We start from the raw sequence: 72,089 nt of genomic DNA, 5'->3' as shown, positions 1-72,089 counted from the left end.
TCCTACTTGATGTACTCAAGCACTCAAGCCGTGGTCTCCCTCTATAATTTTTACCCCCCACTCGCATCCATTACCAATTTAAGAATTTCTTGATCCCTCAGTGCTTGTCTGATCAACCTATCAATTCCTTCAGTCAAGCCGTTACATGAATTTATTTTCTTTCCAGTTCGACGCAATATATTTTCATAAGTTGTCCGATCCACCTGACTTATTTTCAATATTTTTCTATAACACCATATTTGAAAAGTTTCTAATCCCTCAATGTCTGAAATGTTTATTGTCCACTTCCTTATAAGGCACATTTCAGACAATTACCTGCAGAGAAGATTCCATAATTCTTAAAACTACATTCGGTTTTACAAAATTTTTCCTTTGTCTTGCTCCTATTGTCAGCCAGCAGTTTATTTTGTCTCTGTTAGGACTAACGTTAGTTACTTTGCTGCCCAAACGGCAGTACTCATCCACTACCTTTAGTGTATCATTTTCTAATCTATTTCCATTTGGATCGCCTAATTTGATTCGTATGCACCCTGTTGCTGTCTTGAACAGCTGACTGCTACACTGCCTTCATGAATGAGTTATATGGATGATACTGAGATTTCGGGTAGAACTCCCGAGGAACGTCTTTGTAATCTGAGAAGTTTATGTCAAATTCTCCTACTGCTGGTCTCAAGTGCCATGAAGATTTTTTTTACTGAAATCCAGTACTTTGGCCATGTAATTAACCCTGAGGGTAACAACCTTTCGCAGTCTCAATTACATGCAATTCGTGACTTTCCAGCTGCTCGGAGTGTAAGTGAACTTAAGACAGTACTAGGAAAACTAACTTATTGCATTCGTTACTTTGCGGATGCCGCGCAAATTGCAGATTGGTTGCGTTCGTTTCGCAGGAAAGATGTTCCTTTTCAATGGTCTCGGGAGTGTGTTTTTTAGGCGTGCGATCTAGGGCGTCCTGTCACGGTTCGCGCGGCTCCCCCGTCGGAGATTCGAGTCCTCGCTTGGTCATGTGTGTGTGTGTGTGTGTGTGTGTGTGTGTGTGTGTGTGTGTGTGTTGTCCTTAGTGTAAGTTAGTTTAAGTTAGATTAAGTAATGTGTAAGCTTAGGGACCCATGACCTTAGCAGTTTGGTCCCATAAGATCTTACCACAAATTTCCAATTTCCAAGTGCGTTTTTCTATGTGACTAGGATCAGATTAACAACGGAAGGAACAAGGCTGTATAGCAAGGCTCCTCACTTACCTATAGTAGGGGCGAGTGTGAAATTTCAGTGTTACACCATTCACCCACATACAGTGAAATGGTGGGTTACAGTGTAATAGAAGTGTATAAGGATGCAGGAGAAATTGTTGATTTCTGTTGATAAAGAAGTTCGTGACGTTAGGTCGTCAGTGGATTTGGAGAAATACATTCACGGTAGTATTATTCTCTATCCAGACAGAACGGTACACACTCGTCTGCGGGCATGTGAGGCAAGTATATTTTCGGATTTCCGTATTCCGGTTACGGTCATTGGTGCACCTGTCATGACACTGGCGCAGAATACGTTGCATTGGCCACAAGGTCCGCTAAGGCTACTAGCCACCCATAATTTAACTTACCTTAATGCCACGCTCAACCCTGAACTTAAACATGCATTACACAAATTTATCGAATCACAACAGAGAAAAACTTTAATGGAGTAGATGTTACAACATGTTTAAAATTATTAAGAAAATCGTCAGCTCAAGATTATATTGATAAGCATTTCAGCAACAAGTTTTGAGGTGTTTCTACTAGATAACTGCATATTTTGTTTCAGTAAACAGCCGTGGCGTAGCAGCTGCTGGAATTGGAAACTGCAATGATGCGAGAAGCTGGCATGCGGTGAGCTTCCGCCCTCTAAGGGTACTCGGCCGATGGACTGCAAGCTGTCTACAGATGGGTCGGGGTACGCACGGCCTGTGACATCCTAGCCACCTACACGTCATCGGCCACCGTCTTGTCGACCCCCGGTGAGTGATTATATTGATAAGCATTGTGCTCGGCATCAAACATCTAGTGTCGGCTATCGCACCCAAGTGCACGACATGGGGACGACAAGTGGGTGCGTAGCTGGACTAACACCGGAGGCCATGAGCGGCTCACACCATTTCTTCACCTGCTCGTGGGCTACATGTCAGCTTGGTGGCAACCGGCCACGACCCAGGGCAATGGACGTCACGCGCGACATCGGCATCAGCGCATTCTCCAACCGGATGCACTGCCAAGCACGTTTGGCAGGCTACAGGTCGGCCATCGCCTCGTACATTGCTGCTGGAATTAAACATTTGTCAATGCTATCACTGTTTCACTGTGCGTCCCAGAATAAATCTGCCCTATCCTGAGCCCTTTCTCTATCACCCAACCTGACACACAAGAGCACTGTATAGTCCACGTCGCAAACACATTCTCACACCATTCAGTTACTACACAGTCTTACCAATCAATTACCACAAAGTCTTTTTGGATGTTTTATGAAACCACTCATAATGATGATTACATGACTGCACTAGCATACATTCCATTTTGTAGGAGGGAAATAAGAACACACATGTAATAGACATAAACTCGTATACTTCATTTATTTTTACATATAACTGGGTACACAGGTTGACCCAGCCAGGTCTGCCAACTCATATATTTCCTAAAGGAAACGAAATGTGAAAAATACGAGTACAACTGGCCAGGGATGCACTAATGTCAGAGGTTCACACAATGGATAGGACTGCACAATCTGTACAACTAAACAAATACCATTTTCAAGAGAAAGTTGCATTGTTTAACCGGCACCTGTATGCTTTTTTTCGTACAAAAATGAAAACTACAGGTGGAATTAGTGACAGCACACTTCTTTTCACTGTTATGAATCTCACACCTTCTGCAATACGCCGACTTCCAAGGATGACAACGGAGCCACAGTTTCTGCAGTATTGCGCAGAGTATGGGTTGCCTACAGCATGCTTCTTGGCAATGTAGGCAACCAGCATTACGGCAGTACAGCAGTGCCATCATTAATTGTACTTCTAGTTTTCATTTCGACAAAAAAATCATACATTGACGGAAAGAAATCTTAACATCAAGAAGGATTGGGGCGACATAAATGGAAGTTGGTAGACGTGTTTCTACAGCTTGTAGCGGGACATCCTCCTCTAACAGTGCCTTTCCTCAACGGTAGTTGTATTATTTTTCGAATTCTGAACTGATCAGTATTACCTCACAATCAGTTTCTTTTCTGAAAACATTCATATGATTTTATACACTGTATGTCATATTCCAAGCTACAATTTATGTAAAGGAATTACTTTATAATATATTTTACTTTCAATGTTATAATCGATAAGGATTAGTTCTGAGTGTATAGTTGAGATTACCTTTTCTTTGAAACATTTGAAATTACAAATTACTGGAAAACTTATAGTTTCTCTTATTCATTTCGCAAACCTCAACTGTTTACTATGTTTATTTCTGGATTAATTTGTGAAATAATAATCGAAATTAATAACGTAACGGAAAGTAGTAGAAATTCATTTGTTAAAAAAATTTGTAAACCCTTTCGAATATTATTTTCAAAGAGTGGGGGGAGCCGTAAGCTTGCCTCTCATGTGATTGGACATATTTTAGTAATTTTGTGCGTACAACGTTACTTCATCTTTGTTAATGTGAAAAATCAAAATACTGTATGCTATATTAAAATGTGAGAAATGAATTGACGTAAAAAATGCTGCAACAATCTTCAAATTTACTAATTCAAACCAACCGTGAGGACCTGGTGTGTGATTTCAGCTTCAAGAATCAGACCCCTAGACAAGAAGAGCTGGAGCCATCTCAACGTGACAAGATAAGTAAACTTGAAGGTTTATTGAAATCTTCGCTCCTCTCAAATCTTCATACAAGACTTTGCTTGTTAATTACTTGAACTGGACATTGTTTAATGTGAGGAATAGATGGAGGAAGGAAGGAGGTGGAGATTATAACCCGAAAGATGATGTCCATTAAAATATCGCGCCAGTCGCATAAGAGTGGCGATGGTAACGCCACTATGAGGATGCACTTCAGGTATGCTTTTAATTCAACCTGCAACGGTCGTTAGCGTTAGTTAACTTCGAGATTGGATGTTGTGAGCTGATGTTAGTCAAGAACGCTTTACCGAGCGAGGTGGTGCCGTGTTGGCACACTGCACTCTCATTCGGGAGGAAGACGGTTCAAACGCGCGTCCAGCGTTCCTGATTTAGGTTTTCCGTGGTTTCCCAAAATCGTTTCAGGCAAATGCAGGGCTGCTTCCTTTCAAAGGGCACGGCCGACTTTCGGTGTGTGTGTGTGTGTGTGTGTGTGTGTGTGTGTGTGTGTGTGTGTGTGTGTGTGTCAGCTTCGTGGTCATCAGCGCTCTTACAGTTATCAAAACAAACGTATGTGGAAATAAAGTAAAATTGTTGTACACTGTTGTAGTCGAAAGGACTGTACGATCACTCCATCTCACATGCACTAAAACCAATTAGGAGAGAAAGTAACTATACATGAAATGAAAACAAGGAGAAAGTAAAACGCAGAAGAGCTAAACGAAAAGCACAGAGAAATGTGACTGGCTGACCAAATACAAAAAACATGGGAGAGCCAGTCACCCTCTGGACAAATTGAAAACATTTCCCTGAAATCTTGTTCAAAATGTTACACAGTTCACAAAATTTTAAAACTTGAACCACATTCGTTTCAAAATTGCTTGAAATGAAGGGCACATCTGTCGTTAACTCCGCCACAGTCCACTGGTCGGCAAATAAAACGCAGTCCAACTAAACTGTGGCGCGCAGTGATCTGCACCCTACGTTTACCAATCATTGGAAGGTCCTCTCGCCGGAGTAAGAATCCATGTGTTATGGAACACGAGTAAGAAGGACTTCGTCCCGTCGGCGTGGCTTGAAGGAAGTACGCCACGGCCTAGTTGTGAGCGCTACTACCCAGAGCTTGTTGTCAGTCACTTCCTGCCACTCGTCTTCTTATCGACACATGACTTTGTGCCTCAACAGCGAGGTAATAGCATGCATGGGGATGGCACACTGAAATACCTAAGGATCGCGACACGCCTCCTTGGCTACACGATCCACCCTTTCGTTCCCCACAGTTTCCATGTGCCCAGGTACCCAGCAGAGGGACGCCTGCTTCCCCAGTCGTTGTAGTTGGAGGAGGGCATCCTGGATATTCTGGATGACCTTATCTGCTGGATACAAACGTTGGAGAGAGTAAAGGGTGCTCAGAAAATCTCAAAAGTCAAGAAACGTAGCACTTGAAGAACGTCTCATCTCCTCCATTGCCCGCAAGATCGCATATAATTCTACTTCGAAGATAGTAAATTCTTGAGGCAGTCGGACCTCGAGGACACTGTCGGGAAACCACAGAGCGCCCAACGGAGTTCCCTTTCTTAGACCCATCCGTAAAGACAGTTAGATAACGGCTGTCCTCATTAAAAATGCCTTTAAATATCGAATTAGAAACAGAAGCAGGAGTGTATTCCCTTCCGTACTGCACTAAATTTAAAATGACATCCAGCACACGCTGCACGCGGATCCTGAATGGCATTGTGGTCCATGGACGGTTGGAGTACAGGCGTTCCAGAGGTGGACGAGAAACAATATGGTGTGCAAGTAAAGACGGAACTGCGAGGATCCTACGTACATGATGCACCATGGGGAGCTGCCATCGGATGGTATGTGGCGGTTCCCCGGCCTCAGCACAGACTGGTCCTATAAGCTCCTCTGGCCAGCCGAATCCCCCATGGTGGACAACGTCAATGATCTTAAAATAAGAAGGTCTCGCTGATCTATACGTCGTGCACGCATTGTCCAGCCGCGAACGCACGAAAGTCTTATAAAAAAGGAGGAGATGCGCCCTATCCGCTACCCAAGATCTGTGGCTAATTCACTTTAGGAATTCAGCGCCTTAATGATTGTGTCTTTCAGGTCTCTCAGGTGTGGCAACCACGACTATTTCGAGTCAAAAATGAAGCCAAGAGGCCTAGAAACCGCACTGAGTCTCTAATGTGTAGGATGGTATCCCCAATATGCAAGGCAGGAAAATTACAAATACGACAAGAACGATTAAAATGATCAGACACACACTTATCCGCAGAAAACTGAAAACCCGTCTTTGCAGCCCACTCCCTTAACCTCATCACTGTAAGCTGCAAATGACGGCTCGCTGTTGCAGTACTAGAGGAGGATCAGAAAACAGCTAAATCAACCACAAATAACGAGCTATGTACACAATGCCTTCCCGTAAACATGGTACTGTTTATGGCTATGGCAAATAGGGTAACACTTGAAACACTTCCCTGTGGGACACCATTCTCCTGCTCAAAAGGATCTGACAGCGAGGCACCAACTTGGGTCCGAAAAAACCGCTGAGACAGGAAGGACCATAAGAGGTGTGGAGATTGCCACGAAAGCACCATTGATACAGTTGAGCAAGAATAAAGTGTCTCGAAGTAGTATCGCAGGCGTTACTGATATCGAAGAATATAACGGTACAGTCATGGTTTTGTAGCAAAGACTGCTGAATAGCCGCCTCTAGTAGAGTCACGTTGTCGACAGTGGACTGAAATCTCCGGGATCCAGATTGAGAGCTGCTAACGACTTGTCTGGTCGCTAACAACCAGACCAGAAGACGGTTAACCATTCGCTCCTGGGTCATTCCTGCACAACTCGTTAAGGCGATACTTTTGTAACTGCTCGGAGATGTACGGTCCTTTCTCTGTTACAAGAGAGGTATGAGAACCGCATCCCTCCACGAGTTGGGGAAGTTTCCTGTCTGCCATATAAGACTAAAACACTTGAGGAGAATTTCCTTTGGGGCCGTTGCCAAATGTCAAAGCATGCAGTACCATATTTGGTTGTGACTGGGTGTAGTATTATGAGTCTCAGATAGTGCCAATTCGAGTTCCCACATGGAGAAAAGAGAGTTGTAGGCCTCAGAATAGTTGGATATGAAGTCCATCTTGCCCTATCTACAGTTGCACGGTAGCGACGAAATGCCGGATCGTGGGTCACATCGGCTGTAGTTTTTGCAAAATGTTCGGCCAGCGTCTGAGCGATGTCTCTGGGCTTCAACACTGCTGCTATTGCTAACGGCTGCGTTCGCCGGAAATCCTCCTGATGGCTTCTCATACTTTTGTAGGAGATGTGGAACGGTTGATGGGGTCCAGGAACATTTTCCATTACCGTCTTTTGCTCTCTTTAATGACACGTCGAGCCTTGGCTCTCGCGACTCGAAAGGTAGTGAAGTTATCCACTGTTGGGTAGCATTCAAACCATCGAATAGCCGCACGCCTGGCCTGGATGACTGAACGGCTCTCTTCTGCCCACCAAGGTACACATCACCTCTTGAGATGACGGAAAGACTGTGGCAGAGATAGATCAGGGCATAATGGGTTACTCGTGTGATGTGGTCCACCCATTTCTGGATGCTGTCACAGTGTTCAGACACAGCCAACTGGCTGAACAGCCCTCAGTTAGCCCTGCTAATCATCCACGTTGGTGGTTTCTGCTGCAGCAATCGACCATCCAGTAGGTGAATGAGGATTTGGAAGTGGTCACAGCAACGAACGTCGTCAACGACCTCCCAGTGAACAGAGTCAGCAAGGGCTGGAGAGCTAAGAGACAGGTCGATGGCCGAGAATGACACAGTAGCAGCACTGAAATGAGTCAAGTACAAGTGTTTATGATGAACAGCTCTTGAGATATTGGGACACTCTCCAAAACGCGACCCCAAAGACAAGTTGAGATCAAGCCCCACAGGACGTGATAGGCATTGAAGTCTACCAGGAGGAGGAATGGTTGGGGGAGTTGTTTCGCATGATTCGTGACATCCTTAGGGTGAACTGCATCCAATGAAGGTAAATAAAGAGATCAAACTGTAATCTTCTGACGTGCATGAATTTCAGCTGCAACTGTCTGCAGGTCAGTATCCATGGAAGAGCAGAGAAGTTGTGCGAATTTTTGTCAAACACGGCAACCCCTCCCTTGGTCCTTTCCCCAGTCAGGTCACCCTTGCGATATAGCGTATAGCCCCGTAGTACAGGCGCATCAGGTGCTGCTCCCTGCAGACACAAGCACAGGGGGCGGTGCTGTGCCATGAGTTTCAGTTCCTCCGCATGTGTCCTGAAACCATTAATGTTCCATTGTATCATGGGAGCCGTTTATCACGGGGGTAATACTTTCATCTTAACCTTCTGCCGGGGAGGGGAGACCATAATGAGTGGAGGCTCAGTCTTGGGGCAAGACGGTTGCCCTAGTCCGACATCAAGCTCCATCATCTCTGAAGACAATTCGAGAGAGGCGTCAGATAGAATGACATCGACATCGTCGGACTGTGTACCTCCTGTCTCCTTCAGTGGGCGATTCTTCACCATCAACTATTTTTTTTTTTTTTTTTTTTTTTTTTTTTTTTTTTTTTTTTTTTTTGCTCTGAGGCGGCTTTAGAACCGCAACCATGGAAGTGGTAGTGGTTGTAGCAGTGCTTGGTGTTCCCAGGACTTGACCTGTGGAAGGGCATGAAGATCAACGATGTCACCAACCACGGCCTTTTCTGAATTTCTGGGGTGAGGAGCAGGCTTCAAAGGAACTGCAGCAGTGTAAGTGCACTGACAAACGCAGTAACCAGTGCTGACAGTAACAGCCTCGCTTGTGTAGCGAGGCCTGGATGTTTCACAACGGAAGAAAAGAAGGCGGCTGCATGAACTTGTATAGCCTCTTGGTTTCACCATATGGGATGCGCTTTGTCGCTTTGATCTCCTAGGTCTTTCATTCGTCAAGGAAAATTCTGCAGTCTCCGCTCCACAAAAGGCGATGCCCAGAGCAATTGACACACTTTGGAGGAGAGGACCAACCAGCTCCATCATGGGTAGCTTTACCACACTTCCCATTTGTGGCTTCTCCTTCACAGCCGAGAGTAGTGTGCCCAAAGTGCTGGCATTTAAAACACTGCATTGAGTTTGGGTAATAAGGTCGTACACTCAGGTGTAGGAAAACTGCCTTCACATGCTCTGGTATTTTGATGCTGTTGAAAGCAAGGATAACAGAGTCTGACTTCACATGATCGCCTTCCACCCATTTCACAACCTTTTGCACTACGACAATTCCATCCCAGGACCATTCGGCTATCAGTTCTTCTCGGGGAATGTAAATTAGATCCCTGCATGTCACAACACCGTTGCTGTAGTTCAAGGTATTGAGAAATCGAGTTTCCATCTCATACTCCCCAAGGCATTTAACTTTCTGAAGGTTCTTAACTTGTTTGGAGATAAATGTTTCAACTAACAGAGTCCCACTGAGCAAGTGCTTAACAGAGTTTAAGGTGCCAGCAATGCCTTCTAAGCCTTTCTGTATGTAAAATGGCGAAAATTTCTGAAAACTACCCTCTCTTCTTATAACTAAGAAACATAATTTGTGACTCAGAATGCATTCTGTTACTGCTTACTGAATCAGGACTGACTACACGAGCCCTCTTGTTGAACTGTGTGTTGGTACCTACCAGCGGCCCACCCTTTCCGCTGGGAGGATCCGTTTCGGTCCCTCGAGCAGCTATGGAAATAACGGTCCACTCAGACAGAGCCCCACGTGCCTGAGTAAGCCTTTACAATTGAAATGCGACAGATTCCCCAGAGGCTGCCCGCTAACGACTGTTCCACTTCAACAGCCATGCATCCCATCAGTGCATACCACACCTTGAGATTGTGGTTTCTTACTTTTTATACATGTGCGTCCTCACGATCCGGGAGGTCAAGCCAAGATCCCGTTCCCTGCGACACACAACGTTCCGCCGCCGCATCTCACAGTGGTCGCTGAACCATGCCCAGAGCTTATGGGGACAGGAGACTGGCGGCACTTACCAGTCCCCAGCTAAGGAACCTCGGAGTCGCAGAGCCCATACCCAGCAAATGAATGCTGAGCCACTGAGGGCTTCCCTCCCCATCCTTCCCTAATGTGATGGGACTGATGACCTTCCTGATTGGTCCCCTCCTCCAAATCCACCAACCACGAATGCCTTTAAGGCGATAAAGACGCCATTATCAAAACCTCACTGAGGCTGAACGAGATCGTGTAATAGGGCTATAAGAAGCTGAATGTTTTTTCTGTGTTACTGCAGAAAGACTTGGCAGGAATTTAGCCACTGTACATTTCAGTTGGCATCGGTGATCACGAGAATGTATGGCCACAGGAAAACCGGGCTCTGGACGGCCACAGGACACTACCAAAAGTGAACATCATCGTGTATGATGTGTGGTTCTGGCTCATTGTGTTGCATCTGCTGCAGCTATCTGAGTAGCAGTACCACAGTGTCACAATGAACTGTTACAAATATGTTGTAATATGAAAACAGTCGGTCATTCTCTTGCAATATTTCATTTTGTAATGGTCTTAAGCTGTTAACAGCTTGGCTGTTATTACAATCTAATACTATACCATGATGTTTAAAATAAATAAATAATCGCATTTACTTTAATAATAGCTTCTTCTTTATATCATGCTATTGCCACTAATCTAGGGTCACGTATATGATTCTGTCGCATGTAATTTTTTATACGTTCGACTGTTGCAACATGACTACATTTTATGATCCGTAACATTTTATTTAGTCATGGTTGTAAACTAATTTTTTCACGGTTCATATTTTTATTCCTGATCAATATCAGTTTTATGTTTATATTGTAACACGCCAATTAATGGCTGCAAATATGCATTCTGTTTTGATTATTGACTAATGATCATCTTTGTAACATTGTTCACAATGCTACCCAGCGACACACATTTCATGCTGTCAATATATGAGTTTCTCCTCTATGAAAATAGCATAAACGTATTTTTGGCAAGCTCTTCACGATGTTCTGGCGTGTAGTTCATCGCTATGTAAAGTTGTTCGTAAAGTTAGGGTAAACTGTACAGTCGTTCGCCACTTGACTGTTACTGACGATCCAGCATGTAACGTTCCAAAATAAGAAAGGGGTTTATTGAAAGTCATTAGTTCAGTCCCACAGTGTTAACTTTTACATTCCTTACTTTGAGAAGTTTAATGGTTGTTGGCGCATGACACTCACCGTAGATATTGTGATTCTTGTTAAAGTTTGAAATATAGAAGAATTTTTGAATCTTTCTGGAAGTAGCAAATTTATTGCTGCAAGCCTATGATACGGTTTAGTAGGTAAATGGAAGCTGTACGTATTCGCAGACACTGAATTTCAAGTAATAATATTCTAATTCAATACAGCATTGTGTGTAGCCAATAACTGAATGTAATGTTATTGGCCCCCTGGCTAATAACTGTTATATGTATTGATGTATATGCTATTAAGTTTCTTATTCGTTTTTATTATTCTGAAATATCTGTCTTAGATAGTACCTTCTGTGGTCGATGTAAGCAGTTATTGGCCAGCGTGGCCAGTAATTGCATGGCACGTGGCCCTTTACGGTATCTGTATTGTTGTTGTTGTTATTGTGGTCTTCAGTTCTGAGACTGGTTTGATGCAGCTCCCCTCGCTACTCTATCCTGTGCACGCTGCTTCATCTCCCAGTACCTACTGCAACCTACATCCTCCTGAATCTATTTAGTGTATTCATCTCTTGGTCTCCCTCTACGATTTTTACCCTCCACGCTGCCCTCCAATACTAAACTGGTGATCCCTTCATGCCTCAGAACATGTCCTACCAACCGATCCCTTCTTCTAGTCAAGTTGTGCCACAAACTTCTGTTCTCCCCACTCCTTTTCAATACCTCCTTATTAGTTATATGATCTACCCATCTAATCTTCAGCATTCTTCTCTAGCACCACATTTCTAAAGCTTCTATTCTCTTCTTGTCCAAACTAGTTACCGTCCATGTTTCACTTCCATACATGGCTACACTCCATACAAATACTTTCAGAAACGACTTCCTGACACTTAAATCTATACTCGATGTTAACAAATTTTTCTTCTTCAGAAACGCTTTCCTTGCCATTGCCAGTCTACATTTTATACCTTCTCTACATCGACCATCATCAGTTATTTAGCTCCCCAAATAGCGAAACTCCTATACTATTTTAAGTGTCTCATTTCCTAATCTAATTCCCTCAGCATCATCCGACTTAATTCGACTACATTCCATTATCCTCGTTTAGCTTTTGTTGATGTTCATCTTATATCCTTCTTTGAATACACTGTCCATTCCGTTCAACTGCTCTTCCAAGTCCTTTGCTGTCTCTGACAGAATTACAATGTCATCGGCGAACCTCTAAGTTTTTATTTCTTCTCCATGGATTTTAATACCTACTCCGAATTTTTCTTTTGTTTCCTTCACTGATTGCTCAATATACAGATTGAATAACATCGGGAGGACGACGGTTCAATCCCGCGTCCGGCCTTCCTGATGTAGGTTTTCCGTGATTTCCCTAAATCGCTCCAAGGGAATGCTGAGATGGTTGCTTTCACAGGGCACGGCCGACTTCCTTCCCTAATCCGATGAGACCGATGACCTCGATGTTTGGTCTCTTCCCCCAAAACAACCCAACCCAATAACATCGGAAATAGGCTACAACCCTGTCTCACTCCCTTCCCTACCACTGCTTCCCTTTCATTCCCCTCGACTCTTATTACTGCCATCTGGTTTCTGTACAAATTGTAAATAGCTTTTCGCTCCCTGTATTTTACCCCTGCCACCTTCAGAATTTGAAAGAGAGTTTTCCAGTAAACATTGTCAAAAGCTTTCTCTAAGTCTACAAATGCTAGAAATCTAACTTCTAACTTCTAAGATAAGTCGTAGGGTCAGTATTGCCTGACGTGTTCCAATATTTCTTCGAAATCCAAACTGATCTGCCCCGAGGTCAGCTTCTACCAGTTTTTCCATTCGTCTGTAAACAATTCGCTTTAGTATTTTGCATCCATGACTTATTAAACTGATTGTTCGGTAATTTTCACATCTGTCAGCACCTGCTTTCTTTGGGATTGGAATTACTATATTGTTCTTGAAGTCTCAGGATATTTCGCCTATCTCACACATCTTGCTCACCAGATGGTAGAGTTTTGTCAGGACTGGCTCTCCCAAGGCCGTCAGTAGTTCTAATGGAATGTTGTCTACTCCCGGGGCCTTGTTTCGACTTTGGTCTTTCAGTGCTCTGTCAAACTCTTCACGCAGTATCGTATCTCCCATTTCATCTTCTTCCACATCCTCTTCCATTTCCATAATATTGCCCACAAGAACATCGCCCTTGTACAGACCCTCTATATACTCCTTCCGCCTTTCTGCTTTCCCTTCTTTGCTTAGAACTGGGTTTCCATCTGAGCTCTTGATATTCATACAAGTGGTTCTCTTTTCTCCAAAGGTCTCTTTAATTTTCCTGTAGGCTGTATCTATCTTACCCCTAGTGAGATAAGCCTCTACATCCTTACATTTGTCCTCTAGCCATCCCTGCTTAGCCATTTTGCACTTCCTGTCGATCTCATTTTTGAGACGTTTGTATTCCTTTTTGCTTGCTTCACTTACTGCATTTTTATACTTTCTCCTTTCATCAATTAAATTCAATATTTCTTCTGTTACCCAAGGATTTCTACTAGCCCTTGTCTTTTTACGTACTTGATCCTCTGCTGCCTTCACTACTTCATCCCTCAGAGCTACCCATTCTTCTTCCACTGTATTTCTTTCCCCCATTGCCGGCCGGTGTGGCCGAGCGGTTCTAGGCGCTTCAGTCTGGAACCGCGAGACCGCTACGGTCGCAGGTTCGAATCCTGCCTCGGACATGGATGTGTGTGATGTCCTTAGGTTAGTTAGGTTTAAGTAGTTCTAAGTCCTAGGGGACTGATGACCTCAGATGTTAAGTCCCATAGTGCTCAGAGCCATTTGAACCATTTTTCCCCCATTCCTCTCAATTGTTCCCTTATGCTCTCCCTGAAACTCTGCACAACCTCGGGTTCTTTCAATCTATCCAGGTCCCATCTCCTTAAATTCCCACCTTTTTGCAGTTTCTTCAGTTTTAATCTACAGTTCATAACCAATAGATTGTGGTCAGAGTCCACATCTGCCCCTGGAAATGTCTTACAATTTAAAACCTGGTTCCTAAATCTCTGTCTTACTATTATATAATCTATCTGAAACCTGTCACTATCTCCAGGCTTCTTCCATGTATACAACCTTCTTTTATGATTCTTGAACCAAGTGTTAGCTATGATTAAGTTATGCTCTGTGCAAAATTCTATCAGGCGGCTTCCTCTTTCATTTCTTAGCCCCAATCCATATTCACCTACTACGTTTCCTTCTCGCCCTTTTCCTACTACCGAATTCTTGTCACCCATGACTATTAAATTTTTTCCCCCTTCACTATCTGAATAATTTCTTTTATTTCATCATACATTTCTTCAATTTCTTCGTCATCTGCAGAGATAGTTGGCATATACACTTGTACTCCTGTGGTAGGCGTTGGCTTCGTGTCTATCTTGGCCACAATAATGCGTTCACTATGCTGTTTGTAGTAGCTTACCCGCACTCCTATTTTTTTTATTCATTATTAAACCTACTCATGCATTACCCCAATTTGATTTTGTGTTTATAACCCTGTATTCGCCTGACCCAAAGTTTTGTTCCTCCTGCCAGCAAACTTCACTAATTCCTACTAATCTAACTTTAACCCATCCATTTCCCTTTTTAAATTTTCTAACCTACCTGCTCGATTAAGGGATCTTACTTTCCACGCTCCGATCCGTATCAGTATTATCATACTTATTTCTTGTTATCAGGAGGCTGCCAAAATGCCTAAACGAGCTTCTTATGACTCTTCTGATATAGAGGCAGCATTTCAAGACATACAAAGTAATTCCCGAATATTACTAAGCGCAGGAGCAAAGACATATATGGTCCCAAGGACAAGTTTGCAATTCAGACCAAACAGTCCGCAGCTCAAGAAATCTTCTTGCCCAAATCCTGTTCTTACACGTGAAGAAGAGCAGAAATAAGCTAGATCATATTATATCCTATTGATAGCACGTGATTTACTGTTTAGGAGAGCTATCTTTGTAACTATACAAGTATCATTAGAACTTACCAGATAGTTCCAGGCCATGTAAATAAATCTTCGTCGTAACTTTATATCACGAACGCTCGCTAGGAATCAGAGGATGCTCAAACATAGCAGACAGCAAGGCGACAATAAACGCCTAGCGTAGTCATCTGTCATATAGCAGCCGAAATATAGAACTAAACAAAATGAACAGAATACGTAGAGAGGTGCTACCACCTAAAGACAAATGTACGAACGAAGCACTGACGACTATTTTGAAACGATATTGTTTGCATATTCATTTGTGTAAAGTGTAATAAGTTTCGTAAAAGAGTTTTTCTATTTTGAAATTTATTGTGAGTATCTAAACAGTTATGTACGTGTTCATGGCTTTAATATTAAGTTATGAAGAAGAGGCGAACTTCATATGTGAATTGGAGGCAAGAAAGGGTACCGCTGCATTTGTCTTAGAGGACAGACTTTGTACAGTTCGAATACAGCTTTATAAGACTGAATACCTAAAACTGTGTTTGCTGGTAAAGTGAGCTTTTGTGAAGACCGCCTCGGATGAACCGGCGAAAAGTAGCTACCGACACCACTGCAGTCCATTCTGAGCAACTGAATTCCAAGAAAGAAAAACTGGCTGTATTTATTTGCCAGTTTGGAGAATGGTGTGTACTGGTTTGCTGTACATAGTCCACAACTACAAGGAACGTTATACTGGCCATGAATAATAACAATAAATACTACAATTGTGGAACGACTCTTATATGGTGCAACTTATTCTTCAGGTAGCATTACTCGTTCGTGGTTAAAAACAGTACTCACCGCCAACTAAAAGACTGAAGTACAATTTCATTTGTGAAGTTTTCTGTATCACGTACTGTGGGACGGGAATACATCTGTGAAAGCCATGATCACTAATGAAATGCAAAAGTTAAAGGATGTATTTTTCTGTCTTTTGTACAAAGTAAACGGCTTTAACAGTTTTCTTATTTCATTAAAAACTTTGAGTGCCAATAACTGTTTACCAGATTGTATAATTATAGCAGAATACTTTTCAGTTAAATTAGCTGGTTGAATGGGAGTTATAGTATTGATTATTTATGGTGAATACACGGAATGAAAAAGTAACACAAGTGAATGAGATTTACCAGCTAAAATCACTAGAACATGCTGCATGAATAGAACGCTGTTTAGCAGACGAAGACAACAAAAGGAAGTGTCCATATTCCAGAATTAAGAGAAGTAACTACTGTGGTGGATACTGAAACTGTACCCACAATTTTACAAGAGATTTTTGCGTGTGGCGCCCTTTTCTCTCAAAGCTATGAAGTGCATGCTAAAATGAGAGTGTTTCTGCAAACTGTAACTGTGCATCTTCAATGCTTAACAGGTTTTTATGTTACAGTAATATTGCAGTGTACGTTTGCATAATTAATGTATTTTGTCATCGAATACAGGTTTTTGTACTTCCGTCAGTGCTGAAATCTTCGCTGGAAAGTTTTATGTCTGTTGCCCATCCATATTAGTCACAAAACTGTAAATGACGTCATCTCAAAGTTCGTTACAAGTAGTTGTGCATATATCTTGATGGTACCGACTTTGCGACAGTAATTATTCGATTCACTTTCCCACAATTAGTTTCTTGTGGTAATGTACTTCCTTGATTTTGGTAGAGCGATTAACGTTGGCCGGCCGCGTTGGTCTCGCGGTTCTAGGCTCGCAGTCCGGAACCGTGCGACTGCTACGGTCGCAGGTTCGAATCCTGCCTCGGGCATGGATGTGTGTGATGTCCTTAGGTTAGTTAGGTTTAAGTAGTTCTAAGTTCTAGGGGACTGATGACCACAGCAGTTGTGTCCCATAGTGCTCAGAGCCATTTGAACCATTTTGATTAACGTTGGTTGTATGCTGGGTTACTCTTCTACCCGCGATTACCAATCCACATTTATGAACGAATACGATCCCCACTCATGGTCACTTTTAGGAGCAAAACAATTATGCACATTATTATAAAACTGGATGGGAAATCGCACCTTTTAGGCCTATTTTGTGTTGACTCCGTCACTGCTAATCAGAGGGCGCATTTAATTGAAGGTGGATACTGGAGGTGGCAAGGAAAGATTTTCCCAGGAAGAAAGAGGACATAATTTTAAGTGTCCAGAATTTCTTGATTTGGCAACCTATACCAAATTCATCATCGATCTATTCATGGTTGGATGAAGGTAAAAGAGACGATATTTGTGTATGTTTCATACCTACATTGCTCTCCTACTTTAAGTGTTTCGTCTAGAGAAACGCATTGCTGTCATTATAATTTGCGAGTTTCGAGTAAGTTCGTGTTCTTTCATATAGGCTCTTCGGTAGATTCATCCTGAAATATGTGAAAAGACAAGTGAAGCAGGTACAGCAGGGAGCGCATGTGTTTCAGAAGAAAATATTTGGAAAATATTCGGAGTTCAAGACTATATAAAAGAGAATTTGGGGGAATTGATGAATGATCCATCGCGAATATTTAATTTAGACGAAACAGGGTTTCAGATTTGTCCGTCTACAGATCTCGCCTTTGCAGGAAATGAGGCCAGGAGTATATACTCTACTGTCGAAGGAATTTCGAAGGAAAGTATAATAGTGACGTTCACATTTTCATCAGATTGAAACACATGTTATCCGATTATGTATATCCACATAAAAGAATTCCAAGTAGGGTTTCCCAAACAGTTCCATCTGGATGGAGACTTGCTCGGAGTGACAAAGTGTGGATGACCACTGAAATATTCTACGAATACATTGCCTACTTTTTCCATCCATATCTTATTTCCTGTAGTTCTGTTCGTTGATTGTCATAAATCTCATATAACATACCAGTTTAGTGATTTGAGAAGTGATCTCCAGGCAGAAATCATAGCACTGTACCCAACTGCAACAGGGATATTGCGATCCGCAGATGTAGGTGTATTTAGATCAGTAAAATTAGGCTGGCGCAAAGCTGTTGGGGGCTGGAATACAGAACATCCTGGTGAAGTATTCAGGATGGAAACATTTGCACCACATCTTAAATAACAGCTTCTACCATAACACCAAACATTTTAGTCAATGGTTTCAGGGCATGAGGTCTGCATCATTCAATGCTGCCGCGCGAGGTAGCCTCGCGGTTTGAGGCGTCTTGCCACGGTTAGCGCGGCTCCCCCCGTCGGAGTTTCGAGTCCTCCCTCGGGCATGGGTGTGTGTGTTGTCTTTAGCGTAAGTTAGTTTAAGTCGGATTAAGTAATGTGTAAGCCTGGGGACCGATGACCTCAGCAGTTTGGTCCCACAGGAACTTACCACCATTCAACGCTAATGATATGCTTTATACCAAACGTCAGGGTAAAAATACAGTTACCTGCACAAACAGCAAAAATGCCACTACGACAGAAGTGCTAGAAGGAACACTTGCCTACGTGCACTACAACATGTTCATCACCATGTCTGGGAAGAAGAGAGTGGAGAGGTTCGAAGGAATTAACGACAGTATTATCATAAGGAGTATCAGAAATATTAATGAAAATGAAGATTCTCTTACTCCCGACCGTCTCTGACAGAAGTGTCAGGAGGATAGAAGACTGCTACTGAAGTACACTACTGGATATTTAAATTGCTACACCAAGAAGAAATGCAGATGATAAACGGGTATTCATTGGACAAATATATTAGACTAGAACTGACATGTGATTACATTTTCACGCAATTTGGGTGCATAGATACTGAGAAATCACAACCCAGAACAACCACCTCTGGCCGTGCCGTAATAACGGTCTTGATACGCCTGGGCATTGAGTCAAACAGAGCTTGGATGGCGTGTACAGCTACAGCTGCCCATGCAGTTTCAACACGATACCACAGTTCATCAAGAGTAGTGACTGGCATATTGTGACGAGCCAGTTGCTCGGCCACCATTGACCAGACGTTTTCAATTGGTGAGAGATCTGGAGAATGTCCTGGCCAGGGCAGCAGTCGAACATTTTCTGTATCCAGAAAGGCCAGTACAGGACCTGCAACATGCGGTCGTGCATTATTCTGCTGAAATGTAAGGTTTCGCAGGGATCGAATGAAGGGTAGAGCCACGGGTCGTAACACATCTGAAATGTAACGTCCACTGTTCAGAGTGCCGTCAATGCGAACAAGAGGTGACCGAGACGTGTATCCAGTGGCACCCCATACCATCACGCCGGGTGATACGCCAGTATGGCGATGACGAATACACGCTTCCAATGTGCGCTCACCGCGATGTCACCAAAAACGGATGCGACCATCATGATTCTGTAAACAGAATCTGGATACATCCGAAAAAATGTCAATTGCCATTCGTGCACCCAGGTTCGTCGTTGAGTACACCATCGCAGGCGCTCCTGTCTGAGATACAGCCATGGTCTCCGAGCTGATAGTCCATGCTGCTGCAAATGTCTTCGAACTGTTGGTGCAGTTGGGTGTTGTCTTGCAAACACCTGCATCTGTTGACTCAGGGATGGAGACGTGGCTGCACGATCCGTTACAGCCATGCGGATAAGATGCCTGTCATCTCGACTGCTAGTGATACTAGGTCTTTGTGACCCAGCGTGGTGTTCCGTATTACCCTCCTGAACCCACCGATTCCATATTCTGCTAACAGTAATTGGATCTTGACCAACGAGAGAAGCAATGTCGCGATACGATAAACCGCAATCTCGATAGGCTATAATCCGACCTTTACCAAAGTCGGAAACGTGATGGTACACATTTCTCCTCCTTACACGAGGCATCACATCAACGTTTCACCAGACAACACCGGTCAACTGCTGTTTGTGTATGAGAAATCGGTTGGAAACTTTCCTCATGTCCGCACGTTGTAGGTGTCGCCACCGGCACCAACCTTGTATGAATGCTCTGAAAAGCTAATCATTTGCATACCACTGCATCTTCTTCCTGTCGATTAAATGGTTCAAATGCCTCTGAGCACTATGGCACTTAACATCTGTGTTATTAGTCCCCTAGAACTTAGAACTACTTAAACGTAACTATCCTAAGGACATCACACGCATCCATGCCCGAAGCAGGATCCGAACCTGCGACCGTAGCGGTCACGCTGTTCCAGACTGAAGCGCCTAGAATGGCACGGCCACAGCGGCCGGCTGTCGGTTAAATTTCGCGTCTGTAGCACGTCATCTTCGTGGTGTAGTAATTTCATTATCCAGTAGTGTATTAGAACGTTCAGAAGACAACAACTGTGTTCAAGAGAGTGTTCAGCCTTCCAAGCCAGTAGTAGTCTATTTACTTCCTCGTGAAACTGAAGAACAAATTGTTGATGACTATAAAAATGAACCATGTTGTTTACTGGACACTGAGCTGCATCTAGAGCCCTTTACTAAGAGCATTAAAAGTAGGCCTAAGGAACAGAGGCCTATCAAGAAATTTCCCATGTGACCTAACATGCCAAAGTGCAAAGGGGAGAGGTATATTCAAAGTCAATCCTATGCTGTCACTTCTTGAACGTTCCAAAATATGTGTGAGGGGAGTGAAAAACAAGAGCAACGCAAAGTGGATGAAGACAAGAAAGAAAGGAAACGAAAGTATCTCAAAGCAAAACGAGCAACAAACAGAGCATTTTCTTCCACTGGATCTGTAAAGCGAAAGTCATTCGCAAAACTACAGACTGCTGCATCTTGCTCAGCTTGTTTTAAAGCTGCTAATGCTAAGCAAAGCATATGTTGAGATAAACGTAAGAAAGTCTTCCATCGAAATAGCGTTCCTGAACATCACAAAGGACTCATCCTTGTTTCACAAGATGGAGGTGAAATTTTGTGTCACGATTCCTACAAGGTAAGGCCAAATGATGTCAACCATAATGAAACAGAGGCACATTTCAGCATTTCAGAAGACGAAGATCAAAATAAAGATGATGAGGTATCGGAATTGGTCAACCTCGTGACAAAGGGCTTGGCGCCATAAATTGTATCACAACACGCATTTTTGATGAAAATCCAGGAGTGGCCTGGTACTGTAATAATAGTTGCCAGCAACTGTCTAAAGTGGCCAATAACTGTATATTTGTAGCATGTATCATCCTAGCTTTCCTTTTATTTTTAAAATATTTTAATGCATTTTTCTCTCTGTATAAGTTTAGGTGATAAATAGGCTTTCCTAAAATGAATCTGAAATAATTTTCAAACTAAATCTCACCATTCTGTTGCTCAAAAATTAAAAGGTTCCTTAAACGGCCAATAACTGTATGGTTTACGCCACATACCGGCCTCGTTTACTTCTTACAGGTAAACCCATCCAAGGGATACACTCCGATTTTGATCGACTTTGAATATGCTGTAGTGTAGAGCAAAATAAGACACACATATTTTTTAGACGTGCCCATTTGGTTGTTACAGGGGTGAAACAGCCCCTTGAAAAAGCTCAGTTTAGCATCTTTGAATGAATACCGTTGATGCTGCAACATAAATAAGAAACTTCAGAATAAAAAGTCTGTAGTTTTCAATGATAGGAAAAGTCACTGTTTTAGAAATACCCTTATCCCCCCCCCCCCCTCTTCCATCGCACCACAAGAATTTTCTTTTTAGTTTCGACATTCGACTAATAGCAAACCATATATCATCGTTGATATCAAACCTAGTCATATATATAATGTGGCGGACAATCAAAGAGTACAACAGTCTACATTACTCTGAGTGAAAGTCCAACTCCGCATTAGTTGTTTATTGAGTTTTTCCCGATGTGACGACCGGTTTCATAACCTGGAGGTATATTTCGCGTCATATAAAATTAGTACTTCATGTGCTACGACCTCCAAGGTGTAAGTGCGCATAAAAACATTTCACTTCTCGGTAAAACCATGGATGAAACGTCAGGTGGGCCTTCGATCCCTACCGTACGAACGGCCGGGGTGGTCGAGCGGTTCTTGGCGCTACAGTCTGGAACCTCGCGAGCGCTACGGTCGCAGGTTCGAATCTTGCCTCGGGCATGGATGTGTGTAATGTCCTTAGGTTTGTTAGGTTTAAGTAATTCTAAGTTCTAGTGCACTGATGACCTCAAAAGTTAAGTCCCATAGTGCTCAGAGCAATTTGAACCATTTTTTGAACCTACCGTACGTAATTAGTCATGCATAATGAAGTGGTATTCCAAAGACGCATTTTCAGAAATGACCTGGAAATATCTCCGTATTGCTGTACGCAGGACTCAAAAAGCACAAACACAACGAAAAGTATTTTATGTTTCACTAAACTAAAAGGAAAAATCTCTATAGAAAAATATGTGAATACCGTACTGTATATCACGTACTGGTGGCCAGCGGAGGTGTTTCAACTAAGAAGAGTGTTCCTGGAGCCACTCTATAGCGTGAGGTGTGTCTCATTGTCTTGCTGGAATTGCCGAAGTCCGACGGATTGCACAATGAACATTAATGGATGCCGGTGATCAGACAGGATGCTTACATACGTGTCACCTGTGAGAGTCGTATCTATACGTGTCACGGGTCCCATATCACTGCAACTGCACACGCTGGATTCATGAGGTTGTCTCCATAACCATATACGTCCATGTGCTCGAGACAATTTGAAAAGAAAGTCATCCGACTAGGCAATACGTTTCCGGTCATCAACAGTAATATGTCGTTGTTGACGGGCCCAGGCGAGCTTTGTGTCGTGCGGTCATCAAGGGTACACGAGTGGGCCTTGGGTTCCTAAAGTCCATATCGATGACGTTACGTTGAATTGTTCGCAAGTTGACACTTGTTGATAGCCCAGCATTGAAATCTGCAGCAATTTGTGGCTTGGTTGCACTTTTGTCACGCTGAAGGATTCTATTCAGTCGTCGTTGGCCCTGTTCTTTCAGGATCTTCTTCCGGCTGCAGCGATACTGGAGATTTGATGTATTACCGGGTTCTGATATTCAGTGTATACTCGTGAAATGGGTGTACGGGAAAATCCCCACTTCACCGCTACCTCGGAGATGCTGTGTCCCATCGCTCGTGCGCCGACTAAAACATCAGGTCGAAACTTACTTAAATTTTTATAACCTGCTATTGCAGCTGCAATAAGCGGTCTAACAACTGCACCAGACACTTTTTGTCTGAAACAAGTGTGGCCGACCGCAGCGCCGTATCCTGCTAGTTTTCGTATCTCTGTATTTGAGTACGCATTCCTATACAAGTTTCTTTGTCGCTTCAGTGTATTTGCCTGTATGAGATGAGAGTTGTACAATATTCACTCAATGTGCTCACTTTCGTGAGCTTTCTGCTGAAGTTCGATGTAAATGTAATTGCGATATTAATTGAAGTTTCTGTATGTGGATTTCGAAAATGCATACTTACATTATTATGTACATATTTGCTATCTTTTATTTCTTTGTCCACTTTATTTCACAGTTTGAGGCGGATGATGAAATTTTTGAAACGCGTAACACTTCATAGAGAATAGCACGATAAAGACCTTTCTACATTTCAAACTTGTGCCAAATCTGAGTGGTTGCCTCCCTCTACCTTTGATATACTTCTCCATCAAGCTACGAAAGTTAGGTGGGACATCCCGTAAATGCACTCTCAAATAAGAGTGCAGTTCTATATCTACATCAACTTTTCTTAAGTCATACATAGTTTCGTGTATTGATATGCAGCATGCATCAAAAAATTAAGCTTCCTCTTCCTCCACGTAATTCGAAGTTTGTTGTCACAAATTTAGTAAACCTCTCCTTAAGTTTCGTAGGAGCTATAAACAAATGGCTGCCACCGCATTCTGTAATCGAGTGCACCATATATGGGATAGGTACTATACATCCTGTACATTTCTTGAAAGTTACTTCCTGCAAAGTAGTTGAATCTGTTTCGTAAAAATTTTGACCGTTGTGCAATGATCTAGTAGTCGTCTAACAAGGGAACCTCCCCATCGCACCCCCCACAAATTTGGTTACAAGTTGGCACAGTGGATAGGTCTTGAAAAACTGAACATAGATCAATCGAGAAAACAGGAAGAAGTTGTGTGGAACTATGAAAAAAATAAGAAAAATATACAAACTGAGTAGTCCATGTGCAAGATATGCAACATCAAGGAGAGTGTGAGCTCAGAAGCGCCGTGGTCCCGTGGTTAGCGTGAGCAGCTACCAAACCAGATGTCCGTGGTTTAAGTCTTCCCATGAATGAAAAGTTTAATTTTTTATTTTCAGACAATTATCAAAGTTCAGGCACTCACACATAATCAACTTCGCTCTCCAAAATTCCAGGATGTTCAAATTGCGGACTACACACGGAAAAATTTGAAAATGTTAAAATCATGTGTTTTGACAGAGCACAGTGAAAAACGTGCGACTGTGAAACTGTTGCATTCATTTGTTGCAGTTTATGTGACAAACTCTTATGTTTTCATCACTTTTTTGGGAGTGATTATCACATCCACAAGAAAACCTAAATCGGGCAAAGTAGAAGAATCTTTTTACCCATTCGCCAAGTGCACAAGTTAGGTAGGTCGACAACATATTCCTGTCATGTGACGCACATGCCGTCACCAGTGTCGTATAGAATATATCAGACGAGTTTTCCAGTGGAGAAATCGGTTGACCTATGACGTTGCGATCAAATGTTTTCGGTTCCCATTGGAGAGGCACGTCCTTTCGTCTACTAATCGCACGGTTTTGCGGTGCGGTCGCAAAACACAGACACTAAACTTATTACAGTGAGCAGAGACGTCAATGAACGAACGGACAGATCATAACTTTGCGAAAATAAAGAAAGTAAACTTTTCACTCCAGGAAAGACTTGAAGCAAGGACCTTCCGTTACGCAGCTGCTCACGCTAACCACGGGACCACGGCGCTCCTAACCTCATACCATCCTTAATGTTTTCTTTCTTGCGCTTGGACTACTTAGTATGTATATTTTGCTTCTTTTTTCATAGTTCCACACAAATTCTTCCTGTTTTCTTGATTGATCTGTGTTCAGTTTTTCAAGGCCTATCCACTATGCCAACTTATAACTAAATGTGAGGGGGGTGCGATGGGGAGGTTCCCTTGTAAGACCTCTGTAAGTGTTTGAGTATTTCCAACAAATAAACCAGCAGTCGCAGTTGGGGTATCATACAGTCTACACAAATCTGTAGGGAAGCCTACAATAACGCGGGTTTTCCAAAATCATAGCTGACTTGATGTCATGATCAGAGATAATTCTAAATGTGGCAAGTTTAGTTTAACTTGAATTTAGGATCAAAGCCATGTTGAATATGGATATGTATTCCTTTTGAGTATCTTCGTCAGGACGTATTCCTCAAAATCATCTGGAATTAAAAATAAAACGGGGTAGAGCATGCACACGCAACCACTTAAGCACGCTGCTGGTAGTTACGCGATGTCGGCTGTTTTGGTGCAGCTTGGCACTTCATGGTGGAGTTATTATTTCTTGATCATACCTCGCTAACTGACATTATTTCTTGTCTGTTGTGTATACAGGTTGTACCAGAAATTTTGCGCCAAACGCCTAGGGAAGGTATGGTTATAACACTCCTTTCTGCTACTGCTGTACCATAACCTTAAAGCTGGAAACAGGTTGCGAAATAAACTATTTTGTTAAAGTAATTATGGTATAAAGCAACAGAGCAGTGTTACCCTCTGAGAGGAATTTTGTTATGTTGACCGTGTTGTTCCTAACGGAGGTGGCTTATCGGAAATGAAAGTCAGAATTACGTAAATATTTGAACAGTAACATACAAAATTTGGCCTATCTGCACTGTTTAACGGATAACGAAAAAGGTCGCCAGCCTAACTAGGCAAGAGAATGATTAACATTCTCGTTCAAGAAAATAGTTATTAGTAACTTTAATGGATAAACACACCCTATACTTTGTCACACGCGAGTGCAGTGAACTCTGACACATACATATGTTTACGGTAAGATTGAAACTAACAGTTAGAGCAGCACAAACTATTTGCAAAATTATAACAGGTACAGAAAAACACTATCACTTTCAGGGCTTATACAAACTGAATGGTCTTTATAACGTTATTATTACTATTCACTGCAGAATCATTAATTGGATATAGGTTAAGTCTCTCTCGGTTAAATACTTTACTATGTAAAATGAAAGTTAATTGGAATCCACTAACAGGTTGCTTCTCACTATCATTTGAATAAAGAAATTATAGTTTTCATAATTAGTCGTCTTCCCATTACTTGTTACCCAGCATTAACACAATAGACAAACTGTGGATCCTGTCATATTATTAATATGCACTTCCAATACACAAGAGAGACAAACACTTAGCAAATATGCGTATATAACTTTTCACAACTGCAGTTTTCCACTTTTACAACATTGAGAGACAAAATTAACATATGTAAGATACTGACTCACCTTCTGCGATTTACAACAGGCAGTAATGTGATCATTTACTAAGCAAAACTTTATAAGCCTCAATCTTATGAACTTTTAATTTTGAAGTTGGCATCAGCACATTAATAAGCAGTTTCACTACGAAAATTATTTCAGCAAGCTACATTAACTTTAACCTTCTTTTTACTAAGTTCAAGAGGCATTAATTAGCAAAACACTGGGATTTATTGTTATTTCAGTAGGGACACTCGGTAATCACTTTAGTTCAAACGGAGAGGAACATGAGAGGTGTTATGATGAGGAGAAAAATCAAGGTAGGTACATAAATTCAGATATAAATTACCTTATATTTGAGCACATTAGCACATCCATTAAGCTGATCCTTCACTGTACATCATTATAGTATTACGTTACGGTGATTATGCAACGTGGTGGCAACTGCATGTTGGTAGGTGGATTCGCAGACAGAATTGCTGGACTCTAACCCTTCTTGGTGGCGATGATGAATATCAAATCCAGAATCGTTCCAGCTATTTATCCATCCATCCGAGGCATTGGAAAGTAGCAGAAAAGGCCTCTCTCGGAACCAGGACAATATGCATCTTTTACATGGCAGTGCACAGTTTGGTAGCTCGTCCCCGACTCGTAGCTCGTCCCCGACTGACTCTTGTTCCACCTTTTCTACCTAGGCCAACCACAATTTGCGCGCGCTACACAGTTCTGTTCCCGAGGGGAACCACAACACCTTTTACATACAAACTAACTAAGAACCCTAAGTGAGGATCAGCAGTTTACATAACAGCGACCAAATGCATTAAATAAACAAAACATTTGCACATATCGACATTTCCACAAAAAATTATTCACACAGAAATTACAATTATATAGAGTAAGTTTTGTTCCCTCCAAATGGGACAAAGAATTTAAATGACAGATACACTACATTGCATAGAATCAAATCATGACATCAAAGTTCTTACAAAGAAAGGAGTATACAGTTTTGTGTTATTGATTCAAACAAACACATTTACAGAAGCTCAGCAATGTAACATTAAATGAAAGAAAAGCAAAATAAATCAGTTCAGCATTAGAGCTATGGTGTTACAGGGTACATCACAAGGACTGAGAACTGCCTAGCAACGCATGGTTGCAAAATTCGTCGTGCGCCGCTGGGCTTTGCTGTACACGAAATACTGGAGGGGAACACGGCAATGGGGTGTTGTACACGAGAGTACTGGAGGGTAATGTGAGGATTACCTCATTCGAGAGCTAGACAGCATGCAAGCAGCGTAGAAGAGTATATGAATGGAGAGCTTGCAGATACGCATTTAATGTCTGGAAAAACTGAGTGCAATGGACGAGCCGCTAGATGCACTTATCGAGAATGCTTCCCAGACAGACGTCAAACGCACCACAATTTGTTTGCACATCTGCATCGAAATCTGTGCAAGTGCAAAACTTAGAGCATCTCTTCTAGCGGCCGTCCTTTTGTAGCATGTGACTAAATAACTACAACGCCATTTAGTGACAACGGATGGCCTTTGTGACTCCTGGTTACTACTATGTGATTACCGATCTTTGATGTGTGTCCGATGTGCCACGTCCGTTTGTGAACGTTTTTCGAAATCACTCTGCATAATTTACATTTATACAGACTGATTAGAAAATGTTTGAAACGCTCGTAAGGATGTTGCAGGGCAGGTTGTACTGAGTCATAAATGTTAAGAAAAAAATTTCGATACCTTGAGCCGTTACCGAGTTATTTAGACTTGATATTAGACGATCGGGGCGGTGTTACCCAACGAGTGCTTTGTTTGGTTATATGAGACTTGAACTCGCGCGCGAGACGAATTGGTTGCCTAACTTTAATGCTAACTGACTCGGAAACGGCACAACGTATCGAATTTTTTTTCCTTGACATTTATGTCCCAGTACAACCTGCCTCGCAACATCCCTACAAGCGTTTCAGGCATTTTCTGACAACCCTGTATAATAGGGAAGTGTTCTTCATGTAGCGTACAGTTATAACTGTGGTTGCACATGGCTCGTAAGTTAGATTATTTCTCCTTCATGGCTGCAGAAAGGAAAATTTGCTTTCTTATGCTCTATTACTTGAACATTTGGCAGGCTGATAAAATAGCACGCAACGTCCCAAACTGATACAGCGATGAAGACTAAATCGTTAACCTTTATTAAATAATCAGACAAGAAAGTGCTAATACATAATTAGGGTGACATATGTCGAGTGGCGGTTCTTTCCACTAAGTGGTCGCGTTGCAGCGTTTTAATATGTTTTTGTTTACCTTCTATTATGTTCTTAATTTCAGAATTATAACGTAGAAAGTTATGAAAACTAAAAAGAACGTCATCCCATTTGCTTGCCGTCACGAGAAACCCTCTCCTTATCTCTGTAGATGCGACTACGAATAGTGCAGTATCTGTTATGTACTATAACTGAAAGATCGAGTTTCGCAGAAAGTTAGGCAAATTTACGAACCTTAGCCTTATTAAAGCATGAAGTTACACCCTCTCAGCGAATTTCACTTTTTTGTAACGCTTCCTTCGTTGTTGTACGAGGAATTTAAAAAAGAATAATACCAAAAATCCCATTACCATCCTCAATTATGACCACAAAAAAAATTAATAAATAAAATAAATCTGTCTAGCCGTTCTTAACTGATGATACTTCACACCTGCGGCAACTTTTCTGTTGGATTTTCCAAATTTTTCTTTCATACAGGCCATGTACTGAAAATAACGAACACAAAAGAAGGGATTCATCCAAATCAGGCAAGGCGTTCTCGAGTGAAGACCTTTCATACAGGCGGCAACTGATTTATATACAGTATATATGGAAAGACCAATAAGTGTGTTGTGGACTATGATTAATGATGCAGCCTTTCCTATGTAATTACCTTTAAAACCTTCCTAAGAGTAAATTATTTGTTGGGTTCTTTTATTTCCCATCACCAAGAATGTAACTTGTTAGAGCCTTAATATTTCTTTTAAAGTATTTGATTCAAAAACATGGATCCCAGTGTGTGTACGTGTATTTCTTTTTTACAAAAAATGTGATAAAATTAGACTAAACAACACAGTTGTTTGAGTATAATTCAAATTTAACCCTGCTGTTCTGTTCACTTTTACTTGACATATATACTGTTCGGGTCAATATGACCCGACATATCAAAATGCTTTAGAAACATAAATTTTGGTACAGTTTTAGCTATCGACATTGTTGTTCTATTCCAGTACCTTGTTAGTAATAATAATAATAATAATAATAATAATAATAATGGTAATAATAATAATAATAACAATGCATACAACTTTATTGAGGGATATTTTTCATTTAAATATGCACATAAATTTGAAACAACAGACAGTTTCCATTACAGGCATTCAACTTAGAAAGCACTACAGTTTTTCCATACTTCTATTCTTATTGTTGACAGTTTAGACGTAAGTATTGACATTTTCTAACAACAGACAGTTGTCATTACAGATATTCATCTTAGAGCACACTACAGTACAGAACACACTACAGTTTTTTTATTACATTCCAACATAGAAAGCACTACAACTTTAGAATCCTCTCTTCTTACTGATTGTAGTTTAGGCACAAGTATTCACATAAATTTGAAACAACAGAATTTTCAATACAATCATCTTATAAAATACTACAGTTCTTTTCTTACTGCTTGCACTGTGGACACAAGTAGGTTACATGTTTCTTGCAAATATGTTTACTACATTTTCCACACACCATGTTTGTTTTATTGTCATTACTTGATGGACAGAACTTACAGCGTGCACGTTTTGTAGATTTTCTTGTTGTTACCGATTCTGACACACCACCCACATCATTCGGGTTTTGGATGCTTGTGACCATTCTCAAAGAATCTTCTGTTCTTGGGAAATGCGTTCTTGATGCAATATGTTCTTTTATCAGTGACTTTCCAAGTTCCTCCAAGAATATTCTCCTTCTAGTCAATTTGCTTGCATTCCAATTAGGGTCAACCGAAATCCACAAAACGTATGCATTATAAGCAGAAACATCAAGAATATTGTAGAAAACTATCATTGGCCACCTATTACTTTTTCGTTTGCATGTATATGTACCTAATAACTGATCAAGCGTGTCTACAGCACCTTTGGTTGAATTATAGTCCAAAATCATTTTTGGCTTCTTATCAGCCCTGTCACTGATTTCCGCATCATGGTGGAGAGTGCTCATAAGTACAACATTCTTGTGTCTCTTAGGAATATAATTAACCACAGTAGTGTCATTTGTGAAGTAAAATGAAGAGCTGTGTACCTCCTTGTTGGTCATTTTGTGTGGAAGCTCCGGCTTATTTTTCCGTATAGTTCCCAACATAGTCAATTTCCTTTTCAGAAGCAGCTGCCCCAAATTGTACGACGTAAAAAAGTTGTCACACGTGATATTCTGACCACGTAACTCAGAAGTGAGATCAGATACCACCCTCATTCCCTGATTTCTTTCTGGTGCCGCTCCACTCACCTTTCCTGTATAAATTTGGGCTTTCAGTACGTATGAAGTTTTGCTGTCACACATGGTCCATATTTTGATCCCATATTTTGCCGGTTTACTTGGGATATACTGCTTGAATGGACAGCGACCTCTAAATGCTACTAACTGCTCGTCAACAGTAACATTTTCTCCTGGATTATACAGTTTAGGAAGGACCTCTACCCACTTCTCCCAAATACTACGAATTGCGGCAAGTTTGTCAGTACGTCGTCTTTCCTCTCTAGTAGATTTCTTGTCAAATCGCAGGACACGTGATATCTTACAGAATGTTTCATGAGACATGGTTGCTCGAAATATGTTTCGCCCAGTATCTTTATCCCACAAACTTTTTGTAGACTCCCCATGAGATCGATATACACCCGCTAGGAGTAAGAGTCCTAAGTATGCATGGAAAACAGAACCATCAATATCTGTCCACTGTTCACCATAAACTCGCTGCCCTTCAATATTTGTCATCTCTATTATTTCATTTTGAAGCGCTGTGTGAAATACTGCTTCAAATGAACATTTTACATCAGATATTCTGCTGACTGCATACCTGGTAACTCCTGGGGTACTCTTGATGATGTTCGAAGCTGGTAGGCGACCATGTTGTGCTGGTGGATGCAACTGCCATTCTATATTCCCATTTTTAGAAAGAAAAGTCTCTACACTATTTTGTATGGGCTGTGGACTGTCGTAACTGTCATCGGAACACTCGCTTTCAGATGCATTGCTGATGTGATCTTCAAACTCAGAAAGTGATCCTTCATCTGGTGAGGCATTTACTATTTCTTCCAACTCACGATCATTCAATGGTCTCATCGCCATGGTGTCACAAGTCAAACTGGGCAGAAACAAAGCATTCCAATTATTGAGAACTGCCAATTATTATTTCCTGGGGAAAGCAACAAACAAGCCCATTGTTGTGAACGCATGGAGCTTTAGGTGATTGTTGAGAGTAAGTTGGAATGATGCAGTCACTATTCCCACACAACACAACAAAAATAATTTTCGCCATTTCCAGATTTTAGAAATAAATACGAGTTACACTAAACATATTTGTGTCGGGTCATTATGACCCGAACATTACATATGCAACTATTACAGTTGAAGCCCAAACTTCTTAAACTTTTTTAAAACCTTTTAAAACACATGCTGCTCATCCATTTTCAGACAAAGTCACAAAGTTTCATAAATATATATTGGTATTTACATAATGTAAAATAACGTTCATATTCGTTTCGGGTCATATAGACCCGAACAGAACAGCAGGGTTAAATTGTTGTATCAGCAAGATATTAATTTTTTTGATTGTACTTCAACTCGCATGTTGTAGAAATTTGACTTGTTACGTCATTAATAAATAACGATGAGAAGTCCTACAATACTCTGATCTGATTTAGTAGTGTATTGGTTAAAGGAATTTTGATCTAGAAAAAATGATTTCTGAAAATTGCTAGAAACACAATATACACAGAATTCCGAAGACCAAATTAGTATTTCGAAATGACATTCAATGTGTTCCACGGAATAGGAAGACTACATTTCACAGGGCAGACCAAAGCGCAACTAAGGAACGGAATTTAAGTTGATTTTAACAAATTAATGTTAGATATCTTGGTTTGCAGGAATCGTATTTTATTTTATGTGCATTGATTCAAGAATACAGCTTGTTGGAGTGACAATTTCAAGCAGCTTTTTCTTCTAAAGCAGGGTTTCCCAACCTGTGGTCCACGGACCCCTTAGGGGTCCGCCGGCTCTTTCTAGAGCGCCCACGGCCACCGTTCACCAAATCATGTAAAATAATGGGTAAAATTATTGAATAAAAATGTGAAAATCAAATTAATCACTAGCCTTTGCGGTTCCTAAGTGAGAACGTATACACAGTTTAGTGCCGGAAAATGCGGCTTCTGTGATCAACTGTTTAGCAGCAATATGGGTGTCGTTCTGCGCTGGCTCACGGCGTTAGATGCGCTGAAACCTTTTACGCATGCGCGGAGCGAGCTTTGTCAACCAATCACAGTGCTCGCTGGCACGTATGCGGCCCCAGGCATCATTAAATGTTAAACTTGCCTTGTCAGTGCACTACCTGTTTCATAAGTCGATTTATGACCAGTTTATTACTTCTAACATGAATCGGTGGCTGAAGTCAGGATCATTGAAGAAGGCTGCAGTTTCTCCATCGCCTTCACAACAAGGGAAGTTTCCAGTTGAAATGAATGAGGAGGGAGGACGACCAAAGGAAGACTTTACATACATTTGAACATTTTTCTTCGTATTTCACGAAAAACCACACACACACACACACACACACACACACACACAGACAGACGACTGTTACGAAATATGCATGCTCCTTACACAACAGTAGACAAATAGTGGAAGTGAACAGACCATAAGCGACAGCTTGTCAACAGCGAACAGTTTGGACATAACGTCGATTGCTCTTAAAGGAAGAAAGCTTCATCGTGTGAAATTTCAATTACCAAGTAATTTTAATCAGGCTATAGTGTGTTGAACAAAGGGAGTAAATCCACTAGTAAGTGTCTGGATACACTGGGAATTCAAATTGGATCGTTAATTTCAAGTTGTTTTCGTTCATCTCTAAACCAGAGACTTGATACTTCGGGGGGGGGGGGGGGGGGTCATTGGGAACATGGCACCTGCGTTAAGATGCTTTCAGTTCCTAAGGGTTTCGCTCTGAAATTTACTTGAAGTTACTGTGCTCTTGACTGACTAGGGGTCCGCCATGTATTTTCGACTGAAGAAGGGGTCCGCCAGCTGAAAAGGTTGGGAAGCCCTGTCCTAAAGTATTTAATTGAGAAATACGTAGGTTTGTGTATTTATAGAAATTACTAGCGTACCCGTCAATGCTTCGTAATTGATAAAAATGTATGAGTATTCATATACGTCCTTGCATATAGGTCCTTTCCTTCACTATCTCTGTCCACCTTCTCATCCTCTCTCTCTCTCTCTCTCTCTCTCTGTCTCCCTCTCTACTCCCTCTGTGTCCATTTCCGTCTGAATGTTAAGGATAGTATCCTACGTTAAGTGTAAAAATTTCAAGTAAACCCTTAAGGACTTCTAGAGGTTTTTGATAACAACGTTCCCCTTTTATACAGGGTAAGTCACCTAACGTTACCGCTGGATATATTTCGTAAACCACATCAAATACTGACGAACCGATTCCACAGACCGAACGTGAGGAGAGGGGCTAGTGTAATTGTTTAATACAAACCATACAAAAATGCACGGAAGTATGTTTTTTAACACAAACCTACGTTTTTTTAAATGTATCCACGTTAGTTTTATAGCACATCTGAACCTATAAACAAATACGTAATCAGTGCCGTTTGTTGCATTGTAAAATGTTAATTACATCCGGAGATATTGTAACCTAAATTTGACGCTTGAAACCTCCGACGTTCAGTTGCGTGTTGTAACAAACACGGGCCACGGACGGCGAGCAGCATCTGCAGGGACATGTTTACGATGACGACCGTGTTTACGAGTGCGGCTGTAGTGCTCTGTTGTGGTTTGGTCTAGCTGTCGCAGTGTCCGCATGTAGCGCTTGCTGCTATTGTTATTCTGCATTCGTCTCCGCACGGAGACCAATTGTAGTACACCGTGTTACCAGACGTCTGTGATAGTGTAGTGTTGTAGGAACTGTGACCATGGTGTATTCGAACTCCGAAAAGGCGGAGATGATACTCATCTATGGCGAGTGTCGACGAAATGCAGTTGAAGCCTGCTGGGTGTATGCAGAACGGTACCCGGACAGAGAGCATCCAACGTGCCGCACATTGCAAAACATCTACCGCCAACTGTATGCAACAGGTATGGTCGAAGCACGCAAACGGGTCCGTAACAGGCCCGTCACAGGAGAAGCGGGTGCAGTTGGTGTGTTAGCTGCTGTTGCCATAAACCCACACGGGACATTGCGAGAGCCGGTGGACTGAGTCAAAGTAGTGTCATGCGCATACTGCATCGTCACCGCTTTCACCCGTTTCATGTGTCGCTACATCAGCAATTACATGGTGATGACTTTAATCATCGAGTGCAATTCTGTCAATGGGCATTAACAGAGAATGCGTTGTAGTTCAACCTGTCTACCGATGAAGCGGGCTTCACAAAACCACGGGGCAGTGAATCTACGGAACATGCATTACTGGCCCGTGGACAATCCTCGCTGGCTCAGACAGGTAGAGCGACAGCGACCGTGGACTGTAAATGTATGGTGCGGAATCATTGGCGACCTCCTCATTGGTCCTCACTTCGTTGCAGGGGCCCAAACAGCTGCAACATACATCACGTTCCTACAGAATGATCTGCCAACGTTGCTCGAAAATGTTCCACTGGAAACGCGTCGACGTATGTGGTATCAGCATGATGGTGCACCTGCACATTCCGCAATTAACACTAGGCTGACCCTTGACAGGATGTTCGACGGACGTTTCATAGGACGTGGAGGACGCATAAATTGGCCAGCCCGTTCTGCTGATCTTACAACTCTGGACTTCTTTCTGTGGGGTACGTTAAAGAAGAATGTGTACCGTGATGTGCCTACAACCCCAGAGGATATGAAACAACGTATTGTGGCAGCCTGCGGCGACATTACACCAGATGTACTGCGGCGTGTACGACATTCATTCCGCCAGAGAGTGCAATTGTGTGCAGCAAATGATGGCCACCACATTGAACATCTATTGGCCTGGCATGTCGGGACACACTCTATTCCACTCCGTAATTGAAAACGGAAACCACGTGTGTACGTGTACCTCACCCCTCATGGAAATGTACATGTGCGCCAGTGAAAAAGACCAATAAAAAGGTGTTAGCATGTGGACGTAATGTGCTGTTCCAGTATCTTCTGTACCTAATGTCCATCACCGTTCCCTTTGGATCCCTACGTAATTCGGTGCTCTCCGATACACACGATTGAACAGCGGAGGAGTGGTACTCAAGCGTCAACTTTAGGTTACAATATCTCCGGATGTAATTAACATTTTACAATGCAACAAACGGCACTGATTACGTATTTGTTTATATGTTCAGATGTGCTAACAAAACTAACGGGGTTCCATTTAAAGAAACGTAGGTTTGTGTTAAAAAACATACTTCCGTGCATTTTTTTATGGTTTGTATTAACCAGTTACACTAGCCGCTCTCCTCACGTTCGGTATGTGGAATCGATTCGTCAGTATTTGATGTGGTTTACGAAATATATCCAGCGGTAATGTTAGGTGACTCACCCTGTATATTACCTATATGTTTATGTATGTAATATTTTGAAAAAGATGCAGCCTACGTCCTTCCGATTGTTCACTAGAGCATGGTGTAAAAATTGGAACTGGAAGTAAATCGTCAATAATTTCATCAAGTGTACAACACAATGCATGCATTTCTACATTCTTGTAGTCAGCATTCTGTTGGTTACAGTGGTTATTAATGTACCAGTATTTCATATTTTCAGTGGCTTATCTTGCGCTTGCAATGACCCGTGATCCTGCAATGTTAATTAGTGAAATGTGTTCCCTAGACAAATATATTCCCAAAGTGTAGTGTTCGTCTTTAATTATTCTTGGTGCTGCGTTTTTTTCCGTCAGTATATAAAGCGAAAACTGAGTTACCGCAAGTATCGAAACGGTCTTGAACGATTTACTTCAAATTTTTACATAATACTGTAACATTTAGTTGAACATAGTCAGACTGGCTACTCATTTTTGTATATATATATATATATATATATATATATATATATATATATATATATATACCAAGAATAATTAAAAATATATTTGTCTAGGTAACACATTTCATTAAATAATATTGCAGGATCACAGGTCAGTGTAAGCACAAGATAAACCATTGAAAATGTGAAATACTGGTACATTAATAACCACTGTAACCAACAGAATGTTGAATATGAGAATGTAGAAATGCATGCATTGTGTTGTACACATGACGGATGTCAATTTTTGTGATGGCCTTCCATGCCTGTTGCACTTGGTCAGTCAGTACAGCGACGGTTAGTGTTGTTTCGTGTTGATGCTGGAGTTTTCGATCGATGATGTCCCACTTGTGCTCAATTGGACACCGATTTGGTGATTGAGCAAGCCGAAGCAACAGGTAGACACTCTGTCCAGCATGTTAGGCCACAACAGCTGTGTGTTAGCGAGAGTTTTCGTGTTGTCAAACACCCCCTGGAATAAATGGCACAGGTCGAATCTCCAGATTGAAAACAGTGTTGCAGTCAGTGTGCGGGGGATAAGCACGAGATTGTTCCTGCAGTAGGTCCACTGTGTCTAGCACGCAGACACTTTGGTTGCAGGCCCTCACCTGTTCTCCTTCTAACCAATTAAGCAACATGCGGCCATTACTGGCACCGAGGCAGAACCAGCTTTCATCAGAATACACAACAGACCTTCACCCTGCCTTCCAAACCTTTCATCTTGCTTTCCAAAGAGCTCTTGCCTGACATCACTGAAGTTGCAAACGGCAGTGGTTTGGGGTCAGCACAATGTGCTCTACATCGCGTCTGATTCGGTGTTGTCCTTGAAGTAACCGATTTGTAACAGTTCATTGTGTTACTGGAGTGCCAACTTCTGCTCAAACTGCTGCTGCAGATGCAGTATAATGCGCCAGAGACACAGGCCCAACACGTTGACCTTCCCCCTGCGTCGTGCCACGTGCCCGTCCAGACCACGGTCTTCTTGCGACCTTACATTCCCGTGTCCACCACTGCAAGCTATGATCTACAGTGGCTACCTTCCTGCCAAGTCTTTCTACAGTTTCGCAGAAGGAACATCCAGCTTCTCGTAGCCCTACGACACGTCCTTGTTCAATCTGAGTGAGGTGCTGATAATGTCGTCTTTGTCGCCACACAAAATCACAAAAGTAACTAACGTTCACGACCGTTACAGAGCGTATTAGAGGCAAATCTGATTCGCATCCCGCACTGTCACTACTAGCGCCACTCTTACGTGATTAGCTCGATATCTGAATAGACACTTTGTTTCAGATGTCGGAACACCCCTACCAAATTTTGTTTATGCCGCACAATTGTGTCTTACTGCTGCCATTTTTCTTTCCTTCAGTGCATTTACATCCTAGCTGTACTATACTTCAACTGGCACATTGTATAAATTTGAATTGTTACGTCATTAGTAATTTACGATGTGATGTCCTATAACACTCATATTTGATTTAATAATGTATTTAAGGATTTTTAATCCAGAAAAAACGTTTCCTGAAAACTGCCAGAAACCCAGTCTACATAAAATTCCGAAGGCCTAATTAGTAATTTGGAAATAAAATTCTATGATTTCGATGAAATGTGAATTAATGTCAACGAACTGCATGACAAGAAAAGGATTCTTCAGCTCCACGAGACCAATGCAATACTCATTCCTGTATTTCGACCAGGATCGCTTCCTTCCGCCTTTGTTTGATTTTTCAGTTCAAGGAATGGGCAAGTCGGAGACGAGGAAAGCCAAATGAAGACAAATATTTAATAGGACAACCACATCAACAGTTATTTTCACGTAATCGTTCGTTACAGGCCTGATCGAAACTCGTCGGACGGGAGAAAAAGACTGTCTGTTAGTGAATATAGGAAACACTGGGGGCTTAAGGTAGAAGGCGAGAAAAAGCAGAAGGATGCACTACAGCGATGTTTCACCCAAAGAGAGAATGACCAAGCTGTGTCAAGTATGGAAACATAGATGCTAAGCCACAGACTGAAGAAACTAGTGGAACTACTGAAGCTACGTCTTCGTCTTCAGGACAGCACCACCTTCCTGTTACCACCGAGGAAAGCAGTAACGCCGATAGTCATCCACAAGATGTTCATCAGGGCTGCAATCGACTGAAGACCTGGTTTATGAAGGAAGCTCCGAGAACGACACATCTGGCAGAACTGAAATTAAGCGACCCGACTCGAAAACACCGGAGGGACATCAGATGCGGTAGACACCACCGCAGATGGGCATGCAGGTGAACCTGAATTCGAAGTCAAAATTAACTCAGATAACGGAAGATGGCCGGAAATTGTTGACGACTGGGTTCGAACGTGGTTGTTCATGCGAGGTCCACCCGTGAGCATTAAAGAAGTCAAATTACGTCCTAAGAATGCTGGCAACCGTCACTTCAACACTGTACACTACAGCTAAACCTTGGAAAATCTATAAAAAGCAAACGTTGATTTTTTTTCTCAAAGAGCAATGAAACTGTCTTCTGCTTTTATTGCAAACTTTTTCGTTATCTGCAGTAAAACTTGCAAAGAACGGTATAAGCGACTGACGACACCTTTCCTTTTACATCAAAAGTCATGGGGAGTCTACCAGCATTTGAATTCGCACAAAAGTGGATCGCCTTTTCTGAAGAACTGAAAAATTTACGAAATGTATACGCCCATAATTAAAGGCTACTGAACATTCAAAGCGAACATCGGAAAAATGTTCTTCAGCGTATAATAGCGATAATAAATTTCATGGGTCAGCAACGTCTGCCTTTTAGAGGAAGTGCAGGTACACTCTTTCAGAGTGACAGCAGAAACTTCTTAAAACTCGTTGAATTATTCGGAAAGTTCGACGCTGTGATGAAGGAACATGCCCATGGAACAAAGCAGTAGGAAAACAAGGATCATCATCATCTTGGGAAAGCACACAGGACGAAATAATTCATCTTATTCGGTCATCTATAGCCAACAACATTTTATTAATAATGAAATCAGCCAAGTATTAAAGTATAGTTCTGGATTACACACCAGATATTTCATAATTTTAACGCATGACAGTTGTGATACGCTTCGTTCAGAGACACGACTCGAAAGAGGTATCCGATGTCCGAATCACGTATATTTACTGGGATTTCTTCCACTGCTCGATTTTTTAAGCTCCACTTTGACGCAGTTCGTGCTCAAGTTCTCGGAAGACAGAAAAAGCCCCGTTGTGTAATATGAGAGGTTAAGGATGGGACAAACATGAAGAGAAAGCATTCTGGTCCCCAAAAAAAGAATTTTAGATCTGAACGAAAGAGCATCCTGTGTACCATCTGGCAGACACTCACTGAATCTTGCTGTGAACGATATTGCGGTATCTTCCGAATATGCTGTTTCCATGTTTTCGACAGTGAAGACCTCGTACGATTTCTTCTCGTCCTTCGTTCGGCGTTGGGGTGTCTTGTAGAAACACCTGTTTAACTTGACGCTGAAGCTGCTGAACGATATTGGGTGGGAAAGCCTCATCGTTGCACTTAGTGAGGTTTCAAATTGGAGGGTTTTATGACGCGTTGTTCACATATCAGAAGAATGCAGTGGCATGACCCCTCACGAAACCACGGCAATTCCGAATGAAAAAAAATATTAAACCTCTCTTACTCTCTGATAGTCTTGTACGACGTACTGCTTCACTTCAGTGTAGTCAGTAAGACCCTCCAAAGCACTGACATAAATTTTTTTTTAGTCCGCGCAAATGCTTGAAAGTACTATAGAATATTTTGAGAACTGCGAAGCGGAAGAAAAGTTTGTGTCCTTCTTGGCAAATTTCAAGGAATTGTCCACAGAATGAGAACTAGAAGATCTAACGTTACCGCGAATAAGTGTTTATTGGTGACAAAGCAAGAAGCCAAGGCACTTTACCTACGAAGAAGGGAATGAGTCAATAGAGGATCCAACTAACGATACAAGGCTCAATTCCATTATTTTGTTTTTGACGTAGTCACGACATCATTGGACGAGAGATTCCCTCATTTGAAGTCTCATTGCGATCATTTTCATTTTCTTTTCGACACCGGCTGGCTGAAGAATAGGCCTCCTGATAACCTGGCCAAAAAGTGTAGAAACCTCGAATCTATTTTGTAGGTTAATGAGTCAAGTGACGTTGGAGCGCTGGAATTGAGGGAAGAACTTAAAGTGCTTTCAACTTTGGTGAAACACGGAACAGGTCCAACAGAGTTTGTAGGAAGACATTGTAGCAATGTTAACATCGCTATAAGAATTCTCCCAACATTCCGGGTGAAAGATGCGAGTGGAGAGAGAAGTTTCTCAAAGCTAAGACTGATAAAACCATATCTCAGACCAACGACGCACCAAACTCTTTTAAGTGAACTTGCAACAATTTCCATTGAGCACTAGCTTGCAGAGGACTTAAATTACGCGATCGAGAGAAAGAGTTTGTGCAAATGAAAGCCAGGGAGTTCGATGTGCCTAGTTTTTTTTTATTTAAAAGTTCAGTTGCTTAGCTCTTTACCGTGTGTTTCTTTCTTGTGCAACGCGAAATAAATTGTTATTGTATATGTTATTGTTCAAAGCCAAATGACGTGTAAATTTCAAATTGTGTTGTAATTATAGTATGTTTCCCGCAGAATACATTATCAGTACACAACCATAAAAAATGCTTATTTACAGTAACCATAAATTCACATGGTTTATTAAAATTATTTTCAGGATCTAGATTTGATTAAATCAGACAACGACATTACCAAGTCAAGCTTCCACATATACCAAAAGTGGACAGATTTTAACATTCCACAACCTTTTTAAAAATGTAGGACGACAATTTTGCACCTCGCACGGGGCGGCAATGTGGCTTACAGTGGCCCTGCCCGTAGCGGTATCCATCGGGTTTTGAATGCCGATTCGTAACACGCCTTTCATCAGCAAATGGTGCAGTTATTGCACTCCAATGACCAACCTGCATCTGTGAGTTTCGCAGAGTGGTTCCTGCAACAAAGTGGTCGAGATATGCATTTTCCAACTTACGTTTTGTTCACTGATGTGGCTACATTCGCTAGCGATGGCGTAGTTAATCACCGCAATGAGTACCTGTGGGTACCAGAAAACACCAACGGCGTGCGGAATCATGATGCACAATATCGCTTCTCTGTTAATGTGTGGACAGATATGCTCGGCGAATGCTCATTCAGCTGGTACCTTCTACTACCCTGCTTAACTGCCGCATATTATCAGACCTTTCTGGAACAGGTGCTCCTTTGCTTGCTTCAAGATGTTCCAGCAGATGTGAGGCGCGGCATGAGCTTTAAACATGATGGGGAGTCTGTTCATTTTGGACTGGCTGTTTGTAGGCATTTGAGCAGGTCATTCCGGCACCGAATTTGTCGACGCTTAATTTCCCTCTGTAGGCAGCCATGAAATCTGTCATATCCCGTGACCCTGTAGAGTCTGAAATGGATCTCGTCGCAAGAAATGTCTGAATTACTGCTGCACTCAAAGAAAGTCCCAATGCGTTGGAGCCAGTGCGGAAATCAATGCTTCGTCGATCTCAGGAGTGCCCCGCATCAACTGGTGCAAAACTCGAGCATCTGTTGTAACATTATAGCCGTATTCACGTCGTACACAATGTGTACTCATTATGTCCAATCAATATTTAAAATGAATCGCTCCCTTGCTTCCTTTCCGATCTTCAGTCTCTGCTACCACTTACCCCAAGCGTTTATGGCCATTGATTTAAGCAGTTCTTAGTCCTTATGATGTACCTCAACACCCCTGCAAGTTTTTTACAACGATTATTTTGACAATTCAGTGTGAGTAACTTCGTAAAAACGTGTATGTATCCATTGTGCCTCAATATTGGGTTTATACCTATTGCCAGAACTCCATGTAGCACCTGCCGTTGCAAAGAAATGGAAGGAAACTACAATTAAGACTTAACCAATTGACCACACCGATATCACCTCTGTACTCACATAAGGTTAGTAATAGTGTAATACGAAAGCTTTTAATGTCTTATTACTATCTTCAATTTTCTTTATTTGCTAACTGAGTACAACCAATTATAAATCCATACATTCTTTGCTTACCGAAGCTTACGACCTTCATCTATTTATTATTCGATGAACTGTCTTGTATTCACCTCAGTGCTTTGCTTCGCTAATCATTAATAGATATGTCCCTGTTGGGAAAAAACCAGTCTGAATCTACTAACTGGATGTTTATGTTACTGAGAGTAAACTATTTCCATATAGCTGACAGGTTTAGACCAGCAATGGGAAAAAGCGATAAACAGCAACCCTTCTGAGCGCATTCTCAAGCTGGAATGTGCTACAGATATCAGTTGGTCTGCGGGAAAATATGTTTGTGAGGAAAATATTCTGTAGTCTCTGAGAGACTTTCAATGACAGGGGAAGACACTTTTCTCTGCTATGATCAGTCTCAGGTTAGAATCATGCTGTGTTCAGCCTATCTCAAGAACACGTAAGCGCCAGCGAGTTGCCAGCGCCCAGGTTCAAAATGGTTCAAATGGCTCTGAGCACTATGGGACTTAACATCTGCGGTTATCAGGCCCCTAGAACTTAGAACTACTTAAACCTAACTAACCTAAGGACATCACACACATCCATGCCCGAGGCAGGATTCGAACCTGCGACCGTAGCAGTCGTGCGGTTCCGGACTGAGCTACTAGAAGCGCTCGGTCACCGCGGCCGACCAGCGCCCAGGTCTTGGTGGCAGCAGGTCGAGGGGAAATCGGAGCGGACAGTATAGTGTCTACATGCAATGGATAGCAATGACTCATCGGATGTCTCCTTTTGACCATGGAAGTGGTGGATGAGTGGGAGTCAAAGTTGTGGGAGACACATGACGTCACACAGCCTGGCACTGCGGTGGGGAGCCCTTTGTCGTCAACGTGTCGGGTTGTGTGTTCGCTGTGACGGCTACAGTGTGTAGACAGCGCTGAACTCTCGGTCAGAGGTTGGACCCAACACAACATGGTACCGCATTGTACAATGACCTAGCCTGGATCTTTAGCTGCTGGCAGTGTTCGAGATTGTCATAGCACTCACAGTATGAATAAATCACCAGCGAGGACTTTGAGCGCAGGTCGCTGAAGAGATTCTCCTCACTTTTTTTGTTTAAATAAAGACATAAAGACTTAAAGATAAAAATCATTTCCCAATGTTGGTGGAATTTGTTTAAACTTTGAATATGAGCATAGCACAAGTTGCCTAAACGTAAGGCAAGTCAGCACCAAACTTAGGTGGCAATTGTTTAAATGGTACAAGTGGCGTGTGGGGCAGGAGTTGGTTAAATACGCAGCACTGTTTGAAGTTTGAGGCAAGGAAAACCAATGATTTTAGAAATTCCCATCATTTTAAGTTTAGCATAGGTTTCTATACTTAGAAAATAAGAAATCTAACGGCCATGTACGCTATCCTCGTATTCCCAGGTCCACCGTCTTGGTTTTAAGTGACCTGGAAACCACGTAGACACCCCTGATAACCATGGCATATCGAACAACGTAGTTTGTGACATCATAGAGGCTGTCTTCGTTTCTCCATATCACCTTATTGGATCGTCGTCTTGAATTTCTGAATTTGGCACCAATCAGATACCTGCCCATCTTGCATTTTTTAATATCTCCCTTCTTTACACCTAGGGCAAGTCACCTAATTCCGACCGAGCGAGGTGGCGCAGTGGTTAGCACACTGGACTCGCATTCGGGAGGACGACGGTTCAATCCCGTCTCCGGCCATCCTGATTTAGGTTTTCCGTGATTTCCCTAAATCGTTTCAGGCAAATGCCGGGATGGTTCCTTTGAAAGGGCACGGCCGATTTCCTTCCCAATCCTTCCCTAACCCGAGCTTGCGCTCCGTCTCTAATGGCCTCGTTGTCGACGGGACGTTAAACACTAACCACCACCACCTAATTCCGGATTCACATTAGAGGGATGGGGAAAAATCTGTAGTATAATTGGCTTATTTTGAATTACCCAAAAATTTCTGAGTATACCTATTTTATCCACATACCTATTTTATCCATATACCCATTTTATCCACAGGGAAATTGGCCTATGTTGAAGATCATGGTAGTAGGGCACATTGGTAGCGTTGCAAGACGTCATATCTGGAGGGGGGATTCTGGCAACAAAGCAGGCTGTCCTTGTGTGTGCCCAGCCCATCTACTGAAGTCGATTCAGTACGAACTGTGGCTCTAAAAGCTCACAAAGGTAAATGAGTATATTTCAATAAAATGAACGACACCTCTCCACCGCAAAAATGCCTTGTAAACTGAGAATCTGATCAGCACCAACGTAGAAAAAAGTTGTACACAGCATGTTGTAGAGGTTTCTTGCTGAAATAACACGTTGGAATGAAAAAAAGAACAATGCGGGATCTGTGACATGACCCAACTGATTGATTTATGGGTATTACTTTAGTGTAGGCTTTCATTTGCTACTTTTCTGTGAATAACACCTTCTACAACCTTCAGACATAGTATTAATCGAATTGTCGTAAACTATCGACGTATTTGATCTTTTACTTGGGCCTGGAGCTATCAACGTACGTGTAGAGACGTACACTATGTTAGCACGCTTGAAAAGTTTTGCAGATGATTTCCTCTAAAGTACCTTTCTTAGGCATCCATGCAAAAAATAAGGTCACATCAAAAACATAACACATTACCAAGCCTAGTAAGACGCAGAAACCCATTGGCAGGCAAAAGTGTTTCCAATCGTCTCGGACTGGATAAATATTGGTCCTGTTAGGTTTCCAAGGGAATGTTATACAATTTCTTCTGCAAAATATTTGCAAGGTTAGGTAACAAACACGGAGATGGAGATTGACCACGCGGCCTTCTCTACAAAGTAGATCACAAACGCTCAGTAATATTGAGATCTGATGACTGTGGTCGGCAGGGGACGTGCAACATTCATCCTCGTGCTCACAAAACCAACCCCATAAAATGCGATCTCTGTCAACTGAAGCCCTGCCGACTTTGAACATGATAAAAGCATTGGGGAACAAAGACTGTATCAGGGGATGAATGTGACTGGAAAGATGGTCAAATAACCCTTGACCTTAATCCGACCCTGCAGAGCAACCAAAAGACTCATGAAATACCACGATATAGTTGCCTAAATCATCACCGAACCACCGTCATGTTTCAGCCTCTCTACGCAAACCCGGCCAGAGGTTGGAAACGGTGTGAAACAAGACTTATCCAAAGTGATGACTTTCTTGCATTTCTCTACAGTCCACGTTTTATCGCTTTCACATCACGTTCTCTGTTAGGGGCATTTCCTCCGCTGACGAACGGTTAGGGAATTCCAGCTTACCCTGCAATTCCCTATTTATTGGACTTCCTTCGTGTGGTTTTGGTGGTGACAGGTTTCACGGGTACGACATTAAGTTTTGCAACAATTTTTGCAGCCGTAGTCGTTTTATTTTTCGTCACAGTCCCCTTCAGCGACCGTTTGTCACGATCATTGAAAGTGCACTTCCGTTCGCGTTGTGACTTAGTGGATGGTGATCATCTGCTTTCCCCGTATGCGGTATAAATCTTCGATACAGTGCCTCAAAAAACTCCTAACACTTCTGCTCTCTTCGTTATGTAATCACCCACTATAAGGGTACGAACAGTTTGCCCTCGTTAGAATTCACTTAGCTGCATCATAACGAGCTGATATCTACATAGAACACTGTTCTGACCACGACTGACACTTGGATCGCAATGAGGACATTGCGCAGATGCCGTTCGTGGTCAAATACGGCAGCGCAACCTGCAGGCTTCGCTAGCGCCTGCATTTATGTTGAAGCATGCGTTTCTGAGGTTGTTTCAATGCTGATACCTAATTCATGCAATACGGTTAGCAAAACTACACTAATTGGTGACACAGTGAGTGACATTGGTTCATTTCGTTTCAACCGTTCCTGCCAAACATAACCACCAACATCATGCAGAATATTGCTGAGTACTCAATTGTTGATTATACTTATTCAGTACAGTGTCATTTTTAGTTTTTCTTACTTAGTTAATAACTTGATTATCAGTATAAAATACACTGTTCAAGTACCTTCAGTTTCAGTTTCTTCAGTTTCTTATGCTAAGAACGGCGTTAACTTCCATTCAGTTTCTTAATAAATCACAGATGTAAAGGAAAAATTGAAGGTTTATTAAGCCATATAAAATAAGGAACGAAGGCATATAGACGAATTTATAAGTCGGAAAGTTGTTTGTAATTTCCTAATGATTGTGTCCAACAGCATCTGTTATGCTGCTTAAAAAATTAACACACTTCAAGTAAAATAACGGCGTTTTACTGAGAAATCATTCATTTCTAGCGAATTTCTTTTTCATAAGGTAACAATGGAGGAACTGCTTCATTTCCATTAAATGAGACGAGGCAGTATCAAACAGCTAAGGCTTGAAATATCTTCAAATAGAGAACGGAAAATTTGTACAAGCTGATATCAGCTTTTATGTGATTATATGGGTCAGATTGTGGTCGTAAAGAATTGAGAAAATTATATCGTAAAATGAAATTTCTCACAGCAGTGTTGCAGTAGAGAAAGTGAAATCATAAATAACGACATAAAGAAGAAGCCAGTTACGATATCAGTAACCCAAAAGATCAATATAGGCGAAAATTAAATTGAAGGAATATGTTCTACTAATGCCAGAAATTGGAATTTAGGCATAAATACTGGATTACAATCCTTTAGAAAAATAATCTCATGGAGGATTAAAGGCATGGTGCCGAAAACGGAAGAGGCTGATAGAACTTGACGAGTGAAGAGATAAACACAAAGAAAATACATTATGTTCACAACTTGGGTCGTTGTTAATGTATTCTGAACCACATTCTGAAGACGAATTTAGTCTCGAAACGCGACATGAGATATAAAGTTTAGATTTACAGCTAATAAATACATCAAGGAAAATTCACCGATAAGGGTATAATAATCAGTTATCATCATATTATTCTTTACGATATCAGAACATCCTGTTTCAGAAACATATGTTGAATGTAATGAGGAGCTTCAAAACAAGGAATTTTTATCCTTAGTACTTTTTTTTACAATTTTTTGTAGTGTTTACAGAATATAGTCCTAAGTTAGTGGCCATTACCTTTTAATGTGTTTCGAATTCATTATACATAAATACGTTAGTTACAAATGCTGGATACCCTCGTTTGTGACTGGATGAATTTCGTCTCTACACCATAAATCTCTGTAACGTCAGGTGGAAGCGAAACTCACTAGACGTTTCATATGCATGGATTTTGTGCTTGACAATTTCCCGAATTTTTAGAAATCAGAATGACAGTCACTCAGCACGCCACCGTGATGTACGCAAAATACAATTCAAAGTTTAGTGCTTACCCGGGCCCTTTGCATCACGAGTGCCATTGATTCTCATTTGCGGCCCACGTACATGAGAACGACTGGAAAGTACCGGGGAAAGAACCTCTAAATTTCCCAGCGTTCGACAGGCGAGTGCGCACTTAAAAAGATCCGTTTGTCAGTCGGGGACTAATGGCTCCTGTCGTGGGGAAATCTACCCACTCTCTACTCCTGTCCTGTTTCATTACTGTTTCTCGTTATTTAAACAACGAATCTCCAGCCGTAAATGGACTTGCTTTATATTTATACGGTTAATTGAAGAATCGAAACCATTTCACAAATTCATCAGCAGACCTCTCTCACCTTGTGTTGGAGTTAGTGGGTTTCATTTGCTCACGCGTATTTTCAGCCGAATCTACGCATCAACAAGTATTCCGTGTGACATCTATATTGACGCTTTAACTCCTACACCAATGGTAAATCATAAATACTATTACAGCTCTATTTTGCAGAATCTCAACGAATTATCTACACATTTTTACGCGATACTTACAGCTTAGTTATGCGCACAAGAGTATGCAATATCTTGTCATGATTAGTTGCTCCGAACACGTTCGACACCTGCCCTCACCAAAAAGCAAATGCCAGATTACTCTCAATGTCAACCAGTTTTCAAAGATATCAAAAATATTCTTCAAATAAGAGAATATTTTGCCTTTCCTCTTTTGAAACAGGACCACGGGAGTAATTTCCCCGCATTTAAAATATCAGCTATTATAATTCCACATACATTTTCAATAGCATGTGGACACATCTGCAGCATTGCCTCTCCGGAGATTGTCTTCAGCTTCGTGTATATCATATTGTTTGCTGTTTCAACAAAACTGCTTGACAAACTAATGCATCATATGAGTCTCAAGATTTTTCTAATCGAAAAAGGAATCAACATAAAAGTTACGTTACTGAATGAACTGATTAACAGGCTGGTAAACAACACCGAATAGTTATTGCTTCACGTCTGATGAACATGTTAGAAACGATCTGAACTACAGTTTAAAACAGATTCTCTCTCTCAGCTAACACAATGAAACAGAACATAGTAGAAGCAGTGATGCAGCAAAATGAACTACAATAAAGAATCTGTTCTAAAACATACATTAAAATAACCTGGAAGGAGAAAAGGGGATTTTTAAGTGTCCAGGAAAGGTCTCAATACAGTAAAGTCAGTAAAAATGGAAGTACAGACAAACAATTATCACATTTTTTATTTATTTGAAGAATCTTAAAGCCTCTTGTATAAAACAAACGTTATTAACATTCAACATTTTACTCTGCATGTTTACATATTTCTCAGCATAGGCACTCTCGCAACGAACACGTTTTCCCCAGCGAGAGACCAGTACATAAATGCCGCCACATTAGAAAGTTTGACATTGTTGTCGGAGCCGCAACCTCACCTCTGCTTGCACCGCTTCATCACTATGAAAGACGAGTACTCGTCGATGTTCTTTAAGTTTTGGAAACAAATGAAAATCGGATGGGGCCAGGTCGAAAATTTGTGGAGAATGATCGACTACAATGAACCCAAGGCGTCGAGCTGTTTCATATGTCGCAGTGCCTGTGTGACGTCGGTAACTGTCATGCTGAAATAGAGGTGCTCCACGTATGGACGAACTTTACGAATTTCGCAAGCACCGACATAGTTGCGTTATACACCGCCTTGTTACACGCTACAATTCGGAGCCCTCTTGCGGCAGAGGGCTCCAAATACATAGACATGAAATGAGTTTAAGAGTTTTCACATAACAAATTCGGAACACGTCCTCGTAATATAGGTAAATACAGAAAACTAATATCAGAAGTAGGAAGCGTGGGAGACTTCCGCTAAATGATTTGATAGCGCTTCTCAAGACGTGCTTACCTAGAACGAATTGACATCTACCCATGACTCTCTCTCATTTGAAGTGGAATGTGCTAGAACTCACTTTTCTTGTACTTCTGGTGGTGTCCATTTCTTGTGGAGCCCTAGTGAAGGGCAGATGAGAGTCAGAGTGAGTGGCTTAAGATCAGAAATGAGCTCAGTGTGCTTTTGTGGACCTCAGCCTGAAGAGTGGTTTGATGCAGCTCTTCATGCTACTGTATTCTTTGCAAGTCTCTTCATCACCGAATAACTACTGCAGTCTACAACCTTCTGATTCGGATTACTGTATTCATCTCTCCTTCTTCCTCTATGGTATTTACGCTCCTCACAACCGCGTCTCAAATGGGTCTTATCAACCGATCCCATCTTTCAGAGCCGGCCAGAGTGGCCTAGCGGTTCTAGGCGCTACAGTCTGGAACTTCGCGACCGCTACGGTTGCAGATTCGAATCCTGCCTCGGGAATGGATGTGTGTGATGTCCTTAGGTTAGTTACTTTTAAGTAGTTCTAAGTTCTAGGCGAATGATGACCTCAGACGTTAAGTCCCATAGCGCTCAGAGCCATTTGCACCATTTTGAACCTTATTTCAGTGTAGTTGCGCCACACATTTGCTTTCTTCTTAACTCTGTTCGGTACATCCGCAATAGTTACACGATCTAACCATCTAATCTTCAGGATTCATCAGTAGCGTCTTATTTTAAAAGCTTCTATTCTTTGGTCGTAAGTGTTTATCGTCCATATTTCACTTCCATACATGACAACTCAGAAAATAATGCCTAACACTTAAATCTGTATTTCATGTTAACAAATTTCTGTTTCGAAGATGCTTTTCTTGTCATTGCCAGTGTTTATTTTTATATCCTCTCTACTTCGACTATCATCAGTTATTTTGCTGCCCAAATAGCAAAAGTCATCTACTACTCTAAGCGTTTCGTTTGCTGTCTCATTCTCTCAGCTCCACCTAATTAAATTCGACTATATTTCAGTAACCTCTTCTCATTTTTGTTGATGTTCATCTGACGTATTTCTATTAAGAAACTGTCCATTACGTTCAAGTTCTCTTCCAAGTCCATTGCAGTCTCTGACAGAACAACAGTTTCATTGGCAAACTTCAAAGTTTTAGTTCTTCTCTCTGAACATTAAATCCTACTTCAAATTTTTCTTTTCTTACCTTTAGTACTTGCTCAACGTACAGATTGAATATCATTGGGCATAGGCTACAACTCTGCCTGACGCCCTTCTCAACCACTGTTTCCCTTTTATGCCCCTTCACTCTTACAACTGCCATCTGGTTTCTGTATAAGTTGTAAATATCCTTCCGCCCTCTGTGTTTTACTCCTCCTGGCTTCAGAGTGTCAGTCAGCATTGTCGGAAACATTCTCTAAGTCTACAAATGCAATAAACGTAGGTCTGCCTTTGCTTAACACATCTTACTAGATAATTTATAGGATCAGTATTGACTCACATTTTCCTACATACTGGCCTCAAACTCGCCAGAGGGACCTACGACGTCATCTCCGAACTCACCATCTCCGTATGCTTGGGGACTCGATTCGATTTCCGTAGATGTATATGTACACAGACAGACAGACAGACACACACACACACACACACACACACACACACACACACACACATTTACATGAATACATATACAGGGTGTCCCATTTATCTTAACCACCCTAAATATCTCTTTGTCCAGATGAAAATTACAAAAGGTTTCAAGGTTTACAGCAAATGTTCTTTAGCTGTCAGGGTGACATCAATCAGCATGATGGCCTTCGTTGTAGCTCTGCTTTTTACAAAGATATGAATACCGCGATGACCTTTTTAAATGGTACCCTGTATTTTTTATTCGGTAATTCATTTCCTCCCCTAAAGACCTATACAAAAATGTATCACAGTGTATCACTCACTGAAAAACAACGTGATACTGCAGAAAAGATCGCCTGAAAGTCAAGTTGCGAAATCCTGAAACGACCAAGACAGCTGACGAACCTGGAAAACCAGAACGATGATGTCATTGACGCCTCATCGTAGCAGAACACATGAGTCATTTTGTATAAATACTGTTTCAGTTCTGGTGGAGGGATACTGGGTTGTAGTCATCCTGTCGACATGGCAAACCTATGTAGTTCGCCTCTGCTCTTCTAGTCAACTTCGATCTTCTATGTAGCAGCCAGTTATGTCTGGAGTCATTTAGAAACTGTAAACCGCAGTACCAACTACCAAGTCAAGACTGATGGGGTGCCGCGACTGTCGCTATCTAGCAGCCCTTCTAGACGCCTAACCAGCAGGGACTGGGGCAGATCTTCATACATCATCATGTGGGTGATCCACTGCTGCTACTCACCTCTGTCGCTGTGGCAGGTACTGATGCTCGTGAAAGAAGGCCACGGCATTTCTCTGTGTCTGTGCATATGCTTTGAGCAGAGTTAGCTCATGCCTTACCTGTGTGCAGTCTGCTACAAGGTGATCGGAGCACTGGTCATTTTCACTAAGACGCTGTTGGCCGCCTTGTGCAGCACAGACGGCATCGGCTACTAACACTGTGCGGCAACAGCCTCGCGACGACACTGGTGTTGATACGCCAACTCCACCACCTCTGCTGTGGCTTCAGGCAGCACGCTGACCATCCCACACTGGGTGAGTCCAAGGGTTTGCGCTTCTGCTTACATTAGCTGACTGAATATTGAAGCATCTTCTTTTGTATTTTGAGGACAACAGATGTTTAATATTGTAATGCTGTTTTACTAATGTATTTAGGTGTAACACAGGCTTCAGTCCTCTGAGTTGATGAACGCATGTACCTGAGATGATTTTCCATGATCCTGAATTTGACGTGACCTAGGCAAACCACTCACCATAGCGTCCTGCCTGCAGGTTCCGCAGTAGGTTTTACATCTGAAGCATAGACTGAATTTGTTCCAGATAACTCACTTATATTACTGAGCACATTTGAAGTTCTATACAATGCATTACTTAGTTTTCATCCTACACCCTGCATAGTCTCAAAAGAAGGTTGCTATGTTAGAGGCTACTTGATCCAGATAGTCGGTCATTTTCACTCCGTGAGAGCTAATTTACAACAACAAGATCGTGCACTCAGTTCCTCAGCCTCCTGTGCACATCAGTAAGAAGAAACGAGTCGACGAGTAGGTACTAACCGCAGCAACACCATTCTCTAATTCGTCATACTTGTGGAACTATAGTTGGAAGTAAGGAGACCAACATAGCACTGACGTAATGTGGCGTAGGCGGCACCTTCATTTCTTATTTTCGCAACCATCAACATTAGCCACGTACTCTCTTCGTTTCAGATATCTAAGACTCGTGTGTCATCTTTGTAGTGGAAATAGGAATAAAGCAATCAATATTAATCACTTGCCTTAGTTGAAATATTCACACTCTTGGCAACAAAGTACAAGTATATGAATATTACTGTAAATGTTGTCCCCTCTCTTTGTATGATGGCTGTTGAGCACTAGAGTCAAGCTATATATACGCATATATACTCATGGAAACCCACCATCGTAGTCGAGGTCGTTATGTCACGCCTATTTAGTGGCACTCGATTCATAGGCAACCTAGTTCGAATCCTGGTGTTGGTAAAATTTTCACTGCCTGTATTAGACCGACAAAGAGAGGAGAGGTAGTGGCGCAAAGTTCATGATAACTAAGGTTTGCTCCGATGTCCTGGATTAAATTCCAAACCTCTTTACAGTGTGTCATGAAGTGAGGGCATGTGACACTTTGACGGTGCTCCGTCCGTCAGATGGGGACGTTAACTTCGGCAGCCTCTTTGGTGCTATTCGAAAGGAGTAGGCTGTGTATCGGCACTGAGTTTCGAGCTCCTCCTCCACTTCATACATATCGACACAAACCGAACACTGTATTGGACTCTCACTCACTACAGTCATCCATATGATACAGATACCCACGTGACACGTCGTAAGAGGTCAGAGGATAGCAAAGGGAAACCGGAAACCATCTGCACTAGGTAGTCGCCTGTAGCGGTGATGCAGGGTTTCTGTATCTACTCCACTAGGTTCATTCCCTGAGTATGAGACCACTTTGACAATCAGGCAGATGACGTTACTGTTAGGAATGGCAGTGGCTCTTACACTACACAAATACCCCACAAAAGAGTTATGTACACAATAAATTAAACAAAACTTGCACTGCCAGCATTTAACCAAGAATACAAGCTTATGGGAAAGGGTTCATCTCGAACTATATAAATTTATAATTTCCTTATTAATGTCAACACAAAATGTTTACATGAAAGAAATCGCATCATAAATAACTACTTGAACTTGTAATAATGACATAATATTGAGGTAAATATGAATATAAACTTATCTTATGGCGACATTTCATAGATTGGCCATTCGTGTCATTCATCAAATGGATAATAAAGTGTAAGCCGGAAAATTCTTTGAATAAATCCGTCGGATATACGAAGTGCATCATACTTAATACTGAACTGTCCTTACAAAGACTGGATGGGATTGTTTGCCGGAAGAGACCAAACAGCGAGGTCATCGGTCTCATCGGATTAGGGAAGGACGGGGAAGGAAGTCGGGCGTGTCCTTTCAAAAGAACCATTTCGGAATTTGCCTGGAGTGATTTAGGGAAATCACGGGATTGAACCGTCGTCCTCCCGAAAGCGAGTCCAGTGTGCCACCTCGGTCGGTCCTTACTAAGAAGTATTGTCACAGTCAGCATGAATGTATTTGAAATGTAATCTTTCTATTAAGTTTCCTACTGATTGTTCTCAAGTTTTACATATGGACCATGGCTGGGGAGTGTTGCTTATGCATATGTAATACGACTTATACGTTCGACTTTGGTCGAAGATGGATAGGTCACAGAAGCCTTTACCTGGGCCTTCAAGATCAACTGAGCACGATCCTCAGTAGTTTTCTGCTCTGGTCACTTCAGAAGTGAAGTGTACAGCACTACTGTTGACATGTTTGAAGAAGTGGAGCAATGAACTGTACACTTATCAAGATTCACGAGATGTTCCGGTGATGTCTGGATGGATTCGTAAATGATAGAGGAGTCGAGTGCAGTTCAACATGAAACATCTCTTTTAACAGATACGAGTGTACGGTAAAATGTAACCGGAAACGCTCTGATGTAACTTTCTGTTTCATGTTAAGGTAGGTTATGTTTTAATTTTGAGCCATATGAGAAGGGTTCTTAATCGGTAAGTTTAGCTTTGAAATACATTTGCACCAAATCACTTAATATTTCATACTTCATAGCCACAAATTCGCATTTACCTTGCAAACGGTTCGTTTGTAGACCTATGTTTACGGGAACCCTTCTGCTTCTGTTATCCTAAACTTTTCGCCATGTCGACTTTCGATATAATGTAACCAGAGTGAAGCATAACTGTTCGGACTACAGGAACATTACGATCTAGGAACAGCTATTTTGTTACTGATCAGAAAATAGTTAAGTGAAATTTAGGGAGTTTTATTTTAATTACATACGTATCTACGGTCATGAATAGTTAAAGATTTCCTCACTTTTACTACACTCCTGGAAATTGAAATAAGAACACCGTGAATTCATTGTCCCAGGAAGAGGAAACTTTATTGACACATTCCTGGGGTCAGATACATCACATGATCACACTGACAGAACCACAGGCACATAGACACAGGCAACAGAGCATGCACAATGTCGGCACTAGTACAGTGTATATCCACCTTTCGCAGCAATGCAGGCTGCTATTCTCCCATGGAGACGATCGTAGAGATGCTGGATGTAGTCCTGTGGAACGGCTTGCCATGCCATTTCCACCTGGCGCCTCAGTTGGACCAGCGTTCGTGCTGGACGTGCAGACCGCGTGAGACGACGCTTCATCCAGTCCCAAACATGCTCAATGGGGGACAGATCCGGAGATCTTGCTGGCCAGGGTAGTTGACTTACACCTTCTAGAGCACGTTGGGTGGCACGGGATACATGCGGACGTGCATTGTCCTGTTGGAACAGCAAGTTCCCTTGCCGGTCTAGGAATGGTAGAACGATGGGTTCGATGACGGTTTGGATGTACCGTGCACTATTCAGTGTCCCCTCGACGATCACCAGTGGTGTACGGCCAGTGTAGGAGATCGCTCCCCACACCATGATGCCGGGTGTTGGCCCTGTGTGCCTCGGTCGTATGCAGTCCTGATTGTGGCGCTCACCTGCACGGCGCCAAACACGCATACGACCATCATTGGCACCAAGTCAGAAGCGACTCTCATCGCTGAAGACGACACGTCCCCATTCGTCCCTCCATTCACGCCTGTCGCGACACCACTGGAGGCGGGCTGCACGATGTTGGGGCGTGAGCGGAAGACGGCCTAACGGTGAGCGGGACCGTAGCCCAGCTTCATGGAGACGGTTGCGAATGGTCCTCGCCGATACCCCAGGAGCAACAGTGTCCCTAATTTGCTGGGAAGTGGCGGTGCGGTCCCCTACGGCACTGCGTAGGATCCTACGGTCTTGGCGTGCATCCGTGCGTCGCTGCGGTCCGGTCCCAGGTCGACGGGCACGTGCACCTTCCGCCGACCACTGGCGACAACATCGATGTACTGTGGAGACCTCACGCCCCACGTGTTGAGCAATTCGGCGGTACGTCCACCTGGCCTCCCGCATGCCCACTATACGCCCTCGCTCAAAGTACGTCAACTGCACATACGGTTCACGTCCACGCTGTCGCGGCATGCTACCAGTGTTAAAGACTGCGATGGAGCTCCGTATGCCACGGCAAACTGGCTGACACTGACGGCGGCGGTGCACAAATGCTGCGCAGCTAGCGCCATTCGACGGCCAACACCGCGGTTCCTGGTGTGTCCGCTGTGCCGTGCGTGTGATCATTGCTTGTACAGCGCTCTCGCAGTGTCCGGAGCAAGTATGGTGGGTCTGACACACCGGTGTCAATGTGTTCTTTTTTCCATTTCCAGGAGTGTATATCCACTACCTTACAACCATCCTACGGCTTGTGAAACTCATTACGGAATTTTGGATGTATTCTGTACATAACCTAGCATTCAAAAAACTTAAAAATTGGATAAGAAAGTAACCAAAGACTTTCAATCTGTAAGAGGAAAAGTCTGCAGTAAACATTTAAACATTTCGGAATAAGATAAACGACCTCACTAATAACTCATGACATTAGCTACACAGCCAGCCAATAAGAATTTGAAGGAAAACATTGTCAAGGTTAAATTAATTAATATTTCAGAGACGCCGTGTTCTCGAATAACAGCAGAACAAAATTCATGGTTTTAGAAGCTGGTGTCTAGCCGGCCGTTGTGGCCGAGCGGTTCTAGGCCCTTCAGTCCGGAACCGCGTGACTGCTACGGTCGCAGGTTCGAATATTGCCTCGGGCATGGATGTGTGTGATGTCCTTAGTGTAGTTAGGTTTAAGTAGTTCTAAGTTCTAGGGGACTGATGACCTCAAATGTTAAGTCCCATAGTGCTCAGGGCCATCTGAACCATTTGTTGCCGTAGCCGTAAACTCACCTCTGCTTGCACCGCCTCATCGTTATGAAAGAGAAGTCCTCGTAGGCGTTGTTTAAGTTTTGGAAACAAATGAAAATCGGATGGTGCCAGGCCGAAAATTTGTGGAAAATTATTGGTTACAATGAACACATGGCGTCGAGCTGTTCCATATGTCGCAGTGCCTGTGTGAAGTTGGTCACTGTCTTGTTGAAATAGTGCTCAGAACCATTTGAACAATTTGGACTGGAGCCTATACGTCCCTGTGCGTAAGGTTTCACTAGTACTACCATCGGAGACAGTCAGTGAAGATAGTGTGTGCTCGAACATTACATTCAGTTAGCAGATAATGCTGTTTTCACGGAAGTAGAAAGAAGGATGACTGACTGACTTCGTTGAAAGTAATTTCAGTAACATTTAGTTCGACCCATGTTGAGAATTATCGTATTTGCTGACTGACACGCACTGTTCAAATTTAGATGCAGAAAATCAACTGAAATAGTGAAGGAAAGGTGATGGGAAAAAGTATTGCTTGGTTATGTGTTGTTACATGAGTTCCTTGGTTCAAAATGGTTCAAATGGCTCTGAGCACTATGGGACTCAACTGATGAGGTCATTAGTCCCCTAGAACTTAGAATTAGTTAAACCTAACTTAACCTAAGGACATCACAAACATCCATGCCCGAGGCAGGATTCGAACCTGCGACCGTAGTGGTCTTGCGGTTCCAGACTGCAGCGCCTTTAACCGCACGGCCACTTCGGCCGGCTGAGTTCCTTGCTATGCCATTCAAACAACCAAATAGAAAAAAGGCTAATTTCTGACTGTAACATTTCTTCGGCCATCACTGTAACCTATCTGCACCGGGTCTTACAAGGAACCCCTTGAGTGCGAGGTCGCAAGTTCAGTCTCTAGCAAAGCTCGTTTGAAACTGTTGTGTTAACTGTTGTATCGGCTACTGTGGGAATCAGCACAGACACAAACAGAAAGGAGATAAGTTGCAATGAGCGGTGGCAGGAATCCAAAATAATCTTTGCAAAATATTTTAACATCAGTATAAACCTTTGTTTCTACAAAGAAGAGAACAATTTCTTTACATGTTTTGCCTCCAACGTGCAAGTACTTCGACAATACACACATATCAAAAAAAGTTTTGCTTCACGCCGGTTCCCAGGACTCCTGAAGATAGACGTTATCTGTGAATATTTCATCAGAGACACAGTCCCTTCGACTGTTCAGAGATGTCACTAAACCCGCCTAATAATGTAAACAATCATGCAAGAACAGCGCCTATAAGACAGAGGGGGTTCGACAGCCGATCAGTTCCAATCATTCCACCAGGAAGGAGGTACACGGCTCATGTTGTCGGTAGTTCAACCAAGCCTAGACGGTCAATACCGCGGTTCGAACGCGTCCGCATTGTTGCTTTGTGACAGAAAGGGCTCTCAACAGGGGAAATGTCCAGGAGACACGGAGTGAACCAAAGCGATGTTGTTCGGACATGGAGGAGATACAGAGAGACATATACTATCAATGACATGCCTCGCTTAGGCCGCCCAAGGGCTACTACTGCAGTGGATGACCGCTACCTACGGATTATGGCTCGGAGGAATCCTGACAGCAACGCCACAGTGTTGAATAATGCTTTTCGTGTAGCCACAGGACGTTGTGTTACGACAAATTGTTCGCAATAGGCTGAATGATGCGCAAATTCACTCCCGACGTCCACGACGAGGTGCATCTTTGCAACCACGACACCATTCAGCGCGGTACAGATGGGTCCAACAAGATGCCGAATGGACCGCTCAGGATTGATATCACTTTCATTTCGTCGTCGCATATGCCTTCAACCAGACAATCGTCGGAACGTGTTTGGAGGCAACCATGTCAGGCTGAACGCCTTAGACACACTGTCCAGCGAGTGCAGCAACGTGGAGGTTCTCTGCTGTTTTGGGGTGGCATTATGTGGGGCCGACGCCGGTTGTACGATACGTCAGTGCCATCCTCCGACCGATAGTGCAACCATATCGACAGTATATTGGCGAGGCATTCGTCTTCATGAACGACAATTTGCGCCCCCACAGTGCACATCTTGTGAATGACTTCCTTCAGGATAACGACATCACTCGACTAGAGTGGTCAGCGTGTTCTCCAGACATGAACCCTGAGATAGATTGAAAAGGGCTGTTTATGGACGAAATGACCCACCAACCACTCTGATGGACCTACGCCTAATAGCCGTTGAGGAGAGGGACAATATGAACGAACAGTGCCGCGATGAACTTGTGGATAGTATGCCACGACGAATGCAGGCATGCATCAGTGCAAGAGGACGTGCTACTGGGTACTAGTGGTAACGTTGTGTACAGCAATCTGGACCACCACCTCTGAAGGTCTCGCTGTATGGGGGTACAACATGCAATGCGTGGTTTTTATGAGCAATAAAGAGGACGGAAATGTTGTTTATGTTGATTTGTATTCCAGTTTTCTGTACAAGTTCTGGAACCCTCGGGGCCGGCCGCGGTGGTCGTGCGGTTCTAGGCGCTGCAGTCCGGAACCGCGGGACTGCTACGGTCGCAGGTTCGAACCCTGCCTCGGGCATGGATGTGTGTGATGTCCTTAGGTTAGTTACGTTTAAGTAGTTCTAAGTTCTAGGGGACTGATGACCTAAGATGTTAAGTCCCATAGTGCTCAGAGCCATTTTTTTTTGGAACCCTCGGAAACGAGGTGATGCAAAGTTTTTTTTTTTCTGTGTATATTATCACTCGCAGTACGCAGGCTAAGTAATGTCTTTCTGTTACTACGTACTGACGCTCTCGAAGACTGCTACCGATATGTGGCGACCAGCGATGGACGGCTGGTTAAGTCAGCGTTGACAGGAAGCGCTGAACTCTTATATTTCCATTGTCGCGAGCTCCAGCGCCTTCTTTATGCCGTTTCACAGCATTGAGCTGGTCGCGATACAGCTGATACTTTGTGACTGCACATTAACGATTATGACAGGAAAAAATATTAGCTGTTAATGCCTCTGCATGTGCATCAAAAGGGCGACAGGAAGTGAGTGTCCGGGAGGTGCAGATATCTACCTTTTATAGGTTATATGTATTACACTTTACAAAATAGACATCGTCGACATTCAAGAAAATGTACAAAGCAATTAATTAACTGTCACCATGACCTCCGAATGAAAAATTATGCTCCACAGTGGTCAAAACTTAGGCACCAACAAGATCGAAGGCGAATTCCATGTGAGTTACAAACCGTGAAGGACATTCAGCTAGGTATCCACTTATATGGAATGCATATAAAATCATACTAGTGTAACCGGGTGATGAGAAGTGATGGAATGTGATAGCATGTAACAATTCGAAAAAGTCTGTCATGGAGCTTATCGCGAAATTCGCTATCGTGCAAGGTGTAACTGCAGATAGTGCAACAATATGTTTTATATATGGAAAAAACAAGCATCCGGAGGCTAAAATTGTCCAGTATTTCCAGGTGGTATGATCTGCAATTTCACTCACTTTTTAGAAGGGGTAGTTTTCTGTAAAAGAGTATAATTTTTATACACAGACCAGGAATCAAGCAAACGCGAGTTATTTTGACCAGCTATTGGCAAAAAGCAGTGGTCATACCTCAGTTGTAGTTCTTTTACTCCCATTTTCCCACTCTTGCTTGCTGTAACGTAAATATTGCCTACTGCTCTTGCAAGATCACGCATACGAAATAGGAACGTATGGGGCAGAGCACCTCCAACTTCTCGCAGAGCAGTAAATAACTTTCGAGCCAATTTACCATCCAGATTTAAAGTTTTCATAATTGTATACGAATAGGTTCAGACATTGATGTTAACGGATCTTGATACAACTCTCTTGGTACCTCTAATCTCCAGGTTTCCTTTCATATGCATTTCCTCTTCAATCCCCTATTGGTCGGAGTTGTACACAAATTCCTTACAGAAAGCTGGGATAGGTTTGTTTACATCACATACAAATTTTCGAGCGACCCCCCGTTTTGCTGTGCATTGTCAAGTTGACGCTTTGTTCGAAATTTCGTTATCTTATGTCTGCCAATTCTGTAGCACTGTCGGAGGTTATGCAGCCATGCACTGCTTTCCTTAAAATCACTGTAATCTATGGCACGTGCTATTTGATGTGAATAAAGTAGTAGGTTACTGTCATGGACATCCTGTAAAATGTATCGAACACTCTTGAAGCATGCAAACACCAGTTTGTGTAAGAAATGCGCCTTGTTCTCTACGGAATATCCGTACTTCTTATCCACTACATGGTCATAATGCTGCGAAATTACTCCAGATCTAGTCGTAATCGTTTTTACTATGCTGTGTAATATCTTCCACGCATGGAACTATGTTTAGTACCTGCATCTTGCACAACAATTTACCACGTTTCATTGGAGACGGGGTTTGTGGCTCCATCTCCGTCAAGGATCATGAACTCCATGACTCGACACCTGTTTCAGTATCACTTTCACTTGTTAAGCATGTACCGTCTTCGTTCTGCTTCTCATGTACATTGTCCACACAAACGATCTTATACAACACGGCACATTACTCTGACTATTCTTTCGGAAACCCTAACATTTCATGTGCTACTTATTTCTCACTCTAGGAAATTCATTGTGTTACTTTCTGAGGAAACGTTGACTTCAGTAACTGTTGTTGTAGATATAATGCGATGGTTGATTTGTTAATCGTTGCCTTTGGCAGCTATGTATCAACACTACGCACTGTAGCACTGTTGTGAGTTACTCTCCGACTAAGCAGTTCAACAACGCTCCATAGGCTCATGTTGTGTTCACCATTGCATAACTCCAGTTCCGCTCCCTGTTTCCATTAGCAGCCAGTATTGTGGTTGCGTGGTAGACATTACGTGAGGCGTCGAAAGCCGTAAATATCGTTGGAGATTTGCGACCGTACTCTCAAGGAGTTCCTTGTTACAGGTAGAGCAAATCTGTCATCATTCCACATACTCTACCTGTAACTAAATTTCTTCTGTAGCCGGAGGTTTCCTTGATTTGTGGTTAGGCATGTCCTGCGCTAGGGTATACATACGTGCCGTCCATGGTGGAATGAAGAGTTAAGTGTCGAGTCGCGACAGACCATGGAACACCTATAGCTGAACACATTATATCAGGACTACAATGCTACTTTAAATCTGCAAAATGTGTTCCATTTAAAATCCACTCCCGATTTCCAACGAAATGAATTTTATTTAATCTACTTTTGATTGCTCATCCCGACGAAGGTCACTTTCATCGTTAGCCGGAACTTTGATAAATAATTTGACACTATGAAGAGGTTACCAACACAAAAGCAATACATGAAAAACTTATTTTCGGTTGCTATGTTCATATACCAGCCAAGTGATTCAGAACCCAAGAAACTTTAAATTTAATGGAATGCGTAAAGTTTGTACCTAAGAATTATTTCAGTATTTGTCATATATCGTTATAAAGAACAGTAACATACCGTCGTCAAACAAGCGAGCTTCTTCGATTCAGAACTGGATACGAACTAAGGGGCAATTTAGAACACGAGATTTTATGGTACTACGAAATGCCTTTTCTCAAACAATTCTCTAAGAGCCTTCAGGTCATTGCACTTATAAACTACAGAAATGAATCAAGAACTTCTAAGACATTCAATCTTTAGGGCAAGATGAGAGAGTTGAGAAATCGATGTAGTAACTAAGTTTTCACATTTAAATTCTGGGAAACGAAGTATCTGCTGCAGACGTCAAGGTCCCTGCACGAACGGTGCAAAGTACTGCCCCTTTACATGCTATAAACTAACTCTGACAGTGCAGTGTCACTTGTTAGTGAGAGAATTAAAGGGAGCGTTTGAGGCACTGCACGTTGCGAAATACAAGACATTGTAACGCGAACATCAGGTTGCAAAAAAGCATTATATTCGGAGAAGCTATCAGTTCCCACATTACATGACGCAAAGAAGGACATCATCATTTTGTGCACTGTCTCAAGACTTCATAAAATGTTAAATGAGAAGTTTTAGACAGTTATCCCACTGACTAACTTATCTGCTCTTTTGGTAACCGATTACGTTGCCTTATATATGCATTGGGTAAGTAATCGTGTCATAATGTGAGTTAAACTGGAGAGACAAATTAAAACATAATTTGACAGATTTTAGTGTCAATGTTTTAGCACCTTTAATTTTTATTTATTTAATAATTTATTTTTCTTTTAGGACGAGTACTGACAACTTCGCTCTTGAGTGATCTCGTACAGAACCTTCAGCAAGAACACGTCTATACTAAGCTCTCTGTCCAATGCCATTGAGTCGAACGATTCTGATGAAACCGTTGATATGGTAACAATGTAGATTCAGGTGAATAAACAATTCCAATACACCACAGTTAATAGTTCCTCACTAATGCGACCGGTTTTGTTTGCTTGTGACGTGGCAGTATATAAATATCTGATCTTCTCATCAGTCCAGCAAGCAGAATCTATAGTGTATCACACGTGAATTTCAATCATCACGACTCTCGTTGTTTGCAGCAGAGTCTAATATATTGGAACTGCGACGAGACAATGCTTTTTTCAAAGCTCGAGTGAAAAGAGAATGAGAGATATTGTTTCGATGTAAAATGCGCAGCAGGACGATTCTCAGTTTCGTTCAATTTTGAAATGCGTTACATTCCACTCATCCCTGTTTCCCAGAATAACAAATAGCTTAGCCGAGGCTTTTTTGTTTACTGATGCTATCCGCGATTTATGCGCCTTGTCGCCATAATGATAGATGGCTGCGCGTTAGAAGCTCCTGGATTTCTGCGGGGATGCAGCGAGAGCTGAGAGTGAGCCAAATGGAGAGCGCTGGTGGGGGTTGCACAGCCTCATAACCGGCTACACGTCACCATGCTGTCCAAAGCGGGCGTCCATCTTTACAATTAATTTAACACATCCAATGCTGTTTTTCTCTTGTTTTGGACATTCAGATATAGCTTTAGTAAAAAAAAAAGTAATAACTTTCAGCCGGCCGAAGTGGCCGTGCGGTTAAAGGCGCTGCAGTCTGGAACCGCAAGACCGCTACGGTCGCAGGTTCGAATCCTGCCTCGGGCATGGATGTTTGTGATGTCCTTAGGTTAGTTAGGTTTAACTAGTTCTAAGTTCTAGGGGACTAATGACCTCAGAAGTTGAGTCCCATAGTGCTCAGAGCCATTTGAACCATTTTAATAACTTTCAACTGGCTAAACGACCAACTACCCGATATTATTTTACAGAAACTGCTCAAAACTATATGCATTTTTATTTGTGCAGTTTTTTAGCGAACGAGTGTATACAATGTGCAAATTCGAACCACATTTTTGTAGTTCAGTGTCATACAAACGGCAACTCAAGACCGATATCCCGTTCAAACTAATCAAAGTGTGGTAAATGGCAATCCGTTAAAGACCCTCAGTCACCTGCGATTTAAAGAAAAAAAATCTAAAGGAGATATGTACTGTTACATGAGTTCCTTGCTATGCCATTCAAACAAAACGAAATGGAAAACAGGCTAAAGTTAAGCTATATCACTGCATTAATTTTTTACTGTCAAAAATGTTTACCACGTTGCTTCTCGGGGAAATCTTGCTTCCTTTTAAAACATAGGTTGCTCTTTCAATTGTCACCTCGCACATGGCTGACATACAGTAAGAATCAATAGGTATCATTGCGAACTTACCTATAACAAATACGTACAAATACAAATAACCTCTAATAATTTGGAGCATAATTGGTACAAAGTTTTGGATTTAAATATCAAGTGTAGAATGTGGTTGAATGGATTTAGCTCTGACAGCCAAATACGAAAAAAGATAAAAATGCATTATGTCATTCGATAGCGTTTGTAAATGGATAACTACGCAATTCCTAAATAACATGAAAGAAATATCAGACATTACAGTAATGCTAAAAAATCGTCACTGCATTATCATAAGTAAATGGTGAAAAACTTAGACAGAATTTCCACCTTGATTAAGAAATTATGGGTCAGTTTAAATGTGGATAAATGCTAGATATAACATAACAAAGAGAAAATATCTGATAGCACCCAATTAAAAGATTGTCACCTTGTTTGAATGCTTAGTATGAAGCAATAAAAATCTGACGAACGGAAGGTGAACTTAAGACGGAGATTTGTTAGTTCGACTGCGGAAAGAGTTGTGTATTTATAAAATGAGTTTTGTAATTTCTAGCTACTGCTCCAGCGTTCAGAGTCTGCATCATAGACAGCCATGTAATAATGGGCAACACAAATTTGAAAAATATGTTTAGTTAGCGTTCCCCATTCATTGCTTTCTGGAAAAGAATTATTAACCACATTCGTTAATGTCTCATTGAGTCATTTGTAACTTTTGAACGTGACAGCATTTTTCCAAAAGTGATGCACTGATCAGCATAAAACCAATTATGACAGAGATATGCTTCTCAATCAGTCTCCATATGAAATACTGACTCTAACTCTCTAAAACTAAAATGTTTCTAAGGACTGTCAAAATTGACTCCGGATAGTGAAGCCGAAGAAGCGTAGAATGTGCAAGACGGACTAAGTATTTATTAAGTTTTAGCATTAGATTCTAACGGGTTTGGAGATGGAGGTTGGATACAGTCTTTTCTAGTGCACTTCAGTACTGAAGTTGAGCAATTAAATGCCACACTTCGTGGCTTCCAGTAGTTTATGCTAGCTCTTCGAGATTCAGCACTGCCAGTTTGTTCTCCTTTACGTGACACAAGTTTTACATATAATTACCGAAGGTCTCGTAGGAGCGCAATTTTAATAGTCAGTACCAGGCAGAATCATTATATCATATGTACCTGTTCTTCGGTGATCTTAGTCATTTTCATTTTATCGTGTTTAGCATTATATGTGGCAGACATCAAATTCAAAGTTTTTGTGGAAATCAGCTTCAACTACTTTTGTTAATATCTTCTTTGTCAAATTGTGTCATTGACAGAAAATAATTGTGATTTACTATCTTTTGACACTGGTTTTGTCTTCCTCCATTTACGGATTAAAGTGATATGTTCCTTTCGTCTCCATTAGTAACCACAATTGACTGACTGCACTACTTTCGTAATACTGTTCCCCAGTACGAAAGAAGATTAACAACTGACTAAGCGATCCATTACCGATCTTAAAGTCTTCAGCTGTCATGTTATGAATTCTCACTCGTTACGTTCCTGCCTTTATATCTACACTGTTTTATTGAGTTTCTTCCAAGGCGTAACAGAAGCATCATTCTGGACTTTACCTGTTGTTTTTACCGTACATACCCCTTTTGTTACCACCACTTCAGTTTCACAATGCAACCATAGCAATCGTAAATATCACTCGCTATTGGTAATCTACCGCGCACCATTATATTTGTATTTCGTTCATATACAATTAAGGCTGCGATTCAAAGGCGTCACGTAATAAGATAAGCATTGGCCGTGAATGAAAGATCGTAAAAATGAAAAAGAACACATGACAAAATAAAGAGTCGTCGTTAGTTTTGAGATGTTCCCAGTATACAGAATAAACGACATTCAGCCTGATGTAGTTACTTTATTGCCTTGATATTTCAGCTTATCCTTGATTTATCTATCAAGAAGATACGAGTTGAGTCTGCGCCTTTCGAATACTTAAGGACTCTATGATTTAGTCCACTTCCAAACCTATCGAATAATTCTAGTGATTTATGGGTCGTAGGGACGGCTGGGGTGGAACTCGTATCATTCTTCTCCCCATTACACATCCAGAGATCTTCTGGTGACGCAGTTCACATAGAATTCACTCAAAGAGAACTCTCTCGTTATTGACTAATGAGGAGTGTAGAAGATAAAAACAGAAATAATATTACTGTTAATTACCCTCAAGGAACGCTGGTGCAGGTGTGCTTATGTTCTTCTGGTCACGTTTCAGGTTATTCAGATTCTATTCCAGACTTTTATATTACATGTGAATTATTTATAACGTGCGTAACTACCTCATAGATATGGGTAAATGTTTCTTTGTGTGTGAGAGCGGGAATGAAGTAATTATTCGTTGAGGCAGAGCACGGAAACACAGCAGCTATATTGTAGCCGTGAAACAGAGATAAAAAGAGCTCACAGCAGGTGATAATATCCGCGACTGGGTACAGAATTGTATCAAAGAGAAAGCTGGCACAAGGTAAAGCCGAGGGCGTCGCGTATCACAAAGCGGTCTGTAATCAGCTGCAGTGGCGCTAGTCATTAAAGTCCCAAGCTCTCATTCCATTTTGTCTCCGCACTCGTCACTCTCAATAGGTCGGCTCGCTTTTGGGTTGCTGGGCCCTAGACATTTCAGGCTCACGACGTCAATCTAAAGCCGTTAGTAGTCGCAAGTATTACAGACTATCTCAATTTAGAACGATGAAGAAAAACGATGACGTGAACCAGAATAATGACTCATCTTTTTACAGGTGCAGTGATACTAGGCATCTTCTTACACCACAGGTCATGAAAATTTCAACACTATTGAACAAAGGTCAAATTTGCAAGTGTAACACATGCTTGTGTAAGCAGTCTCGGGTGATAGAGAGAGTGCTTGCTAATGTTGGGTTCTATGAAAATAGGCCTGTACATGTGACATGATTAAAATCGTTGCTCTCCAAAATGACAATCGAGGAATTCTTTATCTACGGAAATATGAAGATTCACAATGAACTCAGTTTATTGCATACGATGCAAGAGAAATGGTTTCACAATCATTGACAAGGATCAGCTAATACCTTGACAAAATTATACAAGGCATCTGGAATGTGATTCAATGACTGAGTACCTGGACAAACAATTATATTTGGGTATGTCGTACTGTGATTGTCATGAGTAAAGGCAAAAAGCGCCACAGAAGGATATGCGTTTGGATTTGTGGTCGGATATGAAAGCGTATTGAACCTTTAACTGCAAACAAGTCTTCAGAAGGAAGACTGAAATTACTAAATCTTGGTGAGAGATGATGATGATGTCCTGTGACTACAGCCTCCTGTCGGGTAGACCGTTCGCCGGGTACAAGTCTTTCGATTTGACGCCACTTCGGCGACATGCGCGTCGATGGGGATATAATGATGGTTATTAGGACAACACAACACCCAGTCCCTGAGCGGAGAAAATCTCCGACCCAGCCGACAATCGAACCCGGGTCCTTAGCACTGACATTATGTCGCGCTGACCACTCAGCTACCGGGGGCGGACACTGAATCTTGGTCAAAATTACTCGATTTTCGATACAGTTTGCCTCCCTCTTGCGTTTAGATCTCACCGTACTAATTTGCAGGTGGCAGCTGAGGTGGTTGCAAAATCAGTCATTGCCTCTCTACCAACAACTTGCCTCTGAGCCTTAGTTCAAGTCAGCCACAAAAGTGCCTAAGTGAAGTCTGACAGAGAACTTTTGTTCTTTGGGGCCAGCAGTGCAAAATGTATCTGTTAATGACACGATTATTGTGAATAATAGCCAGCTACACCTCTACGTAAGTCGTTTATATTTTATATGATTCACGATGAGCCCATTTCGGCATATTGCTGTCATCAGGTGCTTTGTAAATACATAAGTAAGTGATGGTCTTAACTATGATGTGAAAAGCTGTAATACATCGTTAGGCGTTTTTACCTTACATATAACATCTTTGCTGTCATGTCCAGTATTCTTTTTAGAATTATTACTTACTCTTGGGTGTACAACTGCAGATGTAAACCGGATTTTAGTTGGTTTCCATATATTCTACTTTTCTGACAGCTTGGATGACAGTGGATCAGCGATATTACATGTTTGTTTGGTTTTAGGGCGCAAAACTGCTATGGTCATTAGCGGTATTACACGTTTACATAGTTACAGTTATAAACGATTTATGTGTGAAATGCAGTTGTTTTTTATAATTTTTATAGGTTTGGTTCTAATTATGATTTGCGTAGAGTTAGTTTTAGTTTTATTTGAGATTTTTAGTTTACATTTTTAAATTTTTGTAATAACTTTGTTATTGTCTGTGATTTATGTTGGTGTTATGTCTCTGTTTTATACTCTTCATGTTGTTATCGCTGTTACTATGGATATGTGTTACTTAGCGTCTATGATTTATTGCTTTGCCCGTGTTCTTGATTTGTAATGTGGATATAGTTTTCTATATAGTTTCTGGGCGTTAGGTCAGAGAAGGCTGAGGAGTCGCTGCGGTATGAAGTGGTACCTTGTTGCAGAGACGTCTGGCGGAAGAGTTCTGCCCCAGATGGTTATTGGCTGTTGAGTAACTTTCGACCGTCTGCTTCCTACAAGGAAGACTCTGGTCTATATGTTTCTCTAGTGTCACGAAACTTCGTTTCGTACGATCAATAAACCGAGTGCCGACGAGCGAGAAGTTGTCTTAAAGGATGCTGGTTTTCTTCCAACACTCTGAGGTGGTTAACCAGTAAAAAGTCCTTAAATGTGGTGCTGCAGAACTATGTCCCACTCGCTCTCTTTCTCTGTCTACGTTCACGTTTTGGTCAGTGAGAATGGACTTTGTAAGCTCAGTGATGTTTCTCTCTCCAATTTCTAATGTATTTATGTTACCCAATAGAAACATTCCTTGTGGGGCTGAGCACGATGATGGTGCCCCACACTCTTCAAAGGCATCCTAAGCTTTCCTGTCCCTCATTCCACTGTCATGTGTTATCTCAGGTGGTCTGTGTATTTCGATGAAACCTGACTGTATACCGTTCTGTCTACAATAGCGTACTTCCAGGACGCTGCCAGAAACGGCACGCACTCCCCTTCCACACATAGCTCATTAAAAACTGACTCTGTTGCCCTGGATAACTTGTAGATACAGTCTGTATTGTGTCTTTAGCGGTCAGCGCCCAGGGATGGCTTCCTCAAATTATGAACCAGTATGACCTTTTGGCGTTGTCCCTTGCAGTTTCCCGAAGGTTTTACACATATTCAGCCCGCAGCAGCTCTCCCCTCCAGCTGTTAATTTTTCTCGCTCAGAGCTCAGTGCAAGATGTTTTCATGAACGCTATTTATTTAGGTGAACATGAACTTCAATATAGTCAGTCGCTAGTACTGATACTGATTCCATTTATCATTTGGGGTTAGTAATTTAGGTTTGATTTATCTTTTTATTTTGGGTTTCATATCAGTTACGGGGCAATATGGAAGAAACGGTCGGCCAGCCGAAGTGGCCGAGCGGTTCTAGGCGCTACAGTCTGGAACCGCGCGACCGCTACGGTCACAGGTTAGAATCCTGCCTCGGGAATGGATGTGTGTGATGTCCTTAGGTTAGTTAGGTTTGAGTAGTTCTGAGTTCTAGGGGACTGATGACCACAGCAGTTAAGTCCCATAGTGCTCAGAGCCATTTTTGAAGAAACGGTCGCTTAACTCTAGGATATGAAAATGGTTAGGTATTAAGCGCAACTGCACAAGAGATAACTCCATCTGAAAATTTAAGTATAAGGAAAAATCAAGACTGTTTGAGGGAAGAAGCTGTTAGCTCATGTATTAAAGGAGAAACATCTACCAGCAACTGTCGGTAATTGACAGTGGGAGCTTCGTGGCGTGTCGAGATTGCGCTTTATTGCTCCACGATGTTGTTGCTTGCGTTGCTGTGCTCCATGAGTGTCATGCGATATGGAATCTATGGGTTCTCTGAGACATACTCCACCCCAAGTAGAATTCAGAGAATTTACACGTGTACTGCAAGGGAGGAGAGACGTATCTTTTGTTAAACTGTCAGCATGGTGAGCAATATTGCACCTTCTTTCGATGAGTCGGTTGAGAGAGGCGCTCAACGAAAACATTGGATGCGGGAATTACAGCACGTCCTCTTTTAGGACGAAGCTGGTACAGCTGACGTCATCAGGATTGACGTCTTCGTCTGTGGAGACTACGTTGCTAGATTGCGATCCTCATTGTTACACTGAATCAGTACCTGCCGTGGTGTTACGGAGTGCCATTAGGTTCATAAAACGATGTCATTTGATTCGCATAGTCGGTAATCTGGAGTGTACACGTTACATTACCGACATTTTAAGTCTGATCACTGCTACTTATGTTTGGCAACCTCAACGATTGATAAAATTTGGCCAAGAGTTGAAGCAGCATGGAATTACGTACTCATATGTGTCATACAAACACGTTTTGAGTCGCCCTGTACTAAATTTCACTCCCTGTATACCGGCACTCCTCAGATTATCTACATATGTAATAATGTATTACTCCTGGTGTACTGTATTCTCACAGCAAAATAAAACTTTGTTATGGGCTGTCTTTGCTGGTGTCCCAAATTTAATTTCGAGCAGTGTAAGGAATTACCGTTATTATACTAACATACAAAAGTACAGTGTTCAAAACAATTTTACTACTACGTAAAAGGCTATACCTTACTCCACTTTTAAAAATTTCCATGAATATCAAGGCTCTTAAAATAACACACAACGAACTTTAGCACTCCATTCGTATAAAAATCTGTCACCTGGTATGAAAACCACTGAAGAATGACATTTTTGTTGTCATCGTCGTCGTAGTGACTGACGAATTAAACCCTATTTTATTGTATAAGAGTAGATGTGGAACAATTCGGAAAGTGTCTCTTTTGTGGAACTTGGCTGCAATTTTCTGTACCACTACTCAATATGTTCCTTTACACGCTTCATTATGTGTATTAGTATGGCCATCTTTAAAACCTTTAAGCCAGT

This window comes from Schistocerca nitens, chromosome 3, assembly GCF_023898315.1.
Source record: "Schistocerca nitens isolate TAMUIC-IGC-003100 chromosome 3, iqSchNite1.1, whole genome shotgun sequence".
Taxonomy (NCBI): domain Eukaryota; kingdom Metazoa; phylum Arthropoda; class Insecta; order Orthoptera; family Acrididae; genus Schistocerca; species Schistocerca nitens.
Note: the sequence above shows the minus strand (reverse complement) of the source record.